The 51567-nt window shown below is 38.0% G+C and overlaps 1 protein-coding gene across 1 annotated transcript; it reads right to left on the minus strand.

The window, feature by feature from the left end:
- Positions 1-9342: 9342 nt before the first annotated feature.
- Positions 9343-45817, minus strand: PPIL4 (peptidylprolyl isomerase (cyclophilin)-like 4). Its single transcript, XM_008575985.1, has 14 exons — positions 45748-45817; positions 35071-35138; positions 34923-34987; positions 34442-34559; positions 33626-33768; positions 33018-33114; positions 32149-32265; positions 27379-27503; positions 26014-26080; positions 24457-24568; positions 21210-21306; positions 17528-17675; positions 9891-10352; positions 9343-9706 (listed from the first exon to the last, which is right to left on the minus strand). Exons 1-13 carry the CDS (start codon positions 45815-45817, stop codon positions 10101-10103), a joined length of 1479 nt encoding a protein of 492 aa, XP_008574207.1. The 3' UTR covers positions 9343-9706; positions 9891-10100.
- Positions 45818-51567: the final 5750 nt, after the last annotated feature.

Below are 51567 nucleotides of genomic sequence, written 5' to 3' on the forward strand. Positions count from 1 at the left end.
AGGAAGGAAGGAAGGAAGGAAGGAAGGAAGGAAGGAAGGAAGGAAGGAAGGAAGGAAGGAAGGAAGGAAGGAAGGAAGGAAGGGAGGGACAGACAAAAAAAATACACCATCTTCAGAAGCAGAAAACAAATCTAAGGATACTAGAGGTGGGGGTGGGGGTGGGGGAAGAGATAGGTTGGGTAAAGGGCATAAAGGAAAATCACGATTTAAAATGATAATATGCTTATAATAAATAATAAAAAAAGTTTCTCTCTTATTTAGTCTTAGTTAGCCATTAATGGTTCTGATTGAAATCTTTGAAAATTCAACTGGTAAGAAAGATTAAGCTGACACTTTCAGCAAAGTTATAATTAATGAGAAATTTTAGGCTCAAAATGAGTGAAAAACATCTATTAACAATTCACTCTTAATTTGATTTTTTTTGTTTGTTTTAGCAAAAGCCGATAGGATATATCACTGGAACCTGTTTTTAAGAGTTCATCTAAAACCTAGGGAAGCAAAATAGAATAAACACGAAACATGGTCACTTCAGCCTAGAGTTAGTAGTAGTAACACAGAGCCAAGACAGCCCTGTATCTAATCAAGGACACTTGATGAACACTATAATTAGAGGTCATCATCATTAAAATCACTTTCTGATTAATATAACTGAGTGGTTCTATAAACACATCTTTGTTAAAACCAGTTTATCATACCTAAAATATCAGCATTTACAATAAAAAACAGTTCTTCCTCAAAATGCTAGGTTCAAAAATTTTTACTACTTTGATTTTTCCTGTCAAGTTTCAGTTTTTAGTAGGTTATTTCTTCTCACTGCTCCTATCACATGCAACCATTCTTTCTTTCAGATCACATTTTAGAATCTTCTGTATGGACAATACTTATTTTTCTATATTCAGGGTGACAGTTTCTTATGTAATTAAATTTTTTTATTGAGAGCTAAGAATTATGTACAATGGTGAAGAGACATCTGCTCTTAGCAGTATGGTAGACTAGATATTCTGAATTGCGACTACTTCCTCCCACCTCCCCCATAAAACATCCACATGCCAGATAAATTATAGCATTTATATTTTTAAATGCATTTGTGAGATTGCAAAACAGGGAAATTCCTCAGAACCCAAAAATATATTAACAAAATGGTAAGCAAAACACCAGCCTGGGTGGCCCCACATGTAGAGCTGGGGATTAATGACCTCAGGTCTTGGTGATAAGGAACATTGATAAAGATAAAGCTTTGGGCCTGAAAGAGAGCAGGGAAGCTGAATCTAAAAATCTTCACACTAAGCCAAGAGATTAGAAAGTCTCACTATCAGAGAAAGACTAGGCTGGAAAAAACCATCTGCAAGCATTCCCCCCTGCTCTGAAATGATGGGAGTGTGGACAGGAGACCTTTTAATAGTAGACATGCCTTCCCTGGTATTTTATCAACTCTCACTATGGTCTAGGGTTCAAAAGTACACTACACATGCACATGGAAACTCCAAGCCAATCTCCAAGACAGTAAATGAAATGGCCCCATATGACTGCATCACCTGCAGCCTGAAAGGCAAATATAAATCCTCTCTAGAGAAAAGCATCCTAAATTTAGATACCTTAGAAGTCCCAAAGTATGTACTTCCAATTTAAGAAATAAAAAAACAGGAACACACAAAGAAAAAAGTCACTGTGCATAAGAGTCAGCAGGAAAAAAAACACTCAAGAAATTAAGATGTTGGAATTATCAAAAACACAATAAAAGTAACTACGTAAATAAAACATAGTGTAAATAAATGAACAAGAAACAACAGAAAATCAAAAATAACCAGGCAAATTCGAAAAAGAATCAAATAGAACTTCCAAAAATGAATCACTGAAATTAAAAATTCAGTGGATGGGTTAAAGAGCAGATTACATTCAAAGAAAGCAAGAGCATGAGTGACCTGTGTGGAGCTAGGCTAAGGCTAACGTCGAAATCCTGCTCACAGCGCCAATTGAAGAGCTACTCGACCATGACTATGCCAGTTGTGTTGCTCCGGCTAGGTGACCACGACTGTTCTTGGGCTCTTTTACCTGCCGGTAATCCTGCTGACTGGGCCGATTGTCGAGCTAAGGCTGAGTCTGGAGCTCACAGACCCCTCAAGTCCGTTCACAGACTGGGTCACAAACCCTTCACACGCCAGGGTGGGTCCCCAGAGCCCTCACATACCAGGCTGGGTCAGCAGACCCCTCACACGCAGGTCTATGAGCTAAACCAGCCAAAAGGTCTCTGGAAGCCATAGGTTGGAATGCATGGCTATGCCAGGCAGATGCTTGAGGCAGATGCCCACCCACCTGCTTCACTAAAACTCCTCTTTCCCCCTCCCTCTCCCTCTTTTTCCCTCTTTCTCGCTAAAGAAGAACACAATAGCAACAAAACTAGAAAGATACATTGGTGCTCAAGCACACTAACTCCACACACACACACAATTTGCTTACAAAGGTTGCTGAACCACACCCAACTGGACCCAAGGCAAGGGCCCTGACCAAACTATTCTATTTTCCCAACAACCTGGAATACAGACCTGAAAAATTACTCAGAATGCACCATATGGAAAATATGAGAGTCACAATACAAAGAACAGAATGAGGAAACCTAACATAAACCTGATTAGGGTTGCAAAAGAAAAGGATAGAATAGGGGAAATGCAATATTTGAAGAGAAAATGGCAGAGAAGTTTCTAGAATAATGGAAAACATGAAACCATCAGATACAAGAAATGACATATCAAGAAAGATAAAAGAAAACCCATATCTAGACACATTATAGTAAAATTCTAGAATGGCAAAGACAAAGAAAAACCTTAAAAGTAGCCAGAGCCTTTTCAATAAATGGTGCTAGTGCAAGTGGATGTGTATAAGCAAAAAAACAAAAAACTCAAAACAGATCACAGACTTAAATGTAAAATTATAAAATTTTTAGAAAAAGAAAATGAAGAGAAAAACTTCAGTAGCTAAGTCTAGGCAAAGAGTTCTTACTTTTGACACCAATAAGCACAGTCCATAAAAGGAAAACTGATAAATTAAACTTCAGCAAAATTAAAATCTTTTGCTGTGAAAAACACTCTGTGGAGAAAATGAAGACAACCTACACACTGGGAGAAAACATTTTCAAACAACACATCTGACAAAGAACTACATTAAAGAACTCAAATTCAAAAGTATAAAAAACCAAAAAATCCAATTAGACATGAAGTGACATTTCACCAAAAAGGGTATGGAAATGGTAATATGAATACATGAAAAGATGTTCAACATCATTAGCAATTAAGAAAATGGAAACTAAAACTAAAATAAACTGTCACTATATACCTATCGGAATGGCTAAAATAAAACATACTGATGCCATCGAGTGCTGGTGAGGGTGCAGATAAACTGGACCACTCACACATTTACTGTTGGGAATGTAAAACGGACTAACCTACTCTGGAAGAGCTCAGCAGTTTCTTAAAAATCTAATTAGACAATTACCATTTGACCTAGCAATTACACCCCTGGGCAGTTATCCAAGAGAAATGAGACTATGTTTACACAAAAATCAACAGCAGCTTTATTCTTTATAGTACCAAACTATAAACAACCCAGATGTCCTTCAGTGGGTGAATGGGTAAACAAACTGTGGTATTTTCATACTATGGAATACTACTCAGCCATAAAAATCAATGAACTATTGATACATACAACCTGGAAGAATCTCCAAAGAATTAGGCTAAGTGGGGGTGGGGGGTGGGGGGAAGCCAATCCCAAAATGCTACATACTATATAATTCTACTTCTATAAAATTTCTGAAACGATTATAGAAATGAAGAACAGATTAATGATTGTCATGGGTTACTGAGGAAATGGAAGTGGCAGGGAAGTAGGTGTGTCTATAAAAGGGCAACATGAGGGGTCCTTCCATCATTTGAAGGACCATGTGATGGAAATGGTCTGTATTTTGGCTGTGTTAATGTCAACATCCTGGCTGTGATACTGTACCATAATTTTACAAGATGGTACCTCTGGGAGAAACTAGATAAAGGGTACATGGGATCTCTCTGTATTATTTCTCACAATTGCACGTGAATCTACAATTGTCTTCAAAATGAAAAGCTTAGTTAACAGCAAAAGAGGAGCCAGGTCGAAAAGTCACATTACATCCAAAAAAATGACACTTGGAATGACAACAGACTTCACAGCAATAACAAGTCAAAAGACAGAATGATATCTTCAAAGTACTGAGAAAAAGTAATTGTCAACTTATAATTGCGCATACAGAAAATCAACTTTAAAGACTGTGGATGAATTAAAAGTATTTTTGATAAACAAAAACTAAGAGTTTACCATCAACAATCCTTTAGGTTGTCACTAAAGGAACATCAAAGGACATGCTTCAGAAAGAAGGAAACTTATCTAGATGAAAAGTCTGAGATGCAAGAAGAATGGTGAGTAAAGAAACTGTTTAACACGTGAGTATATCTAAACAGACTACTATCTGTATAAAAATAGTAATAATCACAAGGTCTAATTTAAAGGTTAAAAATCACAAGCTAAGACCAAGATATTGGATGATTACAGCACAGAAGTTGTAAGAAGGGCGACTTTCAATTACACAAGAAGGTGAACATTACACAGTAATATGAATGGTAAAATTCAAAGGTAATTCCCCCAAACAAAAAAGATGAGGGGGAAGAGGGGGGGGGAAAACAAAAAGCACAAAATGTGATAGGAATAAATTCAAATCTATCAGTAAACATCAAAATACACTAAATTCTACAGTTAAAGTTAAGATTAAAATAAAAATAATCCAGCTACATGCTATTTATGAGACATTAAAACATAAGGACATTCATCAATAAGGTAAAAAAGGATAGTAAAAATCTACTATGAACAAAAAACCATGAGCAACTCCATCAATAAATTTCAATGAAAATGAAAAATTCCCAGAAAAATGTAATAATAAAAATGACTAACACTAAAAACACAGAAAGGCTAATAATTCTATAATCACTGAAATCAAATCAATAGTTAAGAAATTTTCTCACAAAATAAACACAATACAAAGTTCAGAAAATTTTACAGGCAAGCTCTATCCAACTTTCAAGGGACTGATAATTTAAATCTTTATCTTCTCTTCCAAGGGGTGGGGATGGGGAGAGACAGAGAGACTCCCTAAGTTATTCTATAACCTGGACACCAAAGTCAGATGACAGCAATACAAAAAAGGAAAATTATAGGCCAAGTTCATCACTGTAGTAGAAATTTCAGCCAGCTAAAAATCACTAGAAATCACTATTCAACACTACACTAGAAATTTTAGCACTATAAGAATACCAATACCACAAATACATGCATACATATTTTTTTAAATAATTTTTTAAATTAGGAAAGAAAAAAAACCTCATTATTTGCCGATACTATTGTCCACATAAAAGACCCCAAAATCATACAAATTTTATTTTTAACTTCATTTTTTTGGCAGCTGGCCAGTCCAGGGATCTGAGTCCTTGACCTTGGTGTTATAACACTAAGCTCTAACCAGCTGAGCTAACCAGCCGGCCCAAACATGAATACATTTTCCTGGGTTTGTTTCTGTTGTATTTTTGTTTTGTTTTGTTTTTTGGCAGCTGGCTGGTATGGGGATCTGAACCCTTCCCACAGACAAATTTTAAATGTAAGAGCTTAGCAAAATGGCTGGGTATAATAGCATTAACCAAAAATATAACTTCTTAGGTTAGCAAACAGAAAATTATATTTTTAAAAGATACATTTACAATATAGAACATAAAAGAAAGGAAACTATGAGTAAATCCAATAAAAGGTGTTCAAAAGCTTTACTAGGAAAATTCTAAGAGGTTAAAGAACTACACGAAGAGATATACTAGCTTTATGAGTCAGGAGATTCAATATTATGATTTTTTTCCCTCAAAATTTCAATGCAAATGCAATTAATATCCCAACAGAAATCTTTGGGAAACTTGACAAGTTGGTTCCAAAGATGCAAAAAACAAAGGGCCAAGTCATTCCTAATGAAAAAACAGATGGGGAAACTTGTTTAAATATCAAGACTTTCTATAAAGCAATAGAAATGTATATGTTTGGTACTGGTCCTGGGATAGACAATAAACCAATGGAACAGACAGTCCATGAAACAAAACCTACCCATATATAGAAACTTGTACATGACAGTGGCAGAATCGTAGATCAATGGGGAATTGACAAATTATTCAATAATGTGCTTTTGACAATTGGTTATATTCACGTTTAAAAAAAAAAACAAACTAAAAAGTGAATTTGGATCCATCACACCATACTCATACACACATACAACTCAATATGAATTAAAGATTTAAATGTAAAAACACAAAGCTTTATAACTTTCAAAATATACGGAATATCTTTTATTACCTCAGAATAGGTAAAGATTTCTTAAATAAAATATAAACAGCACAAAAAAAGAGAAATGGCTGATAAACCTGCCACTAAATTTTACATTTTCTGCCTAAAATGTATAACCTAATTCTGAAAATCAAACATCTAGACCTAATTTCCACTTTATAGGAAATAGACTAGAGGACATCATGAAGATACCATCAAATAATTGCACAATGGTCAAACATTCTACAAAACAACTAGCCTGAACTCTTTAAAAAGTCAATGTCATAAATTATAAAAAAGATGGGGAGATGGGCAGGAAACGCTTCTAGATTAAAAGAAAGTAAAATGACAAGAACAAGAGGCAATGCATGAACTTTGACGGAGTCTGGGTTTAAAAACAAACCAACACCTAAAAATGGCAATCACGGAAATTTGAATATAGACCACATATTATTATACTAATGAGTTATTGTTAGTTTTCTTAATTGTGATAACAGTATTGTGGTGACATAGGACACTTTTTTAGAAAATGCTTGGGGGAGGGCTAGCCCATGGCTCACTTGGGAGAGTGTGGTGCTGATAACACCAAGGCCCCGGGTTTGGATCCCTATATAGGGATGGCTGGTTCGCTCACTTGGGAGAGCGTGGTGCTGACAACACCAAGTCAAGGGTTAAGATCCCCTTACCAGTCATCCTTTACCAAAAAAAAAAAAAAGAAAGAAAGAAAATGCATGGGGAAATACTGAAAGGTGAAATGTCATGATGCTTTCAATTTACTTTCAAATTGTTCAACAACAAAATGTTATTAACTACTGAATCTGGGTGGAATGTATTCATCATTTTCTGTTTTTCTATGTAAGTATGAAAATTTTCATTTAAAAAGTTGGGGGGAAGTTTAAAACCTGTGCTCATCCAAGGGCATCAACAGGTGAAAGAAAAGACAAGCCACAAAAAGAGATGCTTGCAATGTCTAATAGTAAAAATGAATTAGCATCCACAATCTATTTTTTAACAAACTCCTTAAAGAAATCAATAAGAAAAAGACAATACTTACTATAAATGGGCAGAAGACATGAAACAAGCTTTCCACAGAGTGCAATTAGGAATGAATATAATACATATGAAAAGATGCTCAGCCTTGTTAGCATTTAGGAACTGCAAATTCAAATAATGAGACTTCCATTCCACTTTAGCCAAAATGAAGTAACAGACAGGATTTAATTTCTACATTTGAAATAACAAAAAAACCTGTACAAAACATATACAACAAAGTTTTTCAGATATTGGACAACAGCCAGTGCAGGACAGTTACTCTTAAGAGAAGAAAAACAAACAAGGAAAGCCCTACAATTGCCCAAGCTTATTACCTGGAGTTTCCAGGCCATAGCTCTAAGCTAGGGAAAGGAATCCAAAAAAACCTGGAGTCTCCCTGGATAGAGAATTTAGGGGAGCCAAGGTAAAATTTGTAGGGCAGAGTACTGGAGAGGCAGCTACAGAGTGTTCCCCTTGAGTCATCAGCTAAATACCAATCAGTGTACATATGTGAGGAAACTACCCAAGGCTGGGAAAGAACCACCAGAAAGGCACGGGAGGTACAATTTGGGAGTTCACATAGGGCTCAGAATAGTTTATGCTCCCAATGGCCAGAATGGACAAATCGTACAATAGGGAAGATTATTCAGAAGGGTATTACCTCAGTTGTGGGCCAAATTAGTCCTAGGTTAAAGGGTGTTCTGTTCCTATCTCACTAAGCTTAAAAGCAAGCTAGGAAAGGACCAAACTGTTTCCAAGTAATATAATTATGTCCCCAAACAAAGCTCAAGATATTTAAAGGAATACAAAAAAACTCCAGGACCCAATGTAAAAAACAAAAATTACCAGACATGCAAAGAAGGAAATTATAACCCAGTAATGGGATGGGAGGAGATCAATAAATAGACCAGAAATGATACAGATGATAGAATGGGCAAGTACATTAAAAGTTATTATAAATACATATTCCAGATGTTCCCCAAAGAGAAAAGCATGAGCATGTTAAGGTGAGACATGGAAGATAAAAAAGAAAACCCAAATGGAACTTCTAAAGATTAAAAATATAATGTCTGGGGTAGGGAAAAAAAAAAAAAAAAAACTACACTGAATGGGATTAAAGGAGATTAGATACTTCAGAAGAAAAGATTAATGAACTTGAGGACACAGCAATAGAAACTACCCACATGCAACAGAGAGAAAAAAAGACTTTAAAAAAAGCTGAATGAGGCATTAGTACACTATGAGACAACCTCAAGTGACCTAATATACAAGTAATTAGAACCTCAGAAGAGGAGAGGAGCAGATGGAGAGAAAAACATAATTGAAGAAACAATGCCAAAAAATTTCTGAAGTTGACAAAACCATAAACCCACAGTTAAACAGCCAAGGCAGAAGAGGCATGAAAAAAACTACACTGAGCACATCACAATCAAATTGCTTAAAACCAGTGATAAAGAGAAAACCTGAAGAGCAGCCAGAAAAAAAAAATGACACCTTACACATAGAAGAATAAAGATAATAATAATAATAGTAGTAGTCTTCTTGCTGGAAATCACAGTAAGATACCACTTAGCATTCATTAGATTGGCCAAATTTTAAGTCTGAAATTAACAAATGCTGGAGATACGTGAAACAAAGGTAACTCACATAGTGCTGGGAGGAGTATAAACTGGCACAACCACTTTAGAATATAATTTAGCATTATCTTGTAAAGATGAAGATCCTCAGACCACACGACCAAGAAATATCACTCCTAGATACAGAATGTTCATGGCAGCATTGTTTGTGATAGTAAAAACAAAAATAAACAAACAAAACACAAACATCCACCAACAGAAGAATGGATAAGGTGTGGCATATTCATAAAATACTATACAGCAATAAAAATAAATGGCTCTCAAAAAATGCTAAATTGAAAAAAGAAAGTCACAGAAGTAAACATACATTATTCCATTTATATAAATTCAAAAACATACAAAATTAACAACATTCCATTTAGGGATAAACACAAATGTTGGAAAACTATAACGAGCAAGAAAATGATAAACATAAAATTCTGAATAATAATTACTCGACAGGAAAAGGGCACATAAGGGACTTCTAAAATGTAGATAATATTCTATTTCTTAAGCTGGCTGATGGGTACACATATTTATACGTATTATTCCTTAAATCTTATATATACATGTTTATGTATTTTTGTAGTATGGAATACTTTATTTAAAAAAAGTGAAAATGAGAAAAACTTTAAAAATGAAGACTACCATTTATACATAACAATAAAATTAGTATAAAAAATGTACAAAGAAGGGGCCGGCCCGTGGCTCACTCGGGAGAGTGCGGTGCTGATAACACCAAGGCCACGGGTTTGGATCCCATATAGGGATGGCCGGTTTGCTCACTGGCTGAGCGTGGTGCTGATAACACCAAGTCAAGGGTTAAGATCCCCTTACCGGTCATCTTAAAAAAAAAAAAAAAAAAATGTACAAAGAAAATATCGAACTCTTGTCTTTCAGTGGCCTATAAAAACCAGTTTTAATCTGAAAGGGCCATAACCCTAGTGTGGAAAAAAAAAAAAAAGAACAAGCAGAGTCTTTAACTGCTTTGACACAAAATTTGAACATCTGCTTTCCTGATATTCTAAGTTAAACAAAAGTAAATATGTTAGCCACTCGTTTCTAATTCTTCATCTTTCATCTGTACTTAGATTTTTCTTTATCTCTGGATTTTTTTGGACTTCTGCTTCGGTCTCTCTTTTTACTCCTTTCTCTTTCATAAGGATCTGTCTGGTATTTGGTTTTGTGACTGTTACTATAGTGACCATCCCTTTCTCGAGATCGGCTACGACTTCTGTTCTGAGGTCGATCTCTCTTTCCAATCTTTTGTTTCTCCCAACAGCTTTCTTCTTCTTCATAGTGACCAAACCCCATTTCCCTGTAGATATCCTGTCAAAGAAATGAAGAGAGAGTTACAAGTGAATCAGTAAAATAATCATTTTGTGGGCACTGTCAATTAATAAAACTTAGAAAAGTTCACCATTAGCAAGATGTTGTAACAGCTCCAATCTGAACACTACCACGAATGCCAAGAATCTTGTAATTAAAAAACAAAAATAATTCAGAAAAACATTTAACCATTTTTCTTATCAATCTTATTGCTTTGTATCTAATATTTCGGCTGAACTGAAGGATTATATACAAAAACATGGAGGTGAAATAGCCCAACTGAAATTAGAACAAGTTTTTAGAGCAACACTGCAATACCAAGAATTCTGATTATGTATAGTAGTCACCTTTCCATCTCCCCTAAAATATGATTCCATCATTGATCTAAAATAAAACTACTAAAATTCCCATAAGAATCCAATATGGAAGACATAATATAAATAGCATAGCAGGAAGAGGTCTTAGCCAAGTCAATCAGTCTGAAATGTAAAGAAAATAGATACTGCATACTTTGGTCTGAGAGATTAATTTTTCAAGTGTTTTATTTTATAACAGCTCCTCTCCGGATCTTCAAATAAATTTTCCATGTTTAATAAATCTGATATATGTTCTTGTTAAAATTATTTTCATTCTTAAAAATGAGTTAAGAAACACTGAAATAATTTATTGCTCCAAAGACAATAAAATGGGAACATTTAATTCTATTCTTAATTATTAAATAGTAGTAGTAATTTTCCCACATAGAAGAGGACTAACTTAACAATTCTGTTTCTGTATGTGTCCTACACTAATTAAAACAAGTATCTCAGAAAAGGGCTGAAATCTAATCACAGCCAATGCTCTTTCAAGACATCGTTTGTAAAATTCAACTTTCTTATTGCTGAGAGAAAAGGCAAAATTTTAAGGCTTGAACTCTCAAAGGTCCCAACTTTATCACCAAAGATATGATTACAGTAGATATAAATGTCAGGGTTTAAAATCCAGACTGATGGATACCCATGGTTAAGGACTAGGTTTTAAGCAAATGAATATGATTCCACATACTGTCTAGATACTGTATCTTACTTATGCCTGGCACAAAGTTTACAGTAGGTGAAAATAGATCCAATGTGACCGTTAAAATTACTGTGTTTGTGGAATACAACATTATAAACTGATTTACAATTTTCTACACAATCCCAGTAGTTCTTGTTATTCTATAAGAATCCATGAGGTAAAGAAAATGAGCAGGTATTTGGTTTAGCCCTTTACCAACTATTTTCTAGCAAAATATGACATTACTTGATAAATGAATTTTTTGTGCTGTTACATATACAAAATGTAAATATCTGTACGTACTTTTCTGTCTGTATACCTAGTATACTTATTTCTGCATTGGTTCAGACAATAAACTTTTTTCAGAGACTGTCAGCTAATGTATAATTCCATAAAACCCTCAGCACATTATTATACAATAGGCATTTAAATGCTTTGAGGGGCTGGCCCGTGGCTCACTAGAGTGCGGTGCTGATAACACCAAGGCCATGGGTTCAGATCCCATATAGGGATGGCCGGTTCGCTCACTGGGTGAGCATGGTGCTGACAACACCAAGACAAGGGTTAAGATCCCCTTACCGGTCATAATTAATTAATTAATTAATGCTTTGAGTAAAGTTTAAAATAAATGATAAAATGAGAGATGAAAGGTTACGTAGTACTTACTTCTCTAAAAAAATTGAGGAAGCCGAAAAGCTGAAGTGGATTGAAACTTTAAAACCACTCTTATCTCTTTGAAGTAAGGCAGTTCTGGGTTCAAATGATCTTTGCCATTTAGGAGATGTGTCCAACAAGAAGTATCCTGAGGTTAGATTTCTTAGGGAAGGTTTCATGGAAAAGTTAGGATTTGAGATGAGCCTCAAAAGATGAGTGGATTTGGGTCTGGATTGGCTGCAAGGCAGCTAAGGGAAGTAGCGTAAATGGAAACTGAGAAGCAAGGAAGAATTAGCACTGCATATACATAGAAGAAAAGTTGAGGTGGCTGAATAAAGCCATGTAAGAGCAGATCCTCTAAGTTTGTGCTAGCACTGTGCTTTAGGAGTGCAATATTATCCTCATTCTAGAAATAAGGAAACAGAGACTCAAGAGATCTGCATAGGTTGCAGGTAATTTACCAGTAATTTGACATACAAAATTGAAAAGGAGAGGTGGTATAGGATAATGAAACAAAACAAAACAAAAACCAACATCTGAATGAGTCGAAATAAATGTTAAATTTCTAGGTCTCCCAATAAACTACAAAAGCTTAAGGGCCACAGCGGGGTCAGTATCTTCCTACCTAAAGTGAGAGAAATGAATCACATGAAGTCTAAGTCCTTTCTAATATGGACTTTTAAAAATTCTATTGTTTTATACATTTAAGACATAAGGTGATTAAACTAGCATGTGGCACAAAAGGAAAGGAAAAAAACACACAAAACTGCCAATTTAAACCAATCAACTGAACCTAGCAAATAACGTGATGTAAAGCAGTCAAAAAAGGTCTAATCTAACTAAAAGCTATCCTTGCTCAGGTCTCTGGGACTAAATCAAATATGTAGTTAAATCTAAGTCACTAAAAAAAACCTTTAAATCATTAAAATGACAGCACAAATAGAGTCCCAAATTACAAGAATACAAACACTATGAAAACCCCAGTGGAGGACTGACAACCAGTATGAACACTGCTCAGCCGCAGCTGAGTACTCATTTCCTGCAACCCCAGTAAAACCCAAACCTCAATAACACAAAAAACATCTCTGGAATTAAGACATGAGATGGAAAAATTAAACAGAGAAGTTTTCGAATTGAATAGTCAGGTTGTCTGTCATTCAATAAAAAAGAATTTTAAAAAATAAGTTAAAACATTCTTAGGAAACCAAACTCACCAAACAAAATACCAACAAATAGGAAAATTGAGCTACATATGAAATTTACCTAGTAGTGAAAATTTCCTTTAATGATTATATTTCTGAGACTGAAATCAAAAGGAAGATAATCAAAATACTACAAAAAAATTGGGGCTCACTGAAATCTTAAATATTGATTCTGAGTTTTATTAAAAAGAAAAGAAAATAAGAGAAAATTAATGTAGCTATATTATTAAATCAAAGTATAAAATCAAAAAATATTTACTTTAATTCATTTTGAGGGGAAAAACAGCTAAGAGACTATTGTTTTCAGAATCTAACAATTTTATAGTTTCCAACTGCCTTAAAATTCTTTATAAAATACTAACAGCATTCCCCAAACAAAAGAGAAGGATATTTGCTACTACAAAGTTTTAAGTAACCAAACAGCAGGATCAAAAAGATTCAAAAAGGGGGTACTGGGGACCAGACTTAAAATGCAGCCAGTCTTTGAATTTTTGAAGAACAATGATTATCTCAAACACACCGATGTTTATCTCAGGCATAAATTCATTGAAGATTCCATTTACAAGTGCACGATGAGAAGCTGTAGCTAAAAGCAGCAGATGGGAGGAGAATTAAGGTGTTTTAGTAGAAAACATGCTAAATATTCATAGGAAAGTGATAACAGCCACCATTAAAAAAGATTGGGGTGGTTTTAGACTAAATAAACATAGTATAAAAATTAAGAAGGAGGAGACATTCCTGTTAGATCACATTGGAATTTGTACTATGGGACAAATTATATTAGAATAATAATAGGACTTAGGAAAGAAAATTGTCCAGATAAGAGCAACAGAAGAGTAGTTAGGAGTACAAGTCTGAATTTAAATTGTGGTTCCATTATTTAGTAACTGTGTAAAACTATCGGCAAGTAACAACCTTCTTTGTTTTCACTCTTTTTTTTTCTTATAAAGATGACTGGTAAGGGGATCTTAACCGTTGACTTGGTGTTGTCAGCACCACACTCTCCCAAGTGAGCACAGGCCGGCCCTTGTTTTCACTTTCTTTGTTGTGAAATAGGAGTAAAAGAACATACCTCACATTGAAAGGACAAAAAAAAAAGATGTTAGCTTTACTGCTTTTATTACAGCTGATTCATGTGAGGAATACTGAAGGAACTGACAAAGATACACAGCTTAAAAACTGGGGGTAATCTTTAAATAGCTGAAGGACTATGTAAAGAAGAGATTGTACCTCTGCTGGATGATAGCAAGGAGGAGGAATGTATGCTATCTAGAAAATAGGGTGCTAAGAATATATATATATATATATATCTATATCTATATATATATATATAGATATATATATAGATATATTTTTTTTTTTTTTTAAAGATGACCGGTAAGGGGATCTTAACCCTTGACTTGGTGTTGTCAGCACCACGCTCACCCAGTGAGCGAACCGGCCATCCCTATATGGGATCCGAACCCGGGGCCTTGGTGTTATCAGCACCGCACTCTCCCGAGTGAGCCACGGGCCGGCCCTAAGAATATATTTATATATAATATATGTATAAAGTATTTGCTGAAATTTTTTTTTAAATGAGGGATAAACCATAAAACACATAAAATGGTTACCTAGAGGGAGGAAGAAGGAAAGGTGGAGGGGACAAGGACAGAAACTAAGTTCTCTGAATGTACCACTTTATAGATTTCACTTTGGAAACATATAAATAGTTTTCAAAACTACAGAACAAAAAATTTTTAAAGCAATCCTTAAACACTGAAAAGAAAATGAAACAAACTGAAATATGAATTTAGTTAATGGCATAACCACAGAGAAAAACTAAACTATTCCAAGTAACTCTAAAACAGTAATTTAACTATAATAGTAAAAGAAGTAGTAACAATAATAGCCAGTGTAGAATATGTTGGCATACATTTTGTTTCACTTAATCTTAAATACATGTCTGTGAAATATTATCTCAGTTTCACAAAGGAGGAACTGTGGCTCAGAACGTTAAAGAGCTTGTCCAGGTCATTTCAATGACTAGCAGTGTAGAGATGTTTACCTAGATCTCCTGAGAGCAAATCCTTTACTTTGCCTTATCATACTAGAGCTTGTCCAGGTCATTTCAATGGCTAGCAGTATAGAGATGTAAACCTAGATCTCCTGAGAGCAAATCCTTTTTTGCCTTATCATACTACATTTCTCCATTTCTGTGTCTTTGCTTGATATTCTCACCATCTCGAGTCCTTCACTTCTCACTTCAGCCTACTGAAATCCTTGTCGCCCACCAGGGTCCAGCTTAAATGTCTTCAGTGTGGTAAAACGAAAGCAAGTGCTATGATATAATTTGCTTTTATTCAACCGAGAGCCAAAATGCAGGTTGGAAATGATTTCTTCTATTTTTAATCAATTTTCTTTGGGGTACTTTTAATATCATTGTTTTAGATAATGTGCTGTTCAGGATTCCAGTCAAGATGGCAAAACAGATGGTCCTCAGCATCACTCTCTCCCACAAATCAACCAATTTACAACTATCAAAAAGCAACAACAGCCAAGTTGGTGCTGCTAGCGCTCAGGGGAAGAGAAGAAGAGACCTATGGAGTTCATGAAGGCAGGAGAAACCACGATGAGAGAAAAAGAAAGGATCGCTCCCACCATTTCGAATCCTGGCCACTTCCAAGCTGGAGCTGGTGAGTACATGGAGCAAGAGCTGGCAAAAGCCACAGCTGTGCCCTTCATACGAAGTTGCTTGGATGCAAAAGGGGAGAAGAGGGCCTTGGTGGTCCTCAGGCCAGCAAGACCACTAACAGGGTTCCCATGGACCCACACAGGAGCCACAACAACTGAAAAAGGAGCCACTCAAGAGGCCAGTGAGTCACTGCAAGGGACCAATGCACGACCCATACCATGGAAGTGTTTGGAGTATGGGTGGTGGGGGAGACGGGCCCACTGGAGAAACAATGGGGCACAGCATGGACAGCTAATCTGTCCCCCAATCACTGCAGGACCACTCAGTGTAGACTGGTCAGGAATACAGATCTGCAGGAAGTGCAGTTTGCTGAAAAGACTCAGGTCCAGACCAGAGTTTCCACACAACCCAGGTGTACCAGACCTCATGAGAGCCAAAAGTCAACAGTTAAAACCTGAGCTGCACTAAAAGCCTTCCCCAGGGAATCAGCAGCAAAGCAACAATTTAGCTCAACTACAGGGCTCAAGTGCTGGTCCCCACAGGAAGTTCCTCCATTTTAGAGGTAAACAAAGGACAACAAATTAGTTCCATTGCAAAATTTAAGTGGTAGGAACAGCAAATAATCCAACACAGAACTGAAAGAAAAAACTATCCACAGATCAGAGACAAAGTCTAATATTAACTAGTAAAGGTCTAACACCACCAAAGAGGACCTACAAAACCTAGAAGGACTGGAAGGCCCCTGGCCTCCCAAGCCTGGGAGCAGGGAGGAATAGGGGCCTCAGCCATGCCCCCCACAACATCTACAACCAGCCCAATGACAGCCATGTCAGGCTGCTGTAGGAAGCGCCACAAGCCAGGCCAGTGGGGAACCAACGGCTTCAGCCACAACCCCATGACATCTGCATCTAGCCCAGCAACAACCGAGCCTCTGCTGGAAGCCCCCTTGTCTCCCCTGAAGGAATGAGGGGGGTACCACGGGCCTCAACCACATCCCCCCTCCTTCCTCCTTCTCCCACCCTATTTCCTTTTCTTTTCTCTCCCCTTCCCCCACAATTGCTCTGCAATAACATCTTAGAATGTAAAAAAATAATAATAAACTTAAAAAATAAAAAATAACACCCCCCCCCCCAAAAAAAAAGGAAAAAAACATGCTGTTGAGGAGAGGTTTGGGGATGATCAAATCAATTACTAGTGCTGCTTTTATTTCACATATACAATATGGAGGGCAAGAGCTGTAAGTATAACATTAATAAACATTTATTAATAACATTATTAAACAAAATAACATTTGCTGATAAATTAAGCTGACAAATGAGAAGAACTTTTTCAGCATCACCATGCTTGTTTTTGATGGGAATAAATGAATGAGTATTTATAGGTATGGAAATCACTCTTGCTTCACAATGTGGAAGTATACAGTCCACTAAAGTTACTTCGAAATCAATCTTTTATAATTTGTGATATATATTTTTAAAAATTAAAGTCCATTCTCCAGTGCAACCATTCTACATTTTCGAATTAGGAACACACCCATACCTGTTCAGATGTAATTTACAAAGAGATAAAATATTTATTCCTCCATATCTAAGTATGCACATTAGAGGTACCTGATTAGTATTTCTGATTGGCATGTAGTCCTCATCTTCTTTTTCCTCAGAGCAGTGACGGGTTTTCTTCTTGTGTTTTTTACTTGTGTGTGAGTGACCTGACTTTGAGTCTTCTGCCTGCTCATCTAGTATAAGATCATATTTTGCACTGCAGCCATTAGTTAAGGACAAAGGTGAGAAATAACACTGGTAAGACATTAAAACGTAAGAATCTGGTTAAAAAAAAAAAAAAAGGAGGTCACAGGCTAACGGTAACTTTTTAAAGCAAAAAGCACTTCAAAAGCATATAACACATTTCTAAAACAAAAGTAAAATTTTCTTTCATTATGTAGTCAGGAGAAACAGAAAGAACCCTGATCTTAAATAAACAGTTAACAACTAGCAGGCAAAAAATACAGAGAGGAAAATAAAACTGTATCCACGAATGAAATATAAATATAAGTAGCAATAAAAAATAAGGAGAGATATTTGTCAATAATGAAAAAATTTAAAATTAGAAAATGAGGCACATCTTTAACCAGAAAAAAGTTAAGATATTATAAGCCCTAATAACAGGGAAGATATATAAGATAACAGGTACATTTGTATGACCCTTCTTTTAGTTCAGTCCTGTAGGAGGAAATTTAGCAATACATATCAATAATTATCATGTTTAAATACTAATAAGAATTTATAAAAAATTAAATGAACAAAGATATACACAATAGGATTATTTTTAATATCAGAAGGTGGGAACAAAATATCTAGTAATAAAAATGTATTTAAATATATTAGGGCCGGCCTGTGGCTCACTCGGTAAAGTGCGGTGCTGATAACACCAACGCCATGGGTTCGGATCCCATATAGGGATGGCCGGTTCGCTCACTGGCTGAGCGTGGTGCTGACAACACCAAGTCGAGGGTTAAGATCCCCTTACCGGTCATCTTTTAAGAAAATAAAATAAAATAAAAATAAATAAATAAATAAATATATTATAGCACTTCAACATGTGTTTATGAAAATTAAAATGAAAAGGGGAGGAGAGAAGAGGGCATGGGAGAAGTTGGTAGACCAACACAGAGTTTCAAAGCTACAGTTAAGTGGGAAGAATAAATTCTGGTGCTCTAGGATGACAACAGCTAACAATATTGTATTGTATATTTCAAGATAGCCAGAAAGGAGGATCTTGAATGTTATAATCCCAAAGAAATGAAAAATGTTTAGGTGACGGACACACTAACAATTCTGATTAGATCATTATACAATATATGCATGTACTGAAATAACAAACTACCCCACGAACATGTACAATGAGAAAAATAAACTTTTTTTAAAAAGGTGAAAAAAGCTTGAAGCAAAAACTGCATATACAGTGATTATAATCTTAGGGCTGGCTGGTTAACTCAGCTGGTTAGAGAGCAGTATTATAACGCCAAGGTCAAGGGTTTGGATCTCTGTACCAGCCAGCCACCAAGAAACAAACAACTACAGTGATTATAATTTTATAAAACTTCATAAAAAATAAAGGATTGAAAGGACCAAGGAGAATTAAAAAGCATCATTTGTCTAGGTGGTGGAACTATGAGTAAATCTTTTTGAAATTTCATATAAATGTGTTATAAAAATTTTAATAATGCTTTAATTTGGAGATAAGTATTTTCTCTAATATATTATAATGCCTTAGAATAAGAGAAAATATAAAACTATTACAACAGCTGCTGGAAATAATCTCAACTTCTAAAATGGATTTTGAGGAAGGTTGACATGGGCTAGAATAGTAGTTTTCAAAAGAAAGCATATGAGGAAGCCCAACACGCACAGCTAGCTATTTTAGTTCTATGTGGGACCGGAGTAAATGCAGACTCACTTTCCTCAGGACTAGAGACTCATGTCCACTTTCACAATGTCACAGCTCAATGCTTTCCTCAGGGGTGTCTCACTTTCACATTAGATCAAACAGGAAAACACTGTTCCTCTGGCTTTTCACAAGATGGCTAGTCAGCCCATACCATCCTGGGCTGATACCATTATCTCCAACTTCTTTTTCTCCTTTGTACTATGTCACACTGTTTCCAGAGTATCTTCAGGAACTTCTCCTCTGTCAGATACAAATTCAATAGCCCTTGCCTATGATTTCATCTTAATGTGTGCTTTGCACATGCTGCTCCCTCTGTCTAAAATGCTTTAGAGCAGTATTTTTCAAACCAATGATCACAATCCATCAGTGAGGTGCAAAATCTATTTAGTGGGTTACAACCAGCATTTTTTTAATAATACAAAATAGAAAATAGAGTGCATGACGTCTAATAAAAATATTGTATGAAATTTTTGTTTCAAGTGAGTGTTAGTGTGAATGAATAGATAATGTATTACTATATTAGGTTAAAATATAAACTGTATCTCTTAAATGACAGATCACAGTATCTTGTTTGGTCTGTCCTATGTGAAAGCCTCTCCTCAAGCTGATTTTGTCAGTGTCCTTCAGACTTTATCCAGCTCTAACACCTCACAATGCTTTATGCACTGCAGACAATCAACACATTTTAAAACACGAATAAATAACAGGTCAGCCCAATATTTATCTTTCCTTGATTAATACTTGGGAAAGAAATGTCTACATAGCACAGGAAAAGAGAATCCCTGAAACACCAACAGAAACTAGGAAACAAAGACATCATTTACCAGAAAGAACCACAAAAGAAATAACCTGTTCAATGTGTGGAGTGATAGATTTATGATGGGAAAAATCAGCAAGCAAATTAAAATGACATAATATAAACAGTATGTTTCATTGCTTTTTACTTATCTCAACTTAAAACTTGGAAGAACACGGGCCGGCCCGGTGGCGCACTGGATAGTGCGCCCGCTTGGGAAGCGCGGCAGCGCTCCCGTCCGAGGGTTCGGATCCCACGTACAGACCGGCTCCCGCTCACTGGCTGAGCGAGGCGCGGGAGCAATGCCGAGGCTTGCGATCCCGTCGCCGGTCCCCGGTCCGGTACGGGGGCAACACTGAGGGTTGCGATCCGTTGCCGGACACGGAAAAAAGACAAAAAAAAAAAAAAAAACTTGGAAGAACATGAATTCAAGTCGATGATTTCTTTTTAATCCTATAAAAGTCAACGCTTATATTCAATAAGAACCCAATAAATATTTGTTGCTAAGATGACAATATACTACACAGAAAGAAGCAACCTAATCCTGTACAAAACTACAGTATTTTGTTATCCAGATAAGGAAGTTAAACATAAGAGAATGGTTAGCACAAAAGATCTAGCCTAGCTATAATAAACAAATGTCTGATTATGAGGAATTTAAAACATTACAATTATATACAGAAATACAAATCTTAGCTGAAGATCTGAGAATATGATAAGTAAGAAGGTACTTAACCTAAGAGTGGGAATACAAAGAATTAGGCTAAAGATTTCTTTCAACTCTAACTTTTTCTAAATAATAGAGAATAATGAAAAAGCAAAGTATGATCCCCCATACCAGCCAGATGCCAAAAAAATTTTTAATTAAAAAAAAAAATGCAAAGTATACATAAGACATTGAAAAGAGATAAAAAAACTAAGTCATTTCTTCACAAACAATCTGGATTCAGGAATCTTCTATAAACTTTCTAACTTTTTATAACACATCACACAGTACTCTACACATAGAGGATGGTCAATACATATTGGCTGATTCTTGTTAAGGATACTCCTGTTTGGGCTTTACTTTATCTTTCAGAACCAAATTAGACGGTTTATCCTGCTCCTTTTCATACTCCTTAAAATCACTCTTGGTGTACTTCCCACCTATTTATTGAGAAAGAAAAAGAGTTTAGTAAGAAAAGTCGCCCAATTAAACAAGAACTGTAATTAGTTTATGAAAGGTATAAGAGCTATTTTATTACTGGCATACACGGGGTGACTCAAAAACAATGAGAAGAGAACAAAAGAATCACAGTAACTTAATCTCCGTTGCTATTTTAACTGAAATCAGATACTCATTTTGCTAGGCAGCCATATACTGCCACCTAATGATACATGTGAATATTACAACATTAAACTTTCTAATAAATTACACACAAATAACGCAGTGTTTAATCGAGTCATTAAGTCCAAGAGAACATTAAGTGCAATGGAAAATTGAGGATTTGGGACCTGAGTTGGAGATCTGAAAGATTTATAAGTTTGGAAGAAGCAAGACTTTAAAGACTTCTTATCTGTACAAAGAGATACTTTGCCCCCAAATCTCAACAGAGCACCAAGCAGATAAGAGACAGAAGGATGCATGTAGTTCACTAAAGAGACGTGAGAGTAGAGTGTTGGTGAGAGCACCAGAGATAAACTGTCTCTGCTTTGAAATTCGGGTTTAGGGGCACCTTTATTCCCTGAAAGTGCTTAAAATGAAACTAACAACCCCTTCAGGAAAATAGGACCTACTGTTACATCCTGACTAGCCTACACTGGCAGGACCAAAAAAGAAGAGCATTTATGCAGCCTCACTACTCTCAAGCCCAGTCTCCTACTAGATGAGGATTCAGTTCACATCCACGTGTCAGACCCACTAACTCACCTGCCTTTCCTATCCCCACCTACTGCCAGGAAATGTTTCTTGTGTGAAGGCTTCCTATAGAAGGGTCCTAGATTACATGTACAAGTAAAGCAAACTGGAGGTACACAGAGAGATGTTTTGTGAATCTTACGTACACCTTGATTATCAGATTTTTAAAGGAAGGGGGAAACGGGAATGAATAAAGGAAGTAAGCATCAAAGACAAGACAAATCTACCTAGCAATTCCAGAGCCTTTGGAAACAAAAACAGCCAGCAAACAATGTTTCACATAAATGTGAAACACACTACTACAAGAGTTAAAATAACTGATAACAGTACTAACAGCATCAATTTGTCACTGAAAAATGATTTACCATGTGCCTGCCATTAGGAGTTTCACTATGGATGAGACAGTTATGGTAAAATAGAAAGGGCAATGGATTAAAGTGAGAGGTTCTAGATTCAAATTTTGACTATAGTGGGAGGTCCTAGGAAGGACACTTCAGTTCTCTGCAACTCGTTCTCTTCATTTATAAACTGAAAATACCAACATTTAACAAAACTGTTGGAATCATTAAATAAGACTATAAGGGAAAGTACTTAGTACTGTGAATGGTACATAACATACATTCAATTTTTAAAATGTGAATCAATAATATATTAAAAAAATCTTAAAATTAACTGAAATTAATAAGTTGTATGTTATGACAGCACATTCGAAACCAAAGTATTTCTCTCCCCTACATATTTTATTTCAGGAAAAATTTCACTTAAAAATTATCTAAATAAAATAAACTATATTGAAACAATTTTGGAAAGTAGTATCATTTCTTTGGTGGGTGGATGGGTTGGGAAGAAGACAAAATTGAGAGAAAAAAACTAGATTTAGGGTCTAAATCATCAGTATATGTGACTCTGGGCAAATCATGTCACAAAATTATGCCTCAAATTCCTTAACCATAATGAGGAATTATAATAATACTTGCTTTATACATTTTCCAAATGACAAAATTAAATTAGCTCTTTGGAAAAAAGCCCCATATAATGAGCCACTTGGCAGTATTACTGGACCAGAGCTACACCACATTAGACCAGCAGCTCAATTGTTCCTGAATATACTTACTTGATGTTTTGTTCACAAAGCTGCAATTATCACATGTGAAAAACATATCTCAGTACTTCAATTTTGTTTTCACTAATCTCTTAAAACAGATAGCACTGTCAAAACTAGTCATGTATTCTAGTAATAGGGAAGGTTTCATGGGAGAAACTAATAGTACATGCAAGTCATTCTCTCTCTCTATAGCAATCATGGCTTCCACTGGCTTTCCTTGCATACTCAATTCATTAATTATTTCTCCCTTCTCTGAACTCCCATAGGTAACACAATCTACCAATTCATCACTTCACTACCAAATAGTGCACTCTATTTCTTTCTTATTAAAGGGGAAAAAAATGTTCATTACAATCATAGGAAATACAGAAATGTTACTGAAAAAGTAATACTAAAATTCCTAGTAAAGCATTACATGTGAATAACTACCAAAACTGAACCTTGCATCAAAAGTCAAAACCTTGTATTATTTCAGCACACAACAGACCCAACGTTAAGTCTGACATGCCACTACCAGGAATTTATTTGACGTATGTGGGAAATGTCATAGGTACAGATAGTACATAGTACTACATACACAGCACCGAGAAGAATAAATGATTAGAAGCACCTGAATGTCCATTAATAGGACTGATTCAATAAATCATGGTACATACATCCAACAGAACATTGATTGAACAGCCACTGAAAAGAATAAATCAGCATTTTATGTACTAATATGAACTGATCTCTTAGATAAACTATTAAATGAAAAATATAAGGTACAGAAACAATACATATAGCCTACATCCTTTGTGTTTTCCTTTTTTAAAGGAGAGAAAAAAAAATAACATAATGGTGATTACTTCTGGGAAGAGAAATCAGATAAATGAGGAACAAGAGTGGAAGAGACTTTTATCTACTACCTTTTCATGGGCCTTTTCAATTTTGTACCATATGACAACTAAAACAAACAAATTAAAAAAACAATTTTTAAAGACTTTTGCATCTAAAAAATGAAACTACCATAAAGTCATAATAATTACTCTGGAAACACATGTCTGTAGTGGGTAATTAAAAGTAATTCATAATACAGACAAACATAGAAAATATAGATATTTTCCATCAGTTTAAAATACACCCACATATACATACACAATCCCTCTACCTTAGACTCTAGACAGCAGCTTTGTAAAACCATAAATGGCAGGAATTACATCAATTAACATTTCTCCTAATTAAAAGCATTAAGTCAAAGGCTATATATGCAAGCATGCAAAGCAGAACAGAAACAAAGGAAGACCAACCAACATACCTTTTCCTTTCCATTTAACTTTTGCAACAGACTGGCTAAAATCCACATGTATTCTTCTGTCATCTATAAGTACATTGTCCATTTTGAAGAATGCTTTCTCACAGTCTTCTTCCTGATAGTAAGTATAAAAACTCAAGCATAAGTCTTTATGGAAAAGATTCCTGTAGCTAGAACAAATACTGAAAGTACAAAAAGTCTGCTGTTAATAAATTAATATTTGAATACTTTTACATACCAGATGCTGTTAAATGCCTTGCAACTACTATCTCAATTACCTGTGAGATACTATCTATTGTTATCTCCATTTTCTCAATGAGAAAACAAAAGTTTAGAGAGCTATAGAAGTTGCCAAGGGTCACACAGCTGGCAAGGGTCAGAGCCAGGATTTTGAATAAAAACTGTCTGTTTGCAGTGGACATACATACACTTATTAATCGTGTTATACAAATCCACAGTCCTTTTTACTCAAAACCTCAAAATATCCTGAAAAGTGAAAGTGTTTTCATAAATTTGGTGTAAAAATTAATTTGGCAGTAACACCAGACCTAACAGGAGGCTATGACCTATTTTTTTATCCATTTATATCTTTATTCATATCACTGAAGAAATATTTTTGTGATTATGGAATGCTGACATAGATGAGTATTACATAATCCATAGACGTAATGTGTATGTGTGTGCACACACGCACACAGTATACCTTTCTAAATTCTGAAAAATTCTAAATTTGAAAGCACAGCTATTTATAAGGGTTTTGTATAATCGCTTATAGGTCTATAATGCCAAGGTCTATGCCGCACAAGAACACTTCCTGTCAGTAACCACAAATTCTAAATCTGTTTCTGACATCTGAAGACTAGAATGACACTTTTCAACTCAGCACTAATCAATTTCCTTCTATATCCCTAGAATCTTATTCTTTAGTCTGCTCACACCTTGCTAGACACAATTTGAAGAGAAGCAGATTTTAAAAACTAGTTATAATCATATTTATTTCCCATGTGTGTCAAGAATTTAATAGATTATAAATTCCATGAAGATACAGACAAACCTTTATTCAACTTTGTATCTATATCACTTAGAACATCATCTGGCACATGGGAGCCAATCAATGTCTGTTTGATGAATCTGATTGTTTATACTTGGGCAGGTATCATTCCATCACTGAAATTATAAACTATCAAATACCATACAATAGGTGGCCAGTGACAGAGCTTGGATTAATATCTAGATCCTAACACCCAGTCCAGTTCTCTATTATTTAATTATATCTCCAACTAAGTAATACTGAAAAATCACTAATAGTCTGTGAAGAATTTTATTTAAAACTTGAAAAGTTCTAAAGATACATTCATGCAGACTGTAGCTGAACCTAAAGTAAAGATATATATGTATATTATTGAATTTATCCCCTACTTGAATACAATAAAGTTAATTTTCTTGGGTGCCTAAAGAAAGGGCAATCCTAAAAACTAGAAAAACTTCTGTAATTTTTCACATTTAATACCATATAAAGACAAAATAAACACCAAATAATATATTCATCTTATGACATACCTTTTCAAATTCAATAAAAGCATAACAGAGGGACTCTCCTGTCTTCCAATCGCGGATAACCTCACAACTGAAAGAAAGTTTTGAAGTGACTTAAAAAAAAGAAAGCAGGGCTGGCTGGTTAGACCATGGCGCTGATAACACCAAGGTCCAGGGTTCAATCCCTGTACTGGCTAGCCAACAACAAGAACAACAAAAGATTGAAAAAAAAAAAAGTATTCACTCTCACTTTTCAAAACTAATGAACAAAATAAGCCAGTTATTAAAAGGCAAGGTTAAACTCACAGAATTATATTTCAACAGCAATTCTTTTCTAAAAAATAATTTACCAATCCAGTAACTAAATAACCTTAATTCTACTCTAAATGTCCTACCTAGGCCTACAGTCCTAAATTCCCCAAGCGCTGAAAGAAGAATAAAATAAAAATATTTAATTTTCTTTTGGCAAAAGTAGGTTACTACTAAAAATTTTTAAAAATCATAACGCATTTCTAGTCTAAATATAAATTATAGAATATCTAATGTTACTGTAATATAATGTTTGAACATCTATACATATGAGGGAACTTCAAAAAGTTCATGGAAAGATTTGTATTATCTTTTAATCCTATTTTTCCACAAACTTTTTGAAGTACCATCATATATAAATGCTTAATTAGCTCATGCTTTGGAATTTTTGTATTTTAATATAAACCATGCTCAAATTTAACACTGGAAGTATAGCTATTACACAGAACTAATCTACTGTAATAACCAAGTGAAAGGACCAATAAACTGGAGTTGAAAGTGCCTGTCTTGTCCCTGTCCCCATATATCATAAGTCTCATTTTGAAAACATTATATAAATGGAAATCTTAAACATAATACTTGTTATTCAATTACAAATAGCCTCCTTACTCATAGAATACTAGCTTCATAAACTTTTGTATTAATAATGCAGAAGAAAATAAACCAAAAGAAAAATTTTGGAAAATTTAGATTTAAATTAATTTTGATATATATTGCTGATAATTGAGAGATTAATTAAAAGAGATAAATATTTCAAATGTTAAAGAAGGTTGTTAAGAATATTACAGAACCAGGCTTAGACTGCTCCATTCATTTCCTGTTTTAGAGTGACAATGTTTATGTTGGGAGTGGGAAAATCATTCAATTATTTATCTATGTATACACACACGTACACGTACACACACACACACACACACACACACACACAAACTTTTCTTCCATACTGTCCAAAGACTCACCTGTAAAAATTCACCAGTTTAAAATTCACTCAGAGTTCACAGACTCACAATAAATGTCATCAGAAAACCACCAACTAAAATCTAATTCCTCTAAATTTCTCTTTCACAATCTAGTGATTACCTTCTTATTGGCCCAAATCTTGAGAATATTATTTCCAGATCCTCATCTGTGGTTACTGGATTCAATTTACACACAAATAGCACATTTTCAGGAGGTTTAATATCTGCATCAGGTAGATCTCCCACCTAAGTTATAAATAAACAAGAACATAAATCAATTCCTTTATTTGGTTTCTATCCTAAATACCCTATCCAAGCTCACAATGCTGATTTCCCTAAAACACCTAAATTCACATTATAAACTGCAGGCTCAGGAAAAGAAATCTAAATAAGATTTCAAAATTTCAAACTACACTGTGCCTAGTATTCTCAATATTAATAGCTAATATTTACTTGACTCATACTTTGTATGAACACTGTGCTTGACACTTCAAATATAATACTGCTAATTCTTAAAACAATACTGCAATTTTCACTTTAGAGATAAGAGAAATTCAAAAATGTTAAACAAGTAACTTGTCCAAAGCCATGCAGTAGTAAACAATAGGGCTGAGATTTGAACCCAGTTCTAGCTGGCTTCCAAGCCCCGATTTTACCACCAATTTTTCTTTTTTTAAGTATTGTTATACTAAAAAAAGGAGAATTATTTATGTAAAGTATATCTAAGTTATGAAGCATGAAAATAAAAACCACCCATGATGCTACCACCTAGCTTAAGAATGAAAATGTCCCCTAATCCCATTACCCTTCTTCCTCTCTCATCAGAGATAATAAATATCTTGCTCCTTGGTTTTCCTTTTTGGTCATTCTCTTGCATGTCTTTAGAGTTCTACCACATATGAATGCATCCCTAGGAAATATATTAGTTTTGCTAGTTTTTAAAATTTTGAAAAATATTATCATACTGAAGCTAGCCTTCTGCAATTTGTAATGCCCAATTCCTTCTACATTATTGTTGACTATTGAACAGCAACAATTCTTGGATAGTGTTTCTAGCTTTTTCTCTCACTCTCACCCTTTGGCCTTCTACTTGAGCTAAACTGAAGTCAACTTCACAGTCAACAAGTGCACTAAACTGAGCCTGTCACTTCCTACTGAAGAACCACTAAGGGTGACAGTAAGAAAGAACCATGATAATGGTACTGGCTTCACTGTGGAAAAACTACACAAGAGTATTTCAAAAAGTTCATGGAAAGATTTCTATTATCTTTTAGTTCAATTTTTCCACAAACTTTTTCAAGTATCCTCGTATTTACCATGAGTCTTCAGATGGGGCAAAATATTCCTTTATACATATATTCAAAAAAACTCAGAGATGATTTCTGATATGATTATCATGTAAAGTGTCTTCTCTTGGATAAACACACCAAAAAAATCTTGAAAATCAGAAACAATAAGGAGCAACAGTGCCAGTAAGATCTGTTCCATGTTTCTGAAGTCAATCAAAAGACAACAATAATCTATGTCCAATAAGAAGTATCACAACACAGAATGGGAAGAGGAAATCAATACAAGTTCTCAAAAGCACTTGTAATGGCAGAAAGAAAGCACAAATGAGAAAAAAAGTTAATGAGTTAAAAAAGAACTTGCTATACTACTTAGTCAAAGCTAACTTTAAAATACTGTAAGGAAATTTAAAGTATTCATAACAACTATGAGGTTAAAAAATAATACTACAAAACACTAGTTGAATTATCATATTACAGACAAATACAAATAAAGTAAGAGAAACTGATGGTTTCAGAAAACAGAAGATGAAACCCATTAACAGTGAATATCAAAAGGACACAGGATCACCTATTCAAATGGCTAAAATCCAAAACAATAACAACACAAAATGCTGCCAAGGATGTGGAGCAACAAGAACTCTCATTCACCGCTGGTAGGAATGCAAAATGTACAGCCACTTTAGAAGACAGTATAACAGTTTCTTACAAAGCTAAACCATACAATCCAGCAACTGTGCTCCTAAGTATTTACCCAAACACATTGAAAACTTATGTCTACACAAAGATCTGCACACAAATGTTTATAGTAGCTTAATTCATAACTGCTAAAACTTGAAAGTAACCAAGATTATCTTTTAATAGGTGAATGAATAAGCACACTGTGGTACATCTGTACAATGGAATATTATTTAGTGATCAAAAGAAATGAGCTATCAAGCACAAAAAGACATGGTGGAATTTTAAATGCATATTGCTAAGTGAAAGAAGCCAGTCTAAAGAGACTACATACCATATAATTCCAACTATATGACATTTTTGAAAAGGCAAAACTACGTAGATAGTAAAAAAGATCAGTGGTTGCCAGGGACGAGGGGTAGGCGGGATGAACAGGTAGAGCACAGGGGATTTGAGGGCAGTGAAACTATTCTGTATGATCTTGTAACAGTGGATACCTGTTATGATACATTTGTCAATTCCACAGAATGTACAACACCAAGTGAATCCTAATGTAAACTATGGATTTTAGTTAATAATGTATCAATATTGGCTCATCAACTATAACAAATGTTAAACACTAATAAAAAATGTTAATAATGGAGAAAACTGGGAGAAAGAGGGAAGGAGTACACAGGAACTCTCTGTACGTTCTGTTCAATTTTTCTATAAACCTAAAACTACTCTAAAAATAGTTTATTAAGAACAAAACAAAAAAGAATCCATGAGTCCACACTGATAATAGACAAGCAGATAAGAAAGAAAGGCTCTTCCTTACAGTAGAATGCAGGCTGATAATTGTGGAAGGGTAGAGTTTGAAATTTACAGCTTTGCACCCATCAGAGTCAAGATTGGTTCAGGTAAGAATCATGAATGCCTGCGAAATCTAGAGGGAAAGTTCAACAAAGGACAAGATATTTGAAAGGTCTCAAACTGTCTTGCCACAGATTGTTCATTGGTTCTAAGGGGAAAAACAGAAGTGATCAAAATTACCATCTTCCAATGAGGGGCAATGGATATTTTAAGCCTCCCGATGGGACATGTGAGAAGGACACAACATCACTCATGTATTACTTTTGCTGTGGGTATATCTAATCATGAGGCAAAAGTAGATAAACCTAAATTGAAGAATATTCTATAAAATAAATTACCTATTGTTAGGCAATTATGTTTTAGCCAATGTCTAAGACGGCAGTGGGTGGACAGGAGGAACACCCAAAATGGCTGCGGAAAGTTTCAGGTCCCTAAAACAGCACATTTTCTGAGAACAAAGACCCCTCCCCCACCTTCTTCCTCACTACCACATCCCCTTCCCATGCATGCAAATTTCCCAACTCAGCTTAAACCCCGCTCGCTCCGTTCCCCTTCCTTCCTAGCCCATAGGACCAGTCCAGCTCAGCCTAACTAGATATAAAAGGCCCACCCCAACTCTCCCTACTGCTGCTCCCACTTCCCAGAGGGCAGCCTGCTTGTTCATTTTGCCTGCCTAATACACTTTGGTTGAGTCCCTGTCTCCTGGTGTGTTTTATTTTCACGCTCAGGCCGGGGCTTTTCCTTTCACCTATATTCTTCAAAAATGCCTTTGGTAAATAAATAAATAAAAATGTTAAGTCATGAAAATAAAGACAGATTAAGGAAATCATCCAGATTAAAGAGACTAAAAAGACATAACAACTAAATGCAATAATCAATCATGAGCTGGATTCTAGACTGTCGGAGAAAAATACTATAAATATTATTGAAACAACTGGCAAAATTGGAATATGGGCTGTAATGACTCAATTTTAAATTTCTGATTTTAGCAACTGTACTGTGACTATGTAGGATGTAATATTGTTCTTAGGAAATATGTGCTGATTAAGAAATAAAAGGGAATTATAAGCAACTTACTTTCAGACAGTACAGAAAAAATAATGTGTGTTTAAGTGCACAGATGATCAGACAAAGAAAGAGAAAATGATAAAACAGATGTAGCAAAATGTTAAAAATTGGTGAATCTGTGTAAAAGGTATATAATAAGTTTCCTGCACTATTTTTTCCATAAGCTTGAAGTTATCTGAAAACAAAGTTTAAAAAATATGTTAATCCACTTTCTTCTGGCAAAAACTTCCTAAATTTTTGCTGTTAAAAAGTCTAATAATAATCTAACGTTCTTTGCCTTATAAGTCACTTACTCTTTTTGCCCAGTTGCTCAAAAAATCTTTAAGTCCCATAATTTTCTTAGAATTTGTCTTGGTGTTGGCTGTTCTTGGTCAATATTCTCAGATACACAGTGTGCTCATGTTCTCATTAAAATATGTATTTTCAAATTTTATTTCAGTAAAATTTTCTTGAATTACAGCCTTTAATATTTGTTCATTCAGATTGGCGATGCTGACATAAATTTTAAAATAGACAACAACCTGAAAGCTCTATTATATAAAATAATTAAGATTTTATTATCCATTCATTCAAATACTTACTGATTATTGACTATGTGATAAATACACCTATTCCACAAAAACAAGAAACAGAAAAAAATACCTAGTAGGTCAATTAATCATCTACTGAATAACTGTTCCCCAAATGACTTCAGCTCAGTTTCCACCCAGGTTTGTTTTACCCTTCGACTACTATTCTTCTATTTAATCTCAGCATTCGAGTGGTACAATGAAGAATTACTCTTTAAGATAAATATAATTAAGTCTATTAAATACTCTTTAAAAATGACACAAATATTAAACAATTGAAATGCAATTAATATTTATCATACAAAATTTAATCGAGAAAGAAGTTATTACCTAAATATCTAACAATTTAAAGATGATCAAAGAACCAGAAATAAACTCACAACAAGTATATATTAAAATATATTGCAGAACAACTATTTAAACAAAGAATCATCTTACCATCTCTAAAAGAATAGCTTGAGTTTTGGCTTCTTTTTCTGCCTTTATTTCTTCTATTTCTTCAGCTGATCTTCCTTTGAAATCATCAATTTCTTCATCTGCTCCTATTCGACCACTCTGCAAAGGCAGAAGTTACTGATAAAAAATCTGAGAAATATGTAAGGCATTAATTATGCTTTACTCTTAGTTCCATCAAAAGTGTTAGAAGAGCAACTGAAACAAACTTACAAACCTATGAAAATTGATTTAAATTAACTCTATAATATTAGCCACATTGGGCTTCTGATTTACTATAAAATCAAAATAAACATTTATATAGAAAATAACCTGTTATCCAACTAAGTGCTGAATGGAGAAGATAAATATTATAAAATTAAGCACCAAACGGAAACATAAAGATAAACTTGGCTGTGAGGAAGCGTCATAAACAGAAATTTATACCTTAAAATATCTGGGGGAAAAGCCTTTGCTGTTCCACCAGAATTTCTGGGTTCTAGCCTAGCTCCAGAATATCCCCAGTTGAAAAGTTTCCTCACAAGATGATAGTTTAATTTGGCCTTGAAGCTATACTCCTAACTAGGGTGAGGTGACAAGAAAAACATTTTCCCTAGGTGTTCATATAAGCTTCTACAGCTAAGGCTGTTTTGATGGAACAGAAACTGAAGAAAGGAAATTAGGGAAACGAAAAGACAGCTAGCTAGAAAAATGAGTATCTCTGTGGAAAAGAAAAATAATTCTAAACCTGTTATAGTATAATTGATCAAGCAAGATAATCATTCTGAAGAAGTAAGTTTTAATAGACTAGAAAGCTAAATCCATGCAAATCATTAATATGCATGTACGTTCAATCACAAGAAGGCTCTACTTACATCTAATTGCTCCCTTGTGGGTTCTGGTGATCGATCAGGAATTAATAAATCAGGAGGGTCATCAAATGGATCATCCAGAATCACTGTATGATTTATCCTTATAAAATAAATCAAAGTCAAGTGTTAGATTTATTTCAGAATCCATACTTTATTTTCATAGATAATAACAAATAACTTAAGTATGTCTAATGCCGGGAAAAAAACATATTACACCAAGGATATTGGTAATATAGAATACACTTTCAAACTGAGAGTGACTCTTTTCCATTGTTTGATACCATGTTTACTGCTCTGAATACTTTAAGATGTGAATATAAATGCCTAAATCTTAATACTTTTGCCCTATTTCTCAATAATCTGCATTTTAAAAAAACTAAATTAAGTATTAATAATTCCTCATAACATAAGCAATTATAAATAATTAGTACATGTATAAAAGTACAAAAGAACCTTTTTAATATAAGGATTCTTATAATCTTATATTAATTCATATTTTGGAATTATACAGAAACCAGTTACATGCATACCTGTCGTATTCATACCACTACATGTCAAGCATCACAGTACCAAACATTCTAGTACACGCAGATAGTAAATTATAACCACACCTGATATCTTGATATGGTACAAAGTCCTTGTCAACAAAGGTCTCATTAATTTTCTTAATTATGTCCATGCCTTCTGTCACCTCACCGAACACTGTATGAACACCATCGAGGTAATCTAGATTTTCTCCTGTAGTGATAAGAAACTACATGGAAAGACACATAATAAATTAAAATACATATATATTATACATTATATATTTGTATATATATCTCAAACTGAAATCAGTTACAGACTGACAAATACAAAAAAGACTCCACATTTACTGTAGCAATTTTCACACACTTGTTACTAGAACTTAGTAAAAAGTACAAAACTTATACATAAAATCATAAAATATCAACACATACACAGACATTCCCCTGGTTGTTTAAAATACTTGGACAAACTATGGCTCCATTCCTTCATGTGTAACAGTGGAAAATAAAAGCACCTACCCTAATGGGGTTGTTGTGAGGATTAAACAAGACAATGAATGGAAGGTACTCAATATAATCCATTTTAAAAGAAGTAATAAGTACTGAAAGGAAACAGGCCACAAATGTAAACAGTGATAATCACAAGTGGTAGGTTTGTGGGTAATGTTAATTTCTTCTTTGCATTTTTCTGTATTTTCTAAATTCCTCACAATGGGCATGCCTCTCATTTCAAAGAACAAAATAATGTTTTTTTAATAGGTGAAAAAGTGCAATTTTTTTCTCCTAACAAATATCTTCGGTTGAAATTCTCTCCTTACTGGATAGTTTAAAAAGGTAACTTGTGGACTCCTTCCAGTCCTTCAGTTCTAAGCAAAGCTCATCTTCTCACCCATTCCTAACCTGAGATCCATGCTGATCACTGCCATTGTTCACCATGGACACAGTGCCTTTCTTCTTGTGCTTAATTCTTGGCACTTTTTCTGCCTCAAAAAAGCTTGCTTGATCACCATACAGTTGACTGAAAATACATATAATAAGGTTATAAAATATAAGTACTCTCAAAATAAAATACAGAAGTACTAGTAACATAGAGGGTTACCAACTATTTCTATATAGAAGTGCCACTATGATTCAAAATATTCTTCTTTTTTACTATAGACATTTAGGGAACTTGGAGGAGGGGAGAACCTACATTTGAACCATATTTAAAAATGCAGATTGAAACATAAGCAGTTCTACTATCCCTCATTTAAAAATAAAAGAACTAGGCTGGTCAATTAGCTCAGTAGGTTAGAGAACAGTATTGATAACACCAAGGTCAAGGGTTCAGATCCTTATACCAGCCAGCTGACGAAAAAATTAAAAAACAAAAAGAACTTACCCAAAAATAGACTCTCCTCCACGACCAGTCCCTGTAGGATCACCAGTTTGTATGATAAAATCCCTCTGTAATATAGATCCTTTGTTAATTTAGAGTTTGCTAGATGGTTCCAACAACAAAAGAACATGACTAACATGCACCAACTCACCTGTACATTGTGAATAAGGCAATAATTGTAGTATTTTATTTTGCACAACTTCAGGAAATTCAAGCAGGCTGAAAGGAAGTAAATACTAAATTTATCACAGTAATCCCTAAATACATGTTTTAACAAGTAAAAGCAGTTAGTGTAACTTAATTTCTAAATTATCATTAGAAGAAAAACAAAAAAAGTCAAATGTACAAAGCCATAAAAAAGACAACATATTTTAAATTATCTTTTTATTTTCTTTTTCTTTGGATTTTTTTGGCATCTGAGCTAATGCATGAAATTGTCACTTACTTGGGATAAACAATCATTTATTTATGAACCAGTTTTGGTAAAAGAAAAAAGAACAATTAAATTAAAGAGGATAATATGTTGTGAAAGGATCCAGAATATAAAAAAATGGACACAGATTATATAAATTAGGGAAAATTAAACATCTAGGGAAAATTTTTTTCTTTTACAATGATTAAATAGCCCTTCACAAAAATCCACACATTTATCATGAACAAGCTTTCTCATACAAATTCACAAGCTTACCCAACAAATATTTAATGAGTACCTTCTAGATGCTTAGCACTGCCATCACAAATGCCATTAAACTATAGTCCCTGCCCTCAACAAGTTCATAGACTACTTATGGAGAGACACCTAGCAAGTTCTTAAGGCTTTAAGTTAGAAACCAGACAGTAAAATACATGAGGCAGTCCCTGCCCTCAAGGAGCTTACATTAAACTAAGGTCCTTACACCTGAACACAAGTGGTCACAATACTAGGCATATCTAATAACATCATTTGTGCCACTTAAATAATAAAATGGTAAAATGTGGCTTAAAAAATGCCTCAAGAGTTCAAAAGAGATTGTTTCTGGCTAGAGAAATTAGAAACCTCATGGAAACTTAAGGCAAGCATCAAAAGAACTGGATTTCCAGAGAGTAGAGTGAGCATTTCATGCTGGGAGTACATTATGAAAGACTGGAAGTGTGAATTTAGTGTCTTTTGGGGTCCAAAGACAAGTCAAAGTTCTGTAATATCCCGGTATTACAGAGTAATAGAGGATAAAAAGGCTGAAGAGAGAAAATGCACCAAGCTGTTGGAGAGTCTTGAATATCAAGCTTTCAGTTGTTTTTCTTGAATATACTTCTGGGCTGACTGTTATACAGATAGAAGTAGTCCTTTTACCAGAAAACAAAAATAATGGATCTAGGCAATGATCATCAATGGCAGCCAAAATCTTTAGGTGAAAAGCTGATGTGAACACTTTATAAGGTGGACAAGGCCTGAACCCACTGACCAACTTCAACATCACTAAGAGCCAACTAGACATCAAGTGCCTCCACAATGTGATGCAGCTGAAAGCACACACTACCTTATACGAAATATTCCTGACAAAAATATAAAATCTGAATCTGATCAAGGCTCTACATCTAAGTAGCAATTTATAGGAAACAGAAGGGATAGAGGTAAATGTTAAAAGACAAAAGAAGGATATAATCAGTCAAATCCAAAATGAGAGAAATTCTACAAAATTCTTTCAAGAAAAAAAATTGAGGGGGGAGCTATAGATTAAAACATATCTAAAAGATATATCAATCAATATAATATATGGACCTTGTTTGGAACCTAGTTTAAACAACCACTTTTAAATGTTTATGAGATAATAGGAAAGTTTAAATGATACTCTTAGCCAATTATGTTATGACCAACATCAGTCCAAAAATGGCAGCGGGTGGAGAGGAAGAACACCCAAAATGGCTGCAGAAAGTTTCAGGTCCCTAGAACAGCACATTTTCCAGAACAAAGACCGCCCCCGCTTTCTTCCTCAGCACCACATCCCCTTCCCGCACGCGTGCGAATTTGTCCACCTACAGGGAAGAACAGTCCAGCTCAGCCTAACGGGATATGAAAGGCCCACCCCGACTCTCCCTGCTGCTGCTCCCACTCTCCAGAGGGCAGCCCGCTTGTTCATTTTGCCTGCCTAATACTTTGGTTGAGTCCCTGTCTCCTGGTGTGTTTCTTTTGCGTACGGGCCGGTTTTTTTTTTTTTTTTTTTTTTTCTCCTTTCATTGGTGCCGTGACTCGGATTGGCTTCCCCACCTCTAGTGGGACCACATCCGTTTCTCTGCCCATGGCCTGGAGCCCACTCCAGTGATGACACTCAGCCCAGCCCTTCTTCCCAACTGCCACCAGTGCATCCACCACCGGCCTTCCACTTGGTGAGTTTCTAGGAAACTGGTTTCACATCTCTCTCTCTCTCTCTCTCCCCCCGGGACTCGGCCAAGGCGAGAGGTTACCCCTTCCCACTCCCTCTCGCTCGCTGTGGGGCTTTTGTTTCTGCCAATAGGCACTCGCGAGTCCCGGTGCTGGGTGCCCCTCAGCTCTACGACCCTTTGTGTCCCTCAACCACCAGGAAACCGGTGACGACCGCTTCCGGGGTTTGAGATTTCTCAGTACTCCATCCAAAGCGGGGATGCCCCTTCGGCCATGGTACTCCCTCCTCCCTGTATCATTGGGGGTGCTTCATCTCTCCCGGCTGATTCCCCTCTAAAATGCCTCCTCCATAACTTCAAAACTTTGGGCGTGGTCCCAGACATTAAGCCAAAAAGGCTCATCAGGCTTTCTACCAAAGAGTGGCCAGCCTATGATTTAGACAATCAAAATAAGCGGCTCCCTTTTGGGTCTCTAAAGCCCGATATTCTTCGGGACTTATAAAACTTTTGTTAACGATCAGGAAAACAGGCCCAAATCCCTTATGTTCAGGCTTTTTCTTACCTTCGGTCAAATCCTGCCTTATGCACCCCTTGCAGTCCAGAACAGGTTTTATTAGCCTACAAGCCTTCCCCACCCGCCTCTGTTCCTACTTCGTCCGACTTCCACCTGGCAGATGAACCCCCTCCGTACCAGCAGCGCACCCTTCCGCCACCACCCCAACCCTCAGTGCCTCCCACGCCTCCCGCTCCCCCTTTGCTACCACACCCATCCAGCCCGCCTTTTACTTGCTCTGGAGCCCATGAAGCCCAACCCACTCCCGCAACTCAGGCGCCACTCTTGGCCACACTCCGTGAGGTGGCCTGCGCAGAAGGTATTGTTAGGGTTCACGTCCCTTTTTCCATGACTGATATTTCCCAAATTGAAAAGTGCTTAGATTCATACACAACTAACCCTGTTTCTTATACTAAAGAGTTTCAGTATCTCTGCCAGGCTTACAGTTTAACTTTTCATGCCAGGCTTACAGTTGAACTTTTCATGATGCCTACACTATTCTCACAAACACCCTATTGCCAGAGGAACGTAGGCAGATCTGGCAAGGGGCCTGATCCTATGGAGATGAGGTCCATCAGACCAACCCGGCCCAGGTGATCGGGGCCCAGGCTGTCCTTTATAGATTTGAAAGATGCTTTTTTCACCATTCCTTTACACCCAGATTCCCCAAATCTTTTCGCATTCACTTGGACCAATCCTCAGTCCCATCACTCTCAACAGTTCACTTGGACAGTCCTACCACAAGGCTTCTGCAACAGCTCTCACCTATTCAGGCAGGCTCTACCAGCAGACCTCCATGATTTAACTTTCACTCATTCTTCCCTCCTCCAGTATGTCGAAGACCTCCTTTTATGCAGCCCTTCTTACCCCACATCCGAAACCGACACTGTTTTCCTCCTCAGTTTTTTGTCAAATAAAGGATACCGGGTATCCTCTCACAAAATCCAGGCTTCCAAACCTTCAGTTAAATATCTGGGGGTCCAAATATCACATGGATCCAAAGCTATTACAACAGATCGAAAACAGCACCTCCAGGAGCCACCCATCCCCAAGTCTAAAGATGAAATAGTCCTTTTTGGGCCTTGCAGGCTATTTTTGGGCTTGGACTCCAAATTACTCCCTTTTGGCCAAATCCTTATATGAAGCCTCCAAAGGAGATCCAACTGAACCCTTAAAGGACTCCATCGAGTCCTCTTTTGAGGGCCTCAAACGAGCCCTTACCACAGTGCCAGCCCTACATTTACCTGATATGCAACATCCCTTTTTTTTATATGTTCATGAGAATAAAGGTTTCGGACTAGGTGTACTTGGACAACAGCAAGGACCCACTTTCGCCCCTGTAGCCTATTTATCCAAGAAGCTTGACCCCACAGTCCGTGGCTGCGCCCCCTGTCTTAGGGCACTGGCCACTGCCCATGCTCTCCTCTGGGAGGCAAAAAAGCTCACATTTGGTAGCCCCACCACTATAGTTTCGCCCCATCATTTAAAAGACCTCCTGACTTACAAGGGATTACAAACCCTCCCGCCCTGCTGGATTTTATCCCTCCTTGTCGCTTTCACTCAGACCCCTCTATAACGTTTCAGACTTGTGCCCGTTTACACCCCGCTTCCCTTTTGCCCATTTCAGAAGGGACCCCTTTCCACCATTGCCTCAAGTCATTAGAAGCCCTCCTTCCTTGCCCCTCTCACATTTCCGAGGGCCCTCTAGATAACCCCGCCAATACCTGGTTCACAGATGGCAGTTCCTTTTGGTTTGAGGGGAAACAAAAGGCAGGATATGTGATCGTATCTCCCACTCACATCATTGAGGCCAGACCTCTGCCACCAAACACTACCAACCAACAGGTGAAGCTCATTGCAGTTATTTGGGCTTTTGAATTATCGGCAGACAAATACCTTATGTTATACACTGATTCTAAATATGTTTTCCACATGATTTTATCACATGCAGCAATTTGGAAGGAGAGGGGTTTACTGAACACAAAAGGTGTCACAATCACCAATTCCAGATTAATTTCCCAACTTTTACGGGCATCTTTATTGCCCTCCAAGATCAGCATAGTCCATTGTCGGTCACACCAATCTCCTCCTGTCACAGTGGGAAATTCCAGGGCAGACCAGGTGGCTAGGCAAGCAGGTCTGTCTTCAGACCCACCCTTAATTTTGCTTGCCCTTTTGCCAGATCTCCCACAGGGTCTCTCCCTCAACCCACACAAACAAAGTCTTTTATCTTATCTGCATTCTTTATTTCACCACAATACGCAGAGTTTAAAATTGTTTTTGACTTCTTTCTTTTCTTTAACCCCAGAAGATAAGGTCTACCTCCAAAACTTGACCAAAACATACCAAGTATGCCAAAAAACAAACCCCAATACTCCATTACATCCATCTTCCTTCCCCTCTCATCAGGCACAGGGACACCTTCCCGGGACAGATTGGCAAATAGACTTCACCCATATGCCAAAGGTCCATAAACATTCACACCTCTTAGTTTTAGTGGACACGTTTTCAGGGTGGGTAGAGGCATTCCCCACATCTAACAAGAGGGCATCCACAGTTGCCTCCCTTCTCCTTACGCACATTATTCCACGATTCTGGGTGCCCACTTCCTTCCAGTCAGACAATGGCCCTGAATTCGTTTCCCAAGTTACACAAGGTATCATAAAAGGCCTTAACATCCCATGGCATTTTCATATACCATATCATCCTCAGTCCTCAGGAAAGTTTGAGCGCACCAACTGAACTCTTAAGAACATCCTCACTAAACTATCTCTGGAACTTCACACCAACTGGGTTGCATTGCTTCCCTTGGCTTTATTCCGGCTCTGGGCTCTCCCGAAACAGCCCTCTTTTATATCCCCATTTGAGGTCATGTATGGTCGCCCGGTTTTGCCTCCCAGGATGGCTCCTTCCTCCGAGGCGTTGCCAGAGCACCTCACCTTTCCCCTCCTTTCTTTCATCAGCTCTGAGCTTTGGAAACACCAGGAAACCCTTTTGTCTGACCCATCCAGGTCTCATGTTTCTTTCCCTTTAACCCCTAGAGATTGGGTATACTTCTCTCCCAAAGTCGACAGGAGTCCCTTAACCCCAAAATGGGAGGAACCTTTTAAAGTTGTTCTTTGTACACCTACAGCTGCCAGGTTGGAAGAAGCCCCAGCAAAATTAACCCCATGGATATCTCCAGGTTAAAGCCAGCCAGGTCACCTGACCACGGAACGGAGCCTCACCACTCAGGTTGTTCCCACAAGCTCACCCGCTCCATTTCTCCCACCAACCCCTTAAAACTCCACATATCCCGAACTCTCACACTTCCCCCAATTCCCGAATAATCTATACCTTATCCATGCAAGTTTGGATTCTCACATGCGGTCTATTTTTCATCGTCCTTCAGTGGTGGAACGCATGGGCCTCCACGGGGCTGTTTTCCCAAATTACAATACCCACCTGCGAGATAGAGGTCTTTTGGGACCCACTAATACAACTAGAATCTCAGGCACCACAAGGGCCCTACATCCACTTAGAGCCCTGGGAAATTGAGTGGGAAGACGAGGTCGGGTGGACAGATGAGGAACAGATCTACACCTAACCATCTGATGAAACTCAGGGGCACCCCTCCTCCCAGGGGAACCACCAGCCAGGCCTCAGTCCTTTCAAACTGGGCAGCTTTTTATGTTCTTCTCCTGCCTACTCATAACTTTCCGGACATCCCCGCAGGATGCATGAACGGCACAGCCCTTGGGGCCTACCCGGGTGTAGTGGTCATGTCATCGCTCTCCTCCTAATTCTGCCTCTCAGCCCTACTGCCACTAACACGGGATACAGATGGCAATTCTACCTCACAGAAACCTGGAAGGATGATCGTGAAACCACCCATGCCCACGTTCTTTCCACCGCCGACTGCCTGCCACAGGGATGTCAATCTATGCTTCATCTTCCCTTTACCGCTCTCAATTCCGTCCTGTAGGGACATTACAGTTACCCCGTCATTTTCTTTGTTTACGACCAAATCAAGTACAATTGTTACACTTACTGGGTGGAAACTAACGGCGGTTGCCCTTATTCTTATTGCAATATGCACATTGCTTCCCCACTAGGGAGGGGCCAATGCGTCCAGGACAATGGAACCCACTACTGGTTAAGCATTCCGGATCCCTGGCACTCCAGATGGGCCGAGGGTGTTAAGGCTAAATTATACCTCATATACCTCTTACCCCACCGCTTCCCTCCAGATTTATAGGGCTTACATACACACAATCTCTCAAACTTATTCCACCCTCAACAATTTAATTTGGGCCATCCAGACACAAGAACAGCTCCTCCAAAAACACCTACAAACCACCCCTCATCAAAATCAGGGCACCTTCTCCTGGATACAGCTCATCCAGCAGGGCACCATCCTCGCCAATCTCTCAGGCAAGGGTAACCTGTCCCACTGCTTTCTTTGTGTTGCTTTGGGTAAATCCCCATTAGTAGCCATCCCCCTCCCTGGCCCATTCAATTCACCCACCACCCCAACTTCAGCTCCTTCTTCCCCCCTCCAGAACATTCCCTTGTTTACTAACACGTCGAATTCAATAATTCCCTTCTGCTATATCACCCCTAATTCCTCTCTCTGCAATACAACCCAACAAAATGGTACCAGCCAACATGCCCCCATTGGAGGTTTCTCTTGGTGCAATGGCAGCCTCTCTAAGGCCCTCAACACCTCGGCCTCCCTCCTTTGCCGACCTGTTTCACTGGTTCTCCAACTACAGACAGTTGACCATCTATAGTCAGGCTGAAGTTATTGCCTTAGTTCCCCAGACAAACAAAAACAGGCAGTTTTCCTCCCTCTGGTCCTCGGGGTTTCCTTGGCCTCCTCTCTGGTGGCCACAGGACTAAGCACGGGGACACTTATCCACTCTACAAACTCAAGTAGAGATCTTTCAGAAAAACTCCAGGCGGGCATCGAGGCCTCGGCAGAGTCCTTGGCCTCGCTGCAACGCCAAACCTCATTGGCCCAAGTAACTCTCCAAAACATGCGTGCCCTAGACCTCCTCATGGCAGGAAGGGGCAGCATTTGCATGTTCCTCAACGAGGAATGCTGTTATTACATCAACGAAATGGGTGTAATTGAAACTGATCTCCAAAATTTGGCCAAGATCCGTGAGTCTCTCAAGAACAAATACCGCCAGGGGAACCCCACCTCACCTCAGTGGTGGCAGTCCTCATTGACCTCATGGCTCCTCCCCTTTTTAAGCCCACTCCTCCTCATCAGGATATTATTAACTCTGGCCCCTTGTGCCCTTTGCTTCATTCAGGAACGAATTCACATGGTGTCTCGGGTTTCTGTCAACCAGCTCATCCTCAAGGAATACTTGCCACTGCCAAACGGTGAAGACACGTCTCCTATCTTTCCTCCACACCCTTCAGGAGGACAGTTGGTTACTCCTTAACATCTGCCAGGCCAAAGATGTGTTCAAGGGGCTCAGTGACCTGTGGCTCCAAAGGACGTTCTCCACCTTCTCACCCACAGAAATCAGAACTTTCAGCGCCTGGCTGTACAGCCTTATACTCCTCATGTTTGGTTAACCATACCTCCCCTCTTTCCTTTCCCCATACCGCCCCCTCCTTCTTCACCCCCCAATCAGCAGGAAGTAGCCAGAGACAACGACGCCCGTTTTCTAATCTAAACCAAAGAGGGAGGAATGTTAGCCAATTATGTTATGACCAATGTCAGACCAAAAATGGCAGCGGGTGGAGAGGAAGAACACCCAAAATGGCTGCAGAAAGTTTCAGGTCCCTAGAACAGCACATTTTCCAAGAACAAAACCCTCCTTCCCCCTTTTTCCTCACCAGGACATCCCCTTCCCACGACATGAATTTCTCCATCTATAGGGAAGAACAGTCCAGCTCAGCCTAATGGGATATAAAAAGCCCACCCCAACACTCCCTGCTGCTGCTCCCACTCTCCAGAGGGCAGCCCGCTTGTTCATTTTGCCTGCCTAATACACTTTGGTTGAGTCCCTGTCTCCTGGTGTTTCTTTTGCGTAGGGGCTGGGTTTTTTTCCTTTCACTAAGAAATTATTGCTAATTTTTTAAGGTGTGATAATGATTTGAAGCTTTTTATTCAAAAAAAAAAAGTCCTTACCTTTTACAGATACATACTGAAGTGATTATGGATTAAATAAATCCAGTGGAGGTGGGGGTATTAGAAATGAAACAAGATTGGTTATGTGCTGACAACTGTTAAATAAAATAAAAGTGTCAAAGGAACTCAAAAGAAAACAAAACCAAGTGATGAAATATAAAATTCCCTATAACACCTTTGAACCCCTGGATCCAGCCATCCTTAAAGCCAAGCTTACCTCAGTAATAAGAGGCAATCAATTATTTTCCTTATTTAAGCCAGTTTGAGTTGGGTTTCTATCTCCTGTACAAAAAGTCCTAACTAATACAACACACTTATGCGCTTTAGTCAATATAATGAACCTCTAGTGGGTGCCCTCAGAGAGACAGGCATTGTACTAGGTACTCCGGATAATTAAGATACAGTTCCTCCTCTCATTGGTGTTTACATTCTTGAGGGAAGACAAGACTTTCAAATAATTCCAGGACAGGAGGTAAACGTTATAATAAAATGTGTTATGTGATTTATAAAAAGACCTGAAACAGAACAGATGAAAAGCATCTAACTCTGCTTAGGGAGGAGGCAGAGCTTCACAGAAGAGATCATACTTGATCTGAGACATGAATAAGAAGGAAGTCTGCCAGAAGGACGAGGGTAGAGAGGAATGTGGGGTGGAGGCATCGGTCACAGAATAGCAAGAACATATGGAAGACTTGTAGCATTTCTTAGGGGGGAGGGAGAAGAGAGCGTGAGAGAAAGTGTAGCACGGCAGGAGGCACTTATTGTACAATATCAAGTTTGTTTCTTCCTCTTTGACAGACTGCATTCCACGGGGGCAGGACCCTAATTGTAACTAATCTCTTCTGGTCTCGGTTTTTTCCTACTCTGATACATTCGCCACACTGCTGCCCATTATCTTCCTAAAAGACCAACTATGCCATGCCTCAATCCTGCTTTTAAAACCTTCAAAGACTGTGGTCATCAGTAGGGCACACAAGACTATTCACGACCTGACCTAAACATATCCAATCTCAGTCTGCCTTTCCACACCACATACCTTTTCTTCCAACCACGCCAAACTACTTGCCATCTCCAGCAGATTCCAAACAAACTGCTAAGAAAAGCTTCATTCCCACTCGTCTCTGAAAGAGCTAGTTCAAGTGCTCTAGTCTTCGCTTGCTTAGCCCCCCCACCCCCAAGGATCACTCCCTCCTCCGGTTTCCATAGCAACTTACACATTCTTCTACTACAACACTTACAAAGTTAAAAACGGGTTCCCGGGTCGATTTCTCCCGAAGGAAAATGAGACCCTCACGACAAGACCCCTAGCCCACCAGTGCCTTGCTGGTTCTGTCTACACCTCCGGACACCGCCTTCCTCCATGCAGGCGGGATACCCACACTCGCCGCACCAAGCACCTCCTACCTGCTTCCGTCAAGACTTACTGATTCCACACCAGGCAATACCTACTGTGTTCCTCTCACCCGTGAGGAAAGCACCAGAAAGCCACAAAGGCTATGGGCACTGTACCCGCGGCCCGCATCACCCACCCCCACCCCTACAGGCGGTTAATGACCGCAAACACCCTCCACCCGATACCAACGCCGGTACGGGGGAAGGGCTGCTACGGCTCAAACGGACCCTCCTCACGGAAACTTCTCTCTGCAGGGTCCGCTAACAAAACAGCCGGGTGCGGGCACCAGCAGCTCGGAAGCTCGAGCCAGTGGCCGCCGGGGACGGCACAAGATGGCGAAGTGGGAAAACGGGCTCAGGGGCCGGGCGAGCGGTGAGAGGGACGCGGGCCTCACCGCGCGGCCGCTCCTCGGTGTACAGGTCGATGACGACGTCGCCCAAAGTGGTCTCCAGCAGAACCGCCATAGCGCCCGCTCCTCCTCGGCAACAAGCTCCGGGGGGGTAAGGGAGTAGGTGACAGACGCAGCCCGTCGTCGTCTGCGCCACGCGTCACCGTCGGCGCGACGCCTGCTTACGTCACGCCCCCGGCCACGGCTTCCGCCGACGTGCGGCGCCGATTGATCCCGCCCCGGCGCGCCCCTTTTGAAAATCCTGGTGGGCACTTGGCGACTTGCGCGGTGGTCTGTCGTGCCGAAGGGCGTCGATGTAGGGTTCTGTGCCCCCATCTGTGTCCATCGCAAGAACAGGCGGCCGTCCGAGCGGCCCTTTCTTCTGTCCGCCAGAGGGTGCCCGCGGCGAGTCTTCCCCATCTTTTCGGGACGACTCCTCGCGGGTTCGTAGTCAGTCTCCTCTGGTCGCCCTGAGTCAAAAACGTCGGGCCTTAAGCACAGAGTTACCCAGAGAGGTGGTTAACAGGGATCGCTTTCCTGGCTACTCGTGTCTAGGGCAGGGACTATACCTGTTACAGAAGCATATGGTGGGTCCTTATGCGACAAGCTCAAAAACAGTAGGCTTCAGCCCCAAATCTCTATTGATACTGTCGATACTCTGACTTAGAAGACTGACAGAACTACTTTTGTGTCTGTTAGGGGTTTCGGACCCTAAGAGCCAACTAACATTTTTCCATGCAGAGTTTACTCCCCAAACACTCTCCTGGCCAAGCCTGCTGCTCTCTTTTATGCCATGTTATACAAACTTAAAAACTCCGATAACTTCCTATCTGACTAAAAACCAAAGCTTTTATCACATCTTCTCCTACCTTATCTTCCTGTCTTCTCTGTTATTCCCCTGAAGCCACACTAGACTTTTTGCTGTTCCCAGTACACTTCTGACATACTTCTGCCTCAGGGCCTTTTCACTCGCAGCCCCCTCTACTCGGAACCCTCTTCCTCCGGTTATTGCATGGCTCTTCAACTCTTTCAGGTACTCTGCTCATATGTCACCCACCATAATTAAAATTAATCCCACATACACATACTTTTATCTTTCTCCATACAGCTTTTTTCCCCTGTAGTACTTTTTAACCATCTGTTACTTATGAATATATTTATATGTGTTTGTTCCTAGAATGAATGCTCCAGAAGGACATGCAACGTTGTCTCTTTTGTTTACTTCTATATCCTAGTGTCTATGACAGCCTGGCACATAATAGGTGAATAAATGTTTGCTGAATGAATGAATGAATATTGGCAATTAAAGAAATGCAAATTAAAATAATTGAATTTCGGGCCGGCCCCGTGGCGCACTCGGGAGAGTGTGGCACTGGGAGAGCAGCAGCGCTCCTGCCGCAGGTTCAGATCCTACATAGCCGATGACCGGTGCATTCACAGCGCTCACTGGCTGAGCGCGGTGCGGCCGGTCTCAAAAAGGACAAAAAAAAAAAAAGATCCCCTTACTGGTCATCTTTTTTTTTTAAAAAAAAAAAAAAGAGTCCTCTGAGACAGTAACTTTCCGCTCATACCCTATCCACTCAATAAAAAACTTAACCCTACAATAGAAGGCATTTAAGAATAGAACAGGTTTCATGTATTTCTGATTTCCAAAACTTGTTGCATTTCTACATAATACCTAATGGTGTTTTACCAAAGTCTTAACGTACTCCTAGTTTTGAAATTATTGGCATTTTTCAATCATATCTAACCTTTTACATTGACATCATTTCCAAGAAAAATATATCTGTTAAGTCTTTATACCAAAATGGAAGGATGTATTTACTGATGAAGACCATACAGGAAATAAGGCAACACAAAAATTCCATTCAATGAGCAATAAAAATAAAATGTTAATAAGCAATATTATGAAAATAAGATAATTACAGGAATCTAGGAAGTAATTGTCAAGAACTGTGAAAGGTCTGAGATTTTGCCCTACTTTCAGACTAATAAATTAGCCTGCTACAATTTCATAGATGCTGGTACAAGATATGAGACTCCTGGGTCAGAGACAAGAGATAACTTATTATTTACAGCATAGGAAGCTGCATTAGTATCAGCATAGTACAGCATATTTGCATCAGTTCCATTGTCCCAAAGTTCCATGGAGGCTGTATGGAGGGCCCAGATATTTGCACACTCAGTGTGTTGCACAACAGGAGATGAACACTAAGTTTAGGAAACCCTAATCTTTCACAGTGGGCATGAACATGTCTTTTCTTTGCTCTGGAGGAAGACCACTATTTTCCAAGGTTGTTCTATCTGTTTATCTTTCTGTCTATGCACATATGAGCGTACTTCAAAATGTTCGTAGGAAGATTTGTATGATCTTTCTTTTTCCTATCATTTTTTTTCTTTCTTCCAAAAGGCAGTAGAAACTGAAGATTCATATTATCTTTCAATTCTATTTCTCCATGAACTTCTTGAAGTTCTCTTGAAAAGATAGTCTGGAACAAAGGACAGTCAGTACCTTGCTCACAAGATGTACAGAAACAGTAAAGATCCATAGAGGATTATCTTCCAACAATTAATTTTTCAAAAGTTTTTGAAAACTGAAATATTGGTTCAAAATAATTGCTTGATACTATGCATATAATTCATGTAATCTTTTCCTAATATGATCTTAAACTAACGAGTAATATTTGGTAAAATTCTGTGTATCCTTAAAAGAAATATTACAGAACCAAAGAAAAAAGATAGGACTTGGAAAGATGAATTTTTAAAGAAGAATTTGGGCCATTCAAAGAGAAGTAGAAAGTGACATTAGAAATGAGGAATGATTTCACATCTGAAGTGATTCACTAATGACCACATATGATTTTGCCAGATTGTTCTGAAGAATCCAGACTTGGTGTGAGTATAATAAACCCAAGAGAGAATACCTTATTCATTATTCAGTGTGTGATTTACAATATCTTTAAACGATGCTATATTTAATTATATCACTAAATATAAAATATACTATCTTCATAGTAAAAATATCATTTCATGATGATTATATAGTTTATGCTTGTCTTTATCTTATTACACTTTGAGTTTTTTTTTTTTTTTTAATGACTGGTAAGGGGATCTTAACCCTTGACTTGGTGTTGTCAGCAACACACTCACCCAGTGAGCTAACCAGCCACCCCTATATAGGGATCCGAACTCTTGGCCTTGTTGTTATCAGCACCACACTCTCCCAAGTGAGCCACGGGCTGGCCCTACACTTTGAATTTCTAACTCTATAAATTTTTATGTATATTTTAGTGGTCTGTATAGTAGTTACAGAGGTGAAAAAAAATGAGCTATATCCTTCACAATTCTATCAAATGTAAATACTAAACTAGATTTAGTCTGGAGAACAAGATTTAGTAAATTTTTATTGCTTTCCCAATATCAACATCACCAACCATCATGACTAATTTCTCTTATGCTGACTTCATATACTTTCTCTGAAAAACCATGTTCAATTATCTGTAGCCCTACTAAAATTGCCAAAAGTATAATCCTGATATTGCATTAAATGAACTGTCTTCTACCTAACTGTATGTACAGCAAAAACACACATTTTGTGCCAAAGCATTGCTGTGTTTGACAAGTCCAGTATGATTTCCTCTGCTCAACTCTGCCCCTTTTCTTGCTTTTTCCTCTCACATCCTGAGGAATCCCAGTTTAGTGAACTGAGATTCATGCTCGTCACTGCTGTCATTACATTTATAAGTGAGATATCTATTTGGGACAGTGGCAGGTCTAGGAGTTTGAGAGAACATCTTGGCTGGAAAGCAGGACATTCTGCCCTTTCTAGAAACAATCTGTACCTGCTTCTTTATCTGCCTGTCCTTGTTAAGTACATTTGATATGGGACAAGAGGGTCTGAGGAGGCTGGATGGTTGGCCTCAATCCAGCCAGTCTTCTTACCAGGTTCCTGACTCTATCACAAAAAAGAATTCAAGAGCCGTCACAATAGAAATTGAAAACAGGTTTAAAATAGCAGATAAGAAATACAGACTTCACAGAGAAAGTGCAGCCTGGTTCCAGAGACTGAGCAGAGCCCACACCACACCAAGTTTAATACAAAAGAAAGAAATACTCATTCACAGACAAAGTGCAGGCTGGCTCTAGAGTGAACAGCAGCCTGCTAAAGGCAAGTTTGATACAAAAAGAGAGAAATACACACCCCAGGTGAAGTGCAAGATGGCTCTAGAAAAAGTGAGCAGCAGCCCCACCTTCCTTTTATGGTTTTGCTACTATACATATTCATGATATTTAATGAATATTTGAATAAGGGGTTGGTTCCCAGTTATGTAACCCAGTCTTACACATGCTTGGTTGGTCTATTTTAGAGCATGCTTATTGGTTAAATTCCATCACATGCATCAAATATACCCAGAATATTCTAGGTGCTCTCTAGTGCCTCCTGTGGGAGGTCATTCAAGGGATAAATTTCTTTTTGCTGAGCATGCTTGACCAGTGAACGGCCCCCTGCAGTCTCAATCTCCAAGTGCTGGTACCGAAAATAGGTGCTATAGGCCGGGCAGCTTAGGATTCGGAGATGGGGGCTTGAGTCCTAGGGGAGTGTTTTGAGACCCAGGGGTAATGAGCACCTCATATCTCACATTAACTATTCTTTCTTTGTTGTGATTATTTTATTACTGACCTTTTCAGTAGATATTTGTATGGTGGGTTTTTTTTGGCAGCTGGCCAGTATGGGGATCTGAACCCATGACTTTGGTGTTAGTTACAAGGCTGTGCTCTAACCAACTGAGCTAATTGGCCAGCCCCCATTATGGCATTTTAATTATTATTCAGGGATGGTGAGGCCAACAGATCAGAAGACGATTGCCACTGAAAAGATAGTTTGTTACTCATAATTCCCGAGAGAATGTGTACACTGCACCATGGAGGGCCACGTGGGGAAGCACCAGTGTCTGTCAGAAGGGAGGGTTGTGAGGGGAAAGCATGAGGAGGAGCCACTGTTGTGGCTTCGATGGGATAGGTGAGGCAGGGTAAACAGGCTTAGGATTGGCTAGTTTGAATAATTTCGGCCAGCTCTGGGATATAGGGGCTGTCTTCAGTTGTCTGGTACCTGGCCCTAGGATGATTAGAGCAGAGAAATATCGCTTCCTGGAGCATATGAGCCAGATAGATGAGGTGGTTCCAACTATGGGTTCCAGATTAGTTGGGTTGTGTATGAAAGGTAGTACTTTGCTATGTCTAGGAATTAGCTAGCCCTGGGAGGTGAAGTCTCTCCAGGGTAAGCAAGGCGCCAGATGCCATAGCATCAAGAGTGCAGAAAATAAGAAAGTACAATTAATACATATGGATATGAAGTTGCCTATCATTTTGGCACCTAATGAAATAAAGAATGAAAAGGTGAGTCTTCTATGTTCCAGTGAATTAAATAAAGTGAATCTTGACTCAAGAGAAGAAAATCCACTCCCAAGAGAGAGATCCACTAAAAGCGAGGAAAGATATCCTGAATTTTGCTTCTGCTTCAACATGGAGACCTCTTCCATGTGTTAAAAAGTCTTAAAGGTTGGGGCCGGCCCAGTGGCGCACTGCTATAGTGTGCCGCTTGGGAAGCGCGGTGGCGCTCCCGCCGAGAGTTTGGATCCCACATACAGACCGGTTCCCGCTCACTGGCTGAGCGAGGCGCGGGGGCAACACCGAGGGTTGCAATCCCGTTGCCGGTCCCGGTCCGGTACGGGGGCGACACTGAGGGTTGCAATCTGTTGCTGGACACGGAAAAAGACAAAAAAAAAAAAAAAAAAATTTAAAGGGCAAAAAAAAAAAAAAAAAAAA

This window comes from Galeopterus variegatus, unplaced genomic scaffold (assembly GCF_000696425.1).
Source record: "Galeopterus variegatus unplaced genomic scaffold, G_variegatus-3.0.2 Scaffold1270, whole genome shotgun sequence".
NCBI lineage: Eukaryota > Metazoa > Chordata > Mammalia > Dermoptera > Cynocephalidae > Galeopterus > Galeopterus variegatus.

What these genes read in the sequence shown, in the direction of transcription:
- PPIL4 (XM_008575985.1), bottom strand. Translation starts at nt 45,817, where the DNA reads ATGGCGGTTCTGCTGGAGACCACTTTGGGCGACGTCGTCATCGACCTG. An exon ending in AGATTTGGGCCAATAAGAAG is followed by an intron (nt 26,081 to 27,378) that starts GTAATCACTAGA and finishes ACTTTCTTTCAG; the next exon opens with TTGTGAGGTTATCCGCGATT. An exon ending in CAATCAGAAATACTAATCAG is followed by an intron (nt 10,353 to 17,527) that starts GTACCTCTAATG and finishes TTTCTTTGACAG; the next exon opens with GATATCTACAGGGAAATGGG.